This window comes from Cryptomeria japonica, chromosome 7 (genome assembly GCF_030272615.1).
Source record: "Cryptomeria japonica chromosome 7, Sugi_1.0, whole genome shotgun sequence".
Taxonomy (NCBI): Eukaryota; Viridiplantae; Streptophyta; class Pinopsida; order Cupressales; family Cupressaceae; genus Cryptomeria; species Cryptomeria japonica.
The window spans coordinates 758,079,772-758,151,860 of NC_081411.1; positions in this window are offsets into that span (position 1 = coordinate 758,079,772).

Here is a 72,089-nt window from a genome sequence, read left to right on the forward strand (position 1 = left end):
CAGCCGTGGAATCTGATCTCGCAAAGTGCGAAGAATATGTCCCGCTGTGTGCTCTCTCATGTACGGGAGACCCTGCAACACGAAAACATGACGATAATCAGTACTCGATCATCGAAATCGCAAATGCAAACCGTCGCACATCGTATGCTAGCCCCGGAACCTCTCGCCAGGCCCTAATTGGGGACCATGGCGCCCTATCAGGGACCATGGCGCCCTGAGGGGACCATGGCGCCCTGCAGGGACCATGGCGCCCTGGGGGGACCAGGGCGCCCCTCAGGGACCATGGCGCGCTGAGGGGACCATGGCACCCTGCAGGGACCATGGCGCCCTGCAGGGACCATGGCGCCCTGGGGGGACCAGGGCGCCCCTCAGGGACCATGGCGCCCTGGGTGGGCCCCGGTCAGCCTTCGAGGCTCGCATACGATCACAAAAAAGTCAAACATGCGAAAAAATCAAAAGTCAAACGTTCAGTCAACTCACCTCGTCCAGTGGCTCGTCGTCGATCACGGCCTGGCGCAGGATCTCAATCCTCGTGGGACGCTCCGGTCATCGTGAAGGCATCGTGATGGCTAGGTGGGCTCCGCTACACTGAATAGTATCCTGAAATTGACAAAGTGACAAATACAAGTGTCACTTTCGAGGTATATACTCTCGTTTGCTTGTTCTTAGTTTTTGAAACCCTAATTTTTCCTTTGTCATTCATCTTATCATAACTTGAGTTTGGAAGATGCGATTTTTGAGCCGTTTGTTGCATTGGAATCGTACTTTCCTTCCTCTACTCTCGGGATGTTCCAAAAAGTTCTCTGATGAAGCCTATTTAGTGAACACCCCTCATCAATACTCTCTTACACAATTTGTTGCAAGTAAACATGCTACCCTGTTTCACCTCCCTAATAAGCAAGTCGAAACAGGAGGGGGCATACAGCTACTCACAGATTTCATCACTTTCCCTAGTAAGCATTAGGTGATTTTGTGATCTAACGTTTGTTTTGTAGGGTGCGATTCCTAACTGTGTACTGCAGATACCGCTGGGGGCTTCGTCCGACAACTTATGGATATATCCTTTTTTCAAATGATGTTTACTTTTCTGTACTTTAGCTTGCATATGCACGTAGTACTCATATGACCGCTAAAGTGGGGGCTAAATGTAGCGTCGTAAATTGTACGCACTAGCTAGGGTGGTACAATTTTACACCTAGTTTAGCACCCGCCTTAGTGCATTTTACATTCTGCATTGCATTTCTCCTTAAGCACTTAATTAATCAAATTAATTAGGTCTAAGGTTCCTATTTCATCATTCTCTACATCATAAAGTTGGGCCCTTTCACTAAAGCGCGCCCTTCGCATTTTATTCCTCCAATACATCACTTAATCAAAAACCCTAATTAAGTCCTATTTCAAACTTGGGGGCTTGGTTTCGGGGTCTAAACATCTCGAAATCACCTGTAACTTCGGGATTCTCTCTAAAATCATCATATCCGACGGCCCTGAAAATTTGGTGAAAAGTTGTCGGGACCATGGCGCCCGTGCACATGGTCCCGGACATTTTTCCCAAAATTTTGGGAGCACAATCCAATCATAAAATAAAGCTTAACCCCAAGAAATTGGCGGGATATTCAATCTCTAGGTCGGCCAAAATATGAATTTACGACCTAGGGTTTCATACATAAGAGCTCTCTTTCTTCATTTGGAAGGATCGGATTTTTGTTTCCAGGAACTTCATATGCAGCGAAAGAGCAGATCTTTGAGGACTTCAACAACATTCAACATCATTCTATCAAGCATCTATCAAATTCATTCATCCACTTAGGGCTTGGAAGACATTGAAGAACAATAGGAGATTACCGACTGAAGATTGGCTTGTACTCCTCCCTTGAGGGTTGGGTATGATTTCGTATTGTTTTCATGTCTTTGCATAAGCTTTGATACATCATTTATTCATGCTTTAGATCACATTGCATCTTGATTTAGAGCATTTGCATTATCATTTACAAGCAATTAGGGTTTACTTTCTAGGTTGCTCTAGTTTGCTTTCTTGCATTTTGGACCTTGCACACACACTAGGTCTGCACACACAATACATTTTACAAAACAACTTGGCTATTCGTGGAGGTGGAAATCACTGAAGCGGGGGTTTGACTAAGGCAAAACCCTATATAGCCGCCCCTCCCCCTTTTTAGATATTATTGCAGGTTTCGAGATTCGGACGACGCCGCGGGATACAGATCCAGAGAGAGAAAGTTGGGACAGCACTCTGTGTGAAATTGCAGAGCAGAAGACCAGGACAGGGGCGCTGGGCGCCCTGGTCCTACCAGGACAGGGGCGCTGGGTGCCCTAGTCCCTGGGACAGAGGCGCTGGGCGCCCTGGTCCTCCGGACAGACAGTGTACAGACAGTTTCCAGACAGTGTTTCAGAGTGCAGAACAATGGTTTCCGGTGCAGTTTTCAGGACAGTGGCACCCGCGCCCCCGTCCCAAACATCTTCAGTCCGATTTTAACTCCGTGTACATATCTGCATTCTTATTTCATCCTTGTACTTACAGCTGTTCATTGTTTAATCTCAATTCTGCAATCTTGTTATTGGTTCATACTTGCATTTTGGGATTAGGGTTTGAACTTGCATTACTTGATCTTACAATTTCAACAAGGGAATAGAAATCCTAATAGATATCCCGTGGCTCTCTCTTTCACCAAAAGAAGTAGCGAATTGTGCGATATCTCTAGGCTCTTTCGTATTCCGTAATGTGTGTCAAAAGGTAGGATTAGGGCATGATTAACCTAGTCTCGCTTTTTCCCCTACACAGGAAGAACAAAACTATTCTGGATGCAGCCAGAAGCATGATATTAGAAGCAAATCTACCTCATGTGTACTGGAGAGAAGCAGTGAATACAATGGTTTACACTTTTAACAGAGTTCACATCAAAGATGAAACCTGTAAGACCCCTTATGAAATATGGTTTGGTAATACTCCTACTCTTAAATATTTCAAAATATTTGGAAGCAAATTCTATATTAGGAGAGATGAGTATATTGGTAAATTTGATCCTAGAAGTGATGAAGGAATATTTCTTGGTTATTCATCTAAGAGCAAGGCATATAGATGTTTTAATAAAAGATTTCAGAAAATCATTGAGAGTGCAAATGTGAAGATAGATGAACAATTTAGAGGAAATTCAAGGTCTATGGATTCTGAATCGGTAGTTGAGATGATCATAAATGAACCTATACAGAGTGCACTAGTACAGAATGTGGATCCAGTCACATCGGCATCGTTAAAGAATTCCATAGTGACTAAAGAACAACAACAAGTAAACACACCCAGGTATGTAAGAATGAATCACTTTGAAAGTCAGATAATTGGGAATAAGTATCAAGGTGTTATGGCAAGAAGAAGACTAGAAAATGAAGAGGCATGTGAAGATAAACATTGGATTAAAGCTATGGAAGATGAATTACAACAAATTGATAAGAACATTACATGGACATTAGTTCCCCAGCCTAAAGACAAAAATGTAATTGGAACTAAATGGGTATTAAGAATTAAACTTAATGAAGATGGTAAGGTAATCAAGAACAAAGCAAGATTGGTGTGTAAAGGATATTGACAGAAAGAGGGAATTGATTACAATGAAACCTTTGCACCGGTAGCTAGAATTGAGGTAGTCATATTATTTCTTGCATTTGCAGCCCACAAGAACTATAAAGTATATCAAATGGATGTAAAATGTGCATTTCTGAATGGCGATCTTGAAGAGGAAGTTTACATTGAACAACCTGATGGATTTTCATTGAAAAATGATAAAGATATGGTTTGCAAATTAAGGAAAGCTTTGTATGGATTGAAGCAAGCTCCTATAGCTTGGTATGCTAGATTGGACAAATATCTTTTGAAGCTTGGTTACACTAAAGGTAATGTTGACAACAACTTATATTTCAAAGTGACTAATGATGGCATCTTGGTTATTGAAGATTTTGTTGATGATATCTTTTTTGGAGGAGAAGATGGATTATGTAAAGACTTTGCTAATAAGATGCAGGAAGAATTTGAAATGTTTATGATTGGGGAGATAAAATTCTTTTTAGGATTGTAGATTTCATAGATTGATAAAAGTATATTTATATGTCAAACAAAGTACTTGAAGGAACTATTGAAGAAATTTGGCATGGAAAATTCCAAACCGGTAAGTACTCCTATGACTACAACTAATAAATTGACATTGAAGGATGATTCAGCTCCTGCTAATCCGACAAGATAAAAATATGTGATTGGAGGTTTACTGTATTTGACACAAACAAGACCTGATATAATGAATGCACTATGTATTGTTTCAAGATTTTAGAGTAATCCTAAAGAAAATCTTAATTTAGCAGTGAAAAAGATTTTTCGATATCTATAAGGCACAACAAATCTTGGTTTATGGTATCCTAAAGATGAAAATTTTGATTTATGTGCATACACCAATGCAAATTGGGTAGGAGATGTAGATGATAGAAAGAGCACCACTGATGGGGCATTCTTTCTTGGTAGCAGATTGATTTCATGGTTGAGCAAGAAACAAAGTTGTACATCATTATCAACAATAGAATTAGAATATGTTGCAGCAACAACTAATTGTACTCAGGTATTATGGATTAAACAAATGTTGAAGGACATAAAGGTAAAATGAAAAGAACCTATAATCATTTATTGTGATAATTCAGTAGCAATTGATATATCTAAGAATCTGGTATTTCACTCTAAGACTAAACATGTTTCTATCAAATATAATTTTCTGAAAGAGAATGTTGAAGCAAAAGAAGTAAGATTGATTTATGTGAATACTAAAGAACAGATTGTAGATATCTTTACTAAGTCTTTGCCTAAGGAAACTTTTTAATATCTCATAGAGAAGCTTGGGGTAATACAATCACCGGTAGAGACTTAGATAGTTGATGATGTTAGAGTAAAGTAATTAATTAACTTTGCTCTCCTCTTAAGATTTCCCTTTATGCACATATTAGTCATTTAATAATTAATATCTAATTATTAAATGCTCACACCTTAGGGTTTGGTTTTTCTTTTGGTGTTGATCTCCTTTATAAGGATTGATCTCTTGTATTATTCATATTCTTGATTCATTTTTTCTCTGATAATACATCTTTTCTCTTTATCAGAGCCAAAACCCTTGTATTCATTCTCTCTCTTTCTCTGTGACAGGTTTCTTGCATGCAGGTTTCTTTTGGGTTTTGTGGATTTGTATTTCTCAAATTCTACATGGTATCAGAGCCAGATCTGTTGCAGCTTGTTCAAACTTTTGAAAGATTTTGAGATCCAGGTTTTGGTTGCATCAGATCTGTGTTTGTCTTCTGTTTTTTTATTTTGGAATAGGGGGTATTTTTTTTTGGTGCACTTTGAGCCCAAACGGACCTCACCGTTGATCTCGTAGCGCCCAAAAACCCCTATTTCCATATAAAATTCGTCCGATTTGGACACAGTTGCACCAGGAGGCAAATTTTTTTTGGCCCCAAGGTCGTACGACCCTAGGGCACGAAAACCAAGGCGAAAAATTTAAAAAAATAAAAATAAAATATTAAAAACGTAGTTTTTTCTTACAAAAACAGCGCAGCCAGTTTGGAGGAAGGCGCAGTCGGTTGGGAGAACCGCGCCACCACCCGCGCAGCCCGGCGGTAACCCCCGTCGCACCGCTCGTCGGCGCCGCGCCGCCCGCTAAGAGCCCCCCGCCCACCGCTAGCAAGCGCCGCCCACCGCCAGCAGCGCCACCCCCGCGCCGCCACCCCTTGTGCCCGCCCCTGGTCGCCCAGAGGACCAGGGGCTTATTTTTTTAAGCCCTTGAGGGCTTAAAGGGCCTATTTGGGCTCTTTTGGAGCAGTTTTACAAAATTGGGTATAACTCGGGCATTTTAGCTCAGATTTTCAAATGGAAATAGGCGTTGGAAAGCTGGTTCCGAGCCCGATCTAATTGATGCAGGTCTTTTTCTCTGGTTTTGCCGTTTTGCAGTGTTTCTTGCTAATCAAAGTTAGAACAAGTATTTTGCACTCCAGGAGCCATATCTTTTGTATACGGACTCCGTTTTTCGCAAGCGAATAGGCGTCGGAAAGGTGGTTCTGTTCTCTTTCCAGATCTATAGTCTATTTCATCAGAAAATTCTTTAGGTGCTCCAAATTTTGTCTCAACCCGTTATTGCTTTCTCTCATTTTCTGGCTTTCAGTTTGTACTGGGGATTAGTTTTTTGCATTGTGGGGGGGTGTTTTCTCTTGCTTTCTGTTATTTACATCAGAAAACCAGAATTTACAAACACCAATACAAAAAAATCAAACCCCCTTCTGCATCTTCTGTCTAGTTCTGAAAGACCACTTAATAATAATTAAAAATTCAGAGCAGTTGAGGCACAGTTCATAGGATGGCAGACAGACCTATTGAATCTCTCACACTGCATAATTACCACACTTGGAAGGGTCGCATGATGACTCTTCTCCAGTCAAAAGGGTTATGGTCCTGTTTGGATGAGGTTCAGCCTCAGTTGACACGTCCTTTTGAGATTATGCAGGACAGGAACAATATGGATTAGGCTATGGGATTGATGACTTTACACATTTCCGACAGTCTCCAGTTTCATCTTGAGGGTTGTATCACTCCTCGAGCCATTTGGATCAAGTTTGAAGGACTTTTTGGTACTGTCAACGAGTTTAGAGCTTTGCAGCTTGAGGCAGAGTTAACTTCCTTGGTACCTGATTCGTTTCCTTCCATTGAGGACTTTCTGATGAAGTTCAAATAGCAAAGATCAATCTTGCAGGGTTGTGGTAAGACTAAGACTGATACAGAGTGCATTTTCCTGATTCTCTCCAAGCTTAGGGGTCCATTTCAGATCTTCTCTTCGACCTTCTATTCCACCATGGATGCCTTGGGTGCTCGCCATGTCATGCCTTCTTTTGAGGTCTTTTATGATCGTCTGACTCGTGAGAAAGCTAAGCTTAAGTAGTTGGATTCCCTTTCAGGTTCACAGAACCAAGCATTGGTAGCCCAGTTCTCCAAAGGAAAACAGAAGCAGAAACTGAAGCCTAAGAAAGATTCAGAGGCTAGTGAGAATCCCTCCAAGCCACCACCTAAGTTTGATTCAAAACCACAGTCCAATTCTAAACAGGGCAAATCTTCAAAGTTTGGTGAGTCTTCCTCCAAGACTAAGAAGAAATCAGGTGATCCTTGCAGTTTTTGTGGCAAGGAAGGACATCCCATTTCCAGGTGTTGGAAATGTTTAGAGGCTTTGGAGGAAGCCATGTAGCATCATAATATCAGTGCACCACAGCCTCCTTCACAGCCCACAGGGAAAGGTCATGCTCTTTCTGCACGAGCATTGTCCTTAGCGTCCACTTGGATTCTAGATTCTGGTGCCTCTCACCATATGACACACACACAGGATTTGGTCACCGCTCTTGCTCCTACAGGTACTAGACATATTGCAGTTGGTGACTCAGCACAACTTTCCATTCAGGGTTCTGGTACTGTTTCATTGGATGGTGGTTGTCTTCAGGATGTGCTTTTGGTTCCTGACATTTCGACAAACCTTCTATCCGTTTATCAGATTTGCCACTCTGGCTCTGGTAAGACAGTTGAGTTCTCACCTCATGATGTGGTTATTCGAGATCTTCATGATCCTGACTTGGTTGTGGCTACTGGGAGTGTGGATTCTGCATCTCACTTATATAGTTTTGATGGCTTTGAGAGTTCAGACACTGTTGGTTCCTCTCTTATAGCACATGCAGATTCAGTGAGCCAGCTTTGGCATGAGCGTTTTGGTCATGTCAATTACAGATATCTATAGCAGATGAATACACAGGCACTTGTGATTGGACTTCCACAGATTTCTTGTACAGATGGTGTATGTCGTGGTTGTGTCCTTGGCAAACATCATCGAGATCCTTTTCCTAAGGGTCAAGCCTCTTGTGCTAGGGCAGCCCTAGAGTTGGTACACAGTGATCTTATGTCCTTTCCGACTCCTTCTTTTTCAGGGGCCCGTTATGTACTCACTTTTATTGATGACTTCTCCAGACATACATGGGTGTACTTTCTTAAGTACAAGTCTGATGTCTTTGACTCTTTTAGGAAGTTTAAGACATTTGTGGAGAAGCAATCTGGACTTTCTATCAGGAGGATACGCACAGATAATGGGGGGGAGTATGTAAATCAGGCTTTCAGAGATTTTTGCACTGAGCATGGTTTATAGCATCAGTTTATAGTTCCTTATACCCCTCAACAGAATGGTGTTGCTGAGAGAAAGAACAGAACCTTACGGGAGATGGAAAATTGTATGATACAGTCTCGAGCTATGAGTTCTTCATTTTGGGCTGAGGTAGTCAATTGTGCCAATTATATTCAGAATCGGATGCCCCATAAGGCATTACGACATAGGACTCCTGAGGAGGCTTGGACCCATGTCAAGCCTGATGTTTCTACATTCTAAGTTTTTGGTAGTGAGGCTTGGGCATTTATTCCTAATGCTCAGCGGAACACCATGAAGAGGAAAAGCCAACCACTCATATTTGTTGGCTACTGTGAGGATGTTAAGGCATACAGGTTGTTTGATCCTTATTCCAGAGAGGTCTTGTTTCGGCGGGATGTCCAGTTTGATGAGTGCTATCCTCAGATGGATTCTCCATCACCAGCTTCTCCCTCATTGCCTACTCCTTCCTCTTCATCTCTTGAGGATTAATTATCTCTTGAGGATGATGTAGATCATGATCCACCATCTCCACCACCACCAGTTGCTCCGTCTTTGCCGAAGTGGGCCCGTGATACTATCGATGCAGCTGGTTCTTTGGCAGGTGATCCTTCAGATACTCGTCGCACTCGTGCTCAGACATCTGGTTCTAGTCTTTTGAGTCATACCCTTTCAGATGATCCTCAAAAGTTTTCAGAGGTGATAGGACACCTAGAGTGGGATAGAGCCATGGATGAGGAGTATTCTTCTTTGATGAAGAATCATACTTGGGATCTTTGTCCTCTTCCTAAGGGAAGAAAGTTGGTTCGGTGCAAGTGGGTGTATCGTACCAAGTATGCTGCAGATGGTTCTATTGATAAGTATAAGGCCCGTCTTGTTGCGAAGGGGTTTTCTCAGGTAGAGGGTATTGACTACTCTGAGACCTTTGCTCCTGTCGCCAAGATGAATTCTATACGCCTGGTACTTTCACTTGCAGCTTCACAGGGATGGACAGTGTTTCAGATGGATGTGAAGAGTGCCTTCTTGCATGGAGACCTACATGAGGAGATCTATATGGAGCAGCCTCAGGGTTTTGTGCAGGACACTTCTTTAGTTTGCAGACTTCGACGTTCATTATATGGTCTCAAACAAGCCCCTAGGGCTTGGTATGAGAAGATGGACTCCTTCTTGCTTTCCTCGCACTTCACACACTGTCATTCCGATCACACAGTCTATATTCAGCGTCAGGAGGGTGATCTTTTGATTCTAGTGCTATATGTTGATGATCTCATCATTACAGGTAGCTCATCCTCCATGATTTAGAGTGTTCAGAGAGCTTTGATGGAGCAGTTTGAGATGACAGATCTTGGTCTCTTGCACTTCTTTCTGGGTCTACAGGTTATTCAGTCTTCAGATGGGATTTCCATTTTTCAGGAGAAGTATGCTCTTGATATGCTTCAGCGATTTGGCATGCTTGATTGCAAGTCTGCCCCCACTCCATTTCAGTCAGGTGTTGTTTTGTCTTCCACTTGCTCTACTCCTTCAGTAGACCCCACTTTATACAGGCAGTTGGTTGGCAGTCTGTTGTACCTGACCCATTCTCGTCCTGATCTTTCCTTTGCGGTTGGCCTTGTCTCTCAGTTCTCCCATGATCCTCATGAGAGCCATTGGCAAGCAGCCAAACGTATTTTGAGATATATTCGAGGAACCACACATTATGGCATCCATTACTCTTCAGGATCCCCTCACATCATTGGCTTCACTGACTCCGATTGGGCTGGTGATGTCAATGATCGGAAGTCTACTTTTGGCTTCATTTTTTGCCTTGGTTCTGGTCCTATTACATGGTCTTGCAAGAAGTAGTCTGCTATTGCATTATCATCTACAGAGGCTGAGTACCATGCAGCAATGTTAGCCAGTTAGGAGGTTTTATGGCTTCGGCAGTCGCTGACAGAGTTTGGGTTTCCTCCAGATTGTCCCACTATTCTTTGGTGTGACAACCAGAGTGCCATTGACATTTCTCGCAACCCAGTGGAGCATCAGTGGACAAAGCATATTGAAATCCACATGCACTTCATCAGACAGTTGATTCAGGATGGTTCTCTCATCTTGGAGTATATTCCTACAGAGGAGCAGGTTGCTGACATCTTCACTAAACCTTTGGTATCTCCGTGCTATCTTCAATTGCGCTCAATGCTTGGGGTGAAGGAAGTTATCCTTGGGGGGTCTCAGTGAGGCCTTCCTTCCTTCATGCTTTCTTTTCAGCATGATTCTTTATCTCTTTTTGGAGAGGAGTTTTTTCCCACTGGGTTTTCTCTTTTACTCCGCTTTATAGAGATTTTCTTGTTTTCGGGTACCTGATCAGGCCTTGTTGCCGGGACCCTCTTTTGCATTGTAGTTCCTTTGCTTTCTTCTGCATTGTTTGTAGCTGCATTGTAGCTCATCTTAAGGGGGGGTGTTAGAGTAAAGTAATTAATTAACTTTGCTCTCCTCTTAAGATTTCCCTTTATGCACATATTAGTCATTTAATAATTAATATTTAATTATTAAATGCTCACACCTTAGGGTTAGGTTTTTCTTTTGGTGTTGACCTCCTTTATAAGGATTGATCTCTTGTATTATTCATATTCTTGATTCATTTTTTCTCTGATAATACATCTTTTCTCTTTGTCAGAGCCAAAACCCTTGTATTCGTTCTCTCTCTTTCTCTGTGACAGGTTTCTTGCATGCAGGTTTCTTTTGGGTTCTGTGGATTTGTATTTCTCAAATCCTACAGATGATTGGCATCAAACTGATATAATTAATAGAGAAACCTTTTTCCATCTTTGATGGAGGAGAGATATTTCTTAGGGAGAGTAGTTGGTTAAAACAATTGGTTACTGTAATTGGTTCTATGAATTGGTTGTATGTTCTGGTATTTGTATTTCTTTGGCATTTGATGTCAAAGGGGGAGATATATCTATGGAAAAACATTAACATTATCCTATGTGGAGAGAGATATTATTCATTAGGGGAGAGATATATACTCTCTACATTTGTATTTTGATTTCTGGAATTGATGTATTCTGGAGATTGTTGGTTTTTTGTTTTTGGCATTTTGTTTTGGCACTTAGATGTTTTTCCATCATGTGGTCCCATCAATGCTAAAGGGGGATATTGTTGGTATTATGGATGTGTTGCATTGGTTTTATCATTGATGTCAACACATATCTTCTGGATATCTTTGGTTATGTTGAACCGACACATTATGTTCATTGGCAAGTTCAGTGACTTATGCATAGTCACCAGTATATCACTCACCGGCAGGTTATATTGTTCACCGGCACTGAAGATGATTGTTATCATCTAGAGATCACTTGGTTATGTCAAAGATAGGGTTTGGACACTTGGTTTTGGTATTTTCTTTATTGGTCTAATCAGGTTGACATATTTGTTGTTACTGGCAAATTGGTCTAGTTATGGACCGAAATGCATTATCTATTCCAAATCAGCACAACACGTTATGGAGATGATTTAATTTATTGGATATTGTTGTAAATGTATTAAGCCGACATGATGCATCGCATCTTGACTTATTTGTAATTAGTTTAATTTTAATATTCTTGGTAAAGCCGACCTACACATTGGGTCTTAGGTTGTGGTATATATGTAAGATCTCATTTGTGAGATGATGTAATAAGGTAGCAGGTATATGGTATAAGGTTTTGTAACAGGGTATGTGTGAATATTGAAGATCATATGAGTAGACCATAGAGAAGGTTCAAGGAAGGTTTGAAGGTGATTATCAGAGCTTAATCGGTACTGAATCCAACATTGGAGATGCTACTTTAAGCAGTACATTGGCATTGGATTTAACCATCCAATTGTAGTCAGTGTGACTCCTATTTTTATGATTGAGTAGTGAGCTTTAGGCAGTTGGCCTTTCTGCATGTTCAGACCCCATTTGTATACACATACTATCTGTAGTAGTATCATCTAATTGTGGGTAAGGTTTCCCATCATGGTTTTTCCCCTTATAGGGTTTCCACATACAAATCTTTGTGTTATGTGTTGTGGATGTTGTTTCTCTTTCTGTTTTATGCATTGAGTTTCATCGGTATTAATATTAACTGCTAATCTATCAACCGACATTAAGTTTGGTTTATCGGTATTAAGTATGAAGTTTGATTAATTTATATTTGGGTTGAAATTAATTGACAACTAATTCACCCCCCTCCTCTCAATTGCCTTCGGGTCCTAACACTTCTTACATTTACATCTTTTTGTTGGAATTATACACTCTTATGAGAATGGTTGTATTGTCATTGATGGAAAACTAATTGAAAAACTGATAGGCAACCGACTGGCATTCACCGACATTAAGATTTCTACATACACTGGAAAGCACTAGCACCGACATTCAAATTACATTAGCAATAGTATTTCGACACTCAAACCAACATGGAAATATCTTTTATTGTCATATAATTATCTTTTTGTAAGACGACTTGGTATATTATAAAAGACTCATATATGTATGAAGTCTTGTAGGTCATTGTGGTAAGGGATGTGTGTGATGAAAGAGGAATGAATGGTGTGAAATTGATAGAAGAATTTTGTATAAGGACAACAAGGTTTTGGTTATAGACTAAGCTTAAACCAGTTGAACCTAGCGTAGTTGATGTTGATTTGAGCAATACATTGTATTGGATTTAGTCATCCATTTTGTAAGTCAGTGAGACTTCTATTTTATAGTTGAGCAGTGAGCTCTAGGTTGTTGGCCTTCCTACATGTGCAAGCCCCTCATGTAAGTAATATTTATTCATTGGTCAGTGAGTGAATATTGTGGGTCACAAATACCACCGAGGTTTTTCTCACTCTGGGTTTCCTCATTAAATATCTTGTGTTATGGTGTGTTCTCTATGTTGTCTCTGTTATTTTTATTTGCTGCATTAATTCTTATTTACCGGTACACTATTTTGAGATGCAAAGTTTTAAATAATTATAAATATTCTCTTAACCGATTAGACACTAATTCACCCCCCTCTCAGTGTCATTGGGATTGTCATTGATTCTAACAATTGGTATCAGATCTTGGTCCTCTATTTGAAAAATCCTAACAACTTGAGGAAGATTCTGACACCGATACAAATGGAGAACTTAAGAAGACAATTGGAAGGAGCTCTTGAATATTTTGATGCAAAAAAATTGAAGAATATCAAACTTGAAGATGATCTAAGGATTGCATAGGAATTCATTAAAGGACTTCAGGAGAACTTTGATATAGCACAAAATAAAAGAAAAGAACTTCATGAGAAGATGCAGAAAGATGATGATGAAAAAGAAACTCTTAGATAACTTGCAAACAAGTTGAGACAAGAAAACAATAATATGAAAAATGAAATGCAAGATATGACTATGAGGTTATGTAAAGATATTGAAGACAAGAATAAGAATGAAGAAGACTTGACTAGAAGACTCAATGATGCTAGAAATGAAAATCTAAAACTTAGTCATGAAAATGATATGCTGAAGACAGATCTGATTCACATGCAACATGATAAAACTGAGCTTATGAGACAAATGGGAATTATGGAAAATGAGTTGGCTACTGCAAACAAACACAAAGACAAATTCAAGAAAAGTTCAGAGGAGCTTGATGACATGCTGAAGAGTCAGAAGCCTAATGGAGATACTAATGGACTTGGATTTGAGATTGGAGAAAGTTCCAATACTACAAATAATCATGACCACTGTAAATCAGTAAGACAACCTAATGCTTATAAGTTTAATCGGAAATTATTTAACTATAACAAGTATGGTCATAGAGAAAATTAGTGTACACTTAGAAATAATCAGAATATTAATGCACCCATTGGCCAATGTTCCAAATGCAACAAAATTGGTCATAATTCAGAAAATCGCAGAATGAATGTGAAATGCTATGTTTGTGGAAGATTTGGGCACTTATCTAATCAATGCAGAACACAAACAAGCGTAGGATATGGAAAGGCTATTCAGAGGAATAATGTAACTTGATATGCTTGTAACAAGATTGGACATATTGCAAAATTTTGTAGAAGCAAAACTTCACGAGCTAACAATAAAGGATCCAGTTTGAAAGGCAAAGAAAAGGTAGATGAAGTAAAGCAATAATTTTCAAAACAATAGATTAAGAAGAGCGATCAAAAATTTGATGAAACTGTCTTTGCACCAGTAGAACAGAGTAATTCTCCACCTGTAGGAGATTCTTCATCCAACTGAGAAGTAACCCTTTGAGGGTATTGCACCAATTTGAAAATCATACATAATACCCTTGGTTGATGATGAGAAGATAGATTTGTTCTTTAATGGCAGATGTGTTAAGTTTTCACTTAAATGACAATCATTTAATGCGGTTGGTGGAATATATGTCATTATAAATCATCGAATTTTCCTCATTTTTGACTCACTGAACATTCAAATTATCAAACAGCACGAAAACTGAGCGAAGGTATTCAAGGTGAAGGTGTGAAGTGATTTCTTCAGATATTCAAAATATTTTCAAGCAGTAAAAGGTATTTTTCAATGGCCTCTTCTTCTATTCCCAAGTTTATTACAAACCCTACTATTGTTGAGAATATTAAGAGACCTAGGCTCATGTTTAAAATTAATTCCTGAAATTACTAAACAAGATGACTCTGTCGGGTCATTTTCCAAAATTCCTAAAGGTGTAGCACTTTTTGAAGACCCTAGGATCTACATACATTTCAATATAGATGATCTAGGATTTTAGGACTTGAAGAAAATGTATGATGAGGTTATAACTGATGAGCAAAGAGTTATTAAACCAGATCACAAGATTTTGGAAACCTTAGGTTTTGTTGGAATTTTGAACATCCCTATATTCCCTAAGGAGGTCGTCAGACTTGTGTTAAGTAGAGTTCATGGAGAGTTCATATGGCTGGAATCAATTTGCAAAATTACTAAAGAAGCAATTAGGGTAGTTACAGGTTTACCCTCATCCAATAGTAGACTAATAAGACAAAGAATATTCCCAACAAAATAGTGACAAGCCTAACCAAAGCAACATCTGATAGTAGATCACTTAGAGTAAATGATATTAAGGATGCAAATGTGAGATTTGTAAGTATGGTGCTAGGATACAAGACCACTCATGCAAATAGACTAAATTATGTTTCTAGACTCTGTATACACAGTGCTTATGAGATGGTAAACAACAATGAAATGATTGATGTTTGTGAATGGTTGGTAGATGAGCTTATTGATAACTTGAAAAAGATTAAAGGAGACAAGAAAGGCACATTCCGTTTTGGAAATCTGTTGGTATGTTTGATGTTGTACTTTGTTAAGGAAATACCTGGTATTGGTCACAAGGACTTTGCATATGACATCCCGACAGGTAAGAAAATTCTGGAAGATTTCACCAGTATGGGATCAGACTGTGAGAAGAACATTTTTGAGTATTTCAAGACTTTCAAATCTAAGATGAGAGCTAGAGAAAGGTTACCATAGAGTATAGTAGATAAATATGACAAAGAAATTTGTTTTGTTATCAAAAGAGATGAGACATGGATGGAGGCAGTACTCCCTAGGACTATTTGGGTCACCGAGATGGATATGAAGTAGATATTACTATTCTGGAGACATATGGTAAAGCTTTACTAGATGCACCAAGAGAACCACCAGAAAAATTCTTTGGTAGTGCTGAGACCATTGAGAGTGATTTAAATCTTTTGAAGAAAAGAAAGAAGAGAGAAAAATACATAAGAGATGCTTCTAAGAAGGTAAGTGAGTTAAAATAAAATGTCATGAACTTAAGCAGTATAACAGCCAGTGAGCTTGAAGGATTACAATTGGAAGCACATGTGTCACCAATTAGGACATCTTCTGGAACTGACAGTGATAAGGCAACAAAATTTAAAAGAGTTGAAAGGAGGAAGAGAAAACCTTCACCGGTACCCTCTCCTTTACCTATGAGAACAAGGACTTTGAGAAAGAAACAAAAGCTAGTAAGGGGACCACCCAAGAAACTAACACCAAAGAAGAAACAACAACTATTTACCCCTTCTTTGAATGATTTGTTGAATGAAATAACTGAAGATGATAATTTGACTTCTGTGCATAAATTATATAATATATTTAATGATTTTGACAGGCAAAGTATTGAGGAAAGCATTATTTTACACTTAGACATATATAAGAAGGTTCTGGTTGAAGTTGTGGATGATTTACCAAATGAACTTTATAGAAGATTGGAAGCAAAAAGGATAGCAGTAATGGAGCTGGATAAGAAACTGAAAATTGAAAAACTTCTAGCTATACATCTTGTTAATTCAAGAGAAGAAATTGATGAATTGATATCTGAAGCAAACCGGTCCATTTTTACTAGTGGGCACTGGAAAGTGAGCTTGATGGAAGGAAGAGTGAAAGAGATTGTAGATGAGACTACAAATAATTGGGATATATTTTTTGTGGAGAAAGAAAAACAAGAGGAAATGAACAAACCTAAAAAGACATTCAAAGTGTCTCAGAAAGATAAGGACAAGGGTAAAGGAAAAATTGGTGGAGTTCCAAACAATAAGATTACTGACAATCTACCAACACCACCTTTGGATACTGCACCGGTACACTCAAAAGATCCACTGATTATTAACATTGAAGGTATTACACATGATGATACTAATTCTGAATCAAAGATACTCTTTACCATGAATGTGGATACTCAAGAGGTAAACATTGTTGTGGATAAAGATAATTCAGAGGTTAAAGTAGACATTGTTGATAATGAAAATATTTCAGAGGAACTAGCACAAATAGTTGACTCTCAGGAAGCTAAGATCCCAACCCAAATAGAGCAACCATCAGAGACTGAAAAACCTACTAAAGATAAAGGTACTTTCACAAGGTCACCAGAAATAGAGATAGCGACAGTTGAACTTTCAGAGAAACAAACTGAGGTAGAGGTACACACAAAAACAATGAAACTAGCAATCATAGAGACATTAAAATAGTTTGAGAAACCTTTACAAGTTGAGATGTAAGCCCAGACTGATTCACCAGAGGAAAATGCAAGCAAAATGGATACACCTGATGGAAGCAAAGAGGTAATAAATATAATTGGTCAGACATCTGACACATCTACAGGTGAATTTAGACCTATCAATGTTACAGAGGTACTTTTGGATTCAATCAAGAACATAATGGATTGGAATGCATTATCCTACAAGGCAATTGACAACACTTTACCTATTCTTAAGTTGATTACACCAAATTGTAACATAGATCATATTAAGGATTCTTTAGTTAAATTGAACACATTGTCCAAATTTATTGTTGATAATGTAATAACTGTTGACAAGGTGAATGATGACACAATTAAGGAGAGATTTGAAAAAGAGAAAAACAAATTCTTTGAAGACACTATAAAGAAGTATATAGAACACTTGAATACATTATTACCGGTACTTAACTCTACAATTTTGGAGTATAAGGAGCTGTATAGGGAAACATGCAAAACTCACCTTTTGATAGAGGACATAGATAAGAATATTAGTAAAACATAGAAATAAATTGATGACATAGATGATAATATAATTTGGTTCATCTGGAAATATATCAGTTATTGAGTAGGAAATGGCAGGTTTTGAGGAGAAATTAGAGAAACTTGAGAAAGAGAAGGCAAGGATAAGGTAAAATGCCTAGGAACTTAAAGATAAACTTGGTCCTAAGTTGGAAAATCTTATCTCTCAGAGAATTGAAATCTCTAAGGCATTACTTCAAGGAGAGCGATCACCAGAAGAACACATGCACTATCTCACCGACAGGATCCAACAAACTGAGGCAACCTTGAATGATAGAAAAAGGTTTATGCAGAGTCTAAATTTAATTTTGGCAGATATATTTCAGATTGTAACCAACTTGTTACAGACCTTGAGGTGAAATTCCTACAGTCGTTTGACTATTTTTGACAATCTTTGTCATTGATGTCAAAGGGGGAATAATGGAAGGAGAAAAATGCTTATACAAAGGAGATCACTTGCTTAGGGGGAGCACATCTTTTTGGATATCAAATTTTGGATAACAATTTTTAATTCTTCTCATGAGTGTTGCCATCAATGTCAAAGGGGGAGATTGTTGGCATTCTACACTCTTATGAGAATGGTTTATGAGAATGCTTGTATTGTCATTGATGGCAAACTGATTGACAAACTGATAGGCAACCGACTGGCATTCACCAACATTAAGATTTCTACATACATCGGGAAGCACCAGCACCGACAAACACTTACATTAGCATTCAAATTACATTGGCAACAGTATACTGGCACTCAAGCCGACATGGAAATATCTTTTATTGTAATATATTTATCTTTTTGTAAGCCGAATTGGTATATTGTAAAAGACTCATATATGTATGAAGTCTTGTAGGTCATTTTGGTAAGGGATGTGTGTGATGAAAGAGGAATGATATGATGTACAAAGAGGCAATTTATTGAAAGAGTACAAAACTTTGTACAAAGACACCTGTAAGATAAACTTTTGGACCATGGATGTAGACAAAAAGATGAGAAAGGTACAAGAAGAGATCAATAAACTTGCTGATAATTTTGTTAACCCACCTGATCCATTATCAGCTTTTGAGGAAAAGATAACAAATTTTGAGGAAGAATTGCTCAAATTAGAAAGAGAGAAAGAGAAAATAATAAACAAAGAAAAATTCTTGAGATCTAAACTAAGTCCAAGATTGGACTATTTAGCATCTCTATGGAAGGAAATCTCAGAGGCACTAACATAGGGTAACAAAACACCGACATAGCACTTGCAGCATCTCACCGGTATAGTATATACAACTAAGATAGCAATAAAGGAGAGCAAGAAGTTTATGGATGGCATAAACTTAATTTTGGGAGATATTCTTCAGATAATAACTACCCAACTACAAGGTTGAGGTTATGAATTGGTACAACTACAAAATCTACTAACCTTTGTCATTGATGCCAAAGGGGGAGTAGTAGATGAGAAAATTCAAAACACGGGGATCACATGCTTAGGGGAAGCTCTCACATTTTTGGTCTACACATTTTTGGATATCTTTTTGAAATTTCTCATGAGTGTTGCCATCAATGCCAAAGAGGGAGATTGTTGGCATATTGACACTCCAATGAGACATTGTGTGTGATTGAAGGTTTTGTCATTGATGGCAACCTTACAATCCTATGGCACCAGCAAAGCATTACTCAGGCAACCTTGCAATCCTATGGCACCAACAAAGCATTACTCAGGTAACCTTGCAATCCTATGGCACCGACAAAGCATTACTTAGGAAACCTTGCAATCCTATGGCACCAGCAAGACATTATACTGGCAAATCATTACTCAAACAAAACAGTGCATCGACATCAGCAAGATCAATCTACACCGGCACCGGCACAAAAGATGTACACCGACACAGAAGGAAATATGTATACCAGCACAGAGGCCGACAAGATTTTTGATATGTAATATTTTGTTTATTATTGTAATCCGACTTGGCAAATTGTAAAATGACTCTTGTATATAAAAGAGATCATTGTAGGCATTTGTAGGATATGGATGTGAAGCATAAAAATTATAAAGCAGACCTAATGTGCGAATTGTAGGTCAAGGGTATATGTAAAGAATAGAGAAAGATCCGGTACTGAATCTGGCATTGAAGATGCTATTGTAAAGTAGTACAGAATATTGGATTTGTGTAAATCCTCATTGTAAGTCAGTGTGACTTCTTATTGAGTAGTGAGCTCTAGGCAGTTGGCCTTCCTGCATGTGCAGGCCCCTATTGTAAGTAATATTCTCTTATTGGCCAGTAAGTGAATATTGTGGGTCACAAATCCCACCGAGGTTTTTCCCACACCAGGTTTCCTTGTTAAACATCTTGTATTATAGTGTTATTTTCATGTGGATGATTTTGATTCTATTATTTGCATTAATTCTTGCATACCGGTATACTATTACTTTATGTTCTACATATTCAGTTTTAAGAAAATTTCATTACCGGTTAGATACTGATTCACCCCCCCGCCCTCTCAGTATCTGTGGGAACCCTAACAAAGGTCCCTCATGTAAGTAATATTTATTCATTGGCCAGTGAGTGAATATTATGGGTCACAAATCTCACCAAGGTTTTTCCCACACCGAGTTTCCTCGTTAAATATCTTGTGTTATGGTGTGTTCTCTATGCTATCTTTGTTATTCTTATTTGTTGCATTAATTCTTATTTACCGGTACACTATTTTTAGATGCAAAGTTTTAAATAAGTATAATTATCTTAACCCATTAGACACTGATTCACCCCCCCCCCCTTTCAGTGTCTTTGGGACTATCATTGATTCTACCACTTTTGGAATCTTAAGAATTATTTCCACAATTCTCATGCATTCATCTTTTGATACTTCATAAGGAATATCCACCCATGAAGTTCTGGGAATAACAACTTCAATGAAACAATTGTCATTGTCCACTAGAAAATTAATATCATCTTTGTACCATTCAACAATATTTGGAGGAATCTAATTCCTCACAATCATCTCTTTCCAAATATATGAAAAGAACTTGTGACAACAAGCATCACAATTATCCAAATTATCCATATATCCTTTAATCTAAGAACTTACTAGAATATCGCTTCTCCAATCCATTGAGAAAGTAAAATACCAAGCACACAACAAGTGAACCATACCAAAAGTGGTACAACTTAATCTTTATCAACAAGAGGTTATCTAACAATTGTTGCCTCAACAACTGACATAGATCATAATCAAATTTTTCTTTTACCATCTTATAAGCCACAAATTCTATTATAGAAGAAGTTGAGCCTTCATGATTCCTATAATACACCTTATATGAGATTCTCATAGTCACATATTTGGCTGCCAAGTCAACAATCGTATCAATTTGTAAGGCTCTTGTATTAGACACAATACTGATCTATTTATTTACTTCATCATTCTTCACATATTTCAATGCAGGCATGATTCCAATTGAGCATAAACCAATCATAGCTCTTAGGACCTCTTTTAAAATCTGATATGATCAATCCCATCATAGACAATCTACATGAATTTTTCTTAAGACTATCTTAATATCTCCTCATCATGAAGCATAGGAAAGACACTCCAAGCATCCAAACCCTTATGCCCTTATTTAGCATACTCTGCCCTAAATCTCTATGCACCATATACTAACTAAATTCTCTTGAAATCATTAAGTTTGTTGTGATCACATTCTTCCAAAGAAACATGAATATAACTAACAATGTATTCTTTACATATCACTTTGCTAGGAACAATAGAAAATACATGAATTGGATTGCTTGTTGCCAAAAATGGTCTAAATTCAAAACTAGGTCTTGCTTCATAGTTACCACTGATAATATTAAGGTTTTCCATCAAAATTTGTTTCAAGAAAGAAAAACACCTAAGAATAATTATTCTTCCCTTCTCATGCTTTTCTTCTCTTCAATTGCAATTGCACAAATGAATTTCAAATAAGCAATATATAATCGTCATTTAGGGTTTCCTCAAAAAGTTGATATTGTATGCCCTGAGTCACCAAAAAAGATCCAAACCATCAAACTCGCTTAGAATTCACTAGAAATAACTTCCATAATTATGTAGTGTTGCGAAAAACCCAACACCAAGCCAAGAGGGGATGAAAAGTATGCTTTTTAAAATGTCCCCCTCAGACATAGTTGTTTGAGTTAATTACCAAAAGAAGGGTATGCACCCATAGAAGGTGTAGATTTTTCCTCAATATTTTCTTCAGTCTTATCATTAGATTTATCCACCCATTTCTTCTTCATCTTCTCCTTTCCTTGATTGATATCAATATTCCTTTTCAAATCATTAGATTTTTCTATTCTTCTTCTGCAATGTCTTGTAATATGACCCATCTTGTTACAATTATGACATATTGGACTTGTCTAAGGTTTTTCACCACTCATTTTGTTATTTTTGAGTCTTTTTCTTGTCTTGCATTAAAAATATTTGTGTCCATATGTATTTCAAGCATAACATACTCCATTGAAAGAATGAACATAACTTAAATTCTTGTATCCATTTCTCATCATCCTATTTCTGCATTCAATAGCCTTATACCAAAACTTATTACAAGAGTGGAATCTTATGCTAATAGATTGATTTCTTATTTGAATTCTACATTAACTAGTTCTATGTCCAAATCCATTACATGAAAAATAGTTAACATTAAAATATGAATACTTGATTGGAGAAGAAGAAGATCTCCAGACATCTCTTGTGTTTTCGAAGCTTAGACTTTCTAATCTTTTCTATCTTTAACCTTGTCTTTCCCTTTATCATTTTTTGAAAATTTGCCTTCTTTAAATACAAGTCCACTCTTATCTCTAATCTGTCTCTAAGAATTTAGAACAACATCAAAAACTTCACTACCACCTTTGAGTTTCAATCCATTGTCAATCTATTCTCTTGTATCTTCCAGTTCCTCCTTAAATTGGACAACTTCTTCTTCAAGATTTGCATATTCTCCAGTTTTCTCATCAATATTTTTTTCAAATTCATCAATAACTTTCTTTCCTTTACGAAGCAGGGTTCCTAAAAAGGAAATCTTCTTAACTACCTTTTTGTGTTTCTCTTTGCTATCATTTAGGTCTATCAAAGTAGATCTCAATTCTCCTTCAATGTCAACAATACCATCTACATTGTTCCATCCATTCTGATCCATATCTTCCATGTCATTCAATTATTTTTCAAACATAGTGTTCAACATCCAAGATCTAACTCAACGGTTAAGCTGACTCTTTAGGAACCAAAGATCTGATACCAATTGTTGAATACTATAAAAACTAAGGAGGGGGGGGGGGTGAATCAAAATTTACAAAAACTTGATCATATTAAGTTATTTGAACAACAACAATTATCCCAATAGGTGCATGAAAATAAACAACTAAATCATCAAAACATTCTCCCAAGAACATCAAGATTTTTACATGGAAAACCCAAATAGCGAAAAACCATAGTGAGATTCCAACTCACAATATATAATAACTATTTTACAATGAACAAGGCTTCCTACCAAAATAGCTCACTTCTTCGATCTTGCTAACTAAGGCCCACAACCTTAGGCATGATACAAAAAGGAACTTGCTCAAATAAAGATCACTTCTTTAGGCTAAGGTAAAAAAAATTTGTCCAAATACAATATGATAGATATAGTAGATTGAATTATACACAAAATAACATCTGTTAAAATAATAGTTCACAATGTGTACTCATCAATATGCTCAATACATCTCTGTCTTTTCATAACTTTTGCATTCACCACTTTCACATCATCTCTCATGCTTATTCTAATACAACCAATTCACTCTCTATATATATCAATTAGATTGAAAATAAAATTTACTAGGTTAGCCAAAAGAATATGAAATGTATACATAGCATCAACCTAAAAATAAATCATCTGTAAGGTAAAATAAATGTGTGGGGGTTCACACCAGGTCGACACACCTTCCAATTAATACCAAAAACATCTATGCACAACCTCTCAAACCAATACACACAAATCGGTGCAACACTTGATCTGTTAAACACATACTATATTATTCTAAAACTAAAAGAAAATAGTTCACCCAAAGAGAACCACAAAATCTTGATCTGCATCATATTCATGATGAGCAAAGCAATCCAAATGGACAATATGATCATTGAAGAAATGTATGGTACAAATACTCATTTCAGACCACAATAAGCTTTAGTATAGAAAACACAAAAGAGAATAGAATTACTTTTGGACTAGGTAGGAAACACCAAGATTATGAAAACACATTAAATCATCACCTTAAATCATCTCATAAACACAACATGAATCTTACCCTGTTGCATATGTCATTGTTTGGTTTCAGTTTTAAGCATCTTGTCTAAGTGTTAGGTCTCATTTGAGCATACAACAACCTATATAAGACCTACAATTGAAAATCAAGTATGTCTAATTTTAGGAACATCTAGTTTAAGAGTTAGGTCTACTTTCGAGAATGTATACCCAATATAAAACATACAGTTAAAAAATAAATATGCTTGGTTTTAGGAACATCTCGTATAAGAGTTAGGTTTGGTTTCAAGAATGTATACCCTGTATAAGACATATAAAAGTGTTATGTCTAGTTTTGGGAATGAAGCATCTCGTATAAGAGTTAGGTTTGGTTTTGAGAATATGCACCCCATATAAGACATGGAAAATAAAAAATATAGTACAAAGAGGGAGATATACATGCCCCCCCTTAAGACATCAACATAGAAGTATGTTGATGTCTTAAGGAAGCTAGAAACAAGGATACACACCTTCAAAATGAAGGAGATATCATTTAGGAATTGACGCACATAAATCTAAGTCAAAGAGGTATGACTCTTATTGTTGGAAATATGGACAAATTGATTATGTGTTGCATTGATGTCAACACTAGTTGTTATGGTTGGTTACCGACAGATAAGTTTTGGTTACCAGTAGAAGATCTCTTGTGTTACCGGTAAGGGTTTAAGGTTTTACTGGCAGAGAATTTACTGAGAATCTTTGACAGAATGCAAGTGGTGTTGTTGCGGCTTCTAGATGGAATTCAAGACATAGGAGGTGATCCTTGATCGTGCCTTGACTGATTGGAGACATCGCTTTAGCATGGTGGACCCAGATTAGGTCTGGTACCTATCTAGGTTATGGACCGGTATCATGTTAACGTGTTCTCTACATGTTACCGAGATGTTTTATGGATTGGTTATTGTTGTTTTGGTCTTAAGTCGACATGGCATATCATTGTAATATGGATGTATGTAATGATCTTATTGTAATATCTTTTAGGTGGTTGACCTAATTGGTTTAGGCCTTAGGGTTTGTATGAATTGATGTAAGATCTCATTGTAGATCATGTGTCATGGTTGTGGAATGAAATATCATATGCAAAAGAGATTTGGTCAATATTAGGTGATCGAATTGGGTTTAAGTAAGAGGTCAAAGGCCTCTAGTATTGAGCTTAACCGAGACTATAATCAGGCATAGTAGATGCTATCTCTGGCATTTCATTCTTTTGGATTGTTGTCCAATTATCTTGAGGTGGTTATAACCTCTTTGTAGTTAGTGAGAATCCTTTGTAATGAGAAGTACACTCTAGTCAGTGTGCCTTCCTGCATGTGCAGGCCCCTTATTGTATCACATACTTTTTGTAGAAGTATCATCTGACTATGGGTAGGCTTTCCACCATGGTTTTTCCCTTTACCGGGTTTTCCACATACAAATCATGGTGTTATGTGGTATGGTTTCATTTTGTTAATTCTTTGTTTCATTCTTAAGTTTTATTGCTTACTGGTATTTGTTTTTGTTATTCCGGTATTCAAAATTTATGTGCTCCGGTTAAAGGTTATAAAGCTGTTTGATTAACATAATCTATTGACAACTGATTTACCCCCCCTCTTAGTTGTCCACTAGTTATCCTAACAATTGGTATCAGATCTTTGGTCCTCTTTTGCAGAAGCTTAACCACTTGAGGTAGATCCTATGGCAACTAATACTTCAAATCCACCAACAACTATTTTCAAAAGAGAAATCCCTAAGCTTGATGGAACAAATTATGAGATATGGAAAATCTGAAAGGAGACTCATCTTAGATGTCTTGGCAAGGATATTTGGGAGATCACTCAGAAAGGATATACACCTTATGATCCAGCATCTGGAAATCCTACTCCTGCAGACTTGGATAAGAATATTGAAAAATGATTGCAGAGCTAGAGAAGACCTCTTGTGTGCACTCATTGATCAGCAAATCATGGGATTGACTGATAAATCATCAGCAAAGGTTATGTGGGATAAATTGAAAACTCTGAATGAAGGTGATCCTACTGTGAAAATTGCTAAACTTGATGGTTACCGGGTAAGGTATGAGATCTTGAAGATGGAAGATAATGAAAGAATTGCTACATTTATGTAAACAGTAAATGAGATTGTCATGGGAATTCAATGTTGTGGAGGATCTCTAAGTGAAGATGAAATAGTTTCCAAAGTCTTGAGAGCCCTTCCACTGGCTTAAAAGATGAAGGCGACTACAATTAATGAATTGAGAACAATGGAAAACACTTCAATTAACAGAGACATTCTAATTGGGAAATTATCTGCTTTTCAGCTTGAAGAATTTGGACCTTCTGGAGTTGCAAAGTTTGAACCTTCTTTTCATGCATCATCATCTACCAACAAAAGTGATTGGAAATTCTTATATTAAAAAGAATTGGAAGATATGAGGAAAGAGGATGAAGAATTTGAGCAACTTGAAGCATTATTTCTAGAAGAGTACCTAAAGGATTGGCAGGAAGTAAGTATGAAGGAAAAGCATATTTTAAATGTTTTGCATGTAATAAGATTGGTCATTTTGCATCTAGATGTCCTGAAAGGAATGAAAGATTTGAAGAAAGAGTTAAGAAATAATTTAAGCCTAATTAGAACAGATATAGATTCAAGAAAAGTAAACAATGCTACATAGCAGATGAGGAAGGAGTAAGTGATGACTATGAGGATGAACTGACAACATACTTTCCTAGTGGATCCGGAAATGGAAAGGAATGGGTGTTCTATGCTTTAAAAGAAGATGAACTGGAACAAGCTATCAAGAATGAAGAAAAGGCCCTGGCAGAAAAAGTTGAAGACAAGGATGAATGGGTAATTGATAGTGGATGCTCACATAATATGACTGGAGATAAAAAAAAATTATGTCCCCACAAGAATACTGTTGTTCTCAAATTCTAATTTCCCCAATCCCCTCTGTAAGAAAATTTGAAACCTCTGTTGTATATGGAGAGGACAACAAGAAAATAGAATTCCAGAAAAACATACAACAATCTACAAAACCTTCTACACTTTAAGCTTATCCAAAGCTCAGGTGGGTATACCTCTTGTGAATACTTTCACAATTTTAATATGAGACCCACAACAAACTAAAGCTAAAAACCTATGAACCTCATCACCTCAATAATACTGAAACATTAAAAGAAAACATGTGTTCATTTTTCAGTCTGGACCCCAAGAAAAATAGAAAAAACTCCACAACTGATATCAGTGCCTTATCCAGGCTACAGAGTCACCCAATTTTAAACAAGAGTTCCAAATATTGACATTCTCATACATCTCATCACTTCAGCTTTCATTAACCTAATATATGCCTAACATATATATAAGTTCTTTCCCATTAAGCTAAAACCATTTATCAAATTCAAAGAAGCAAACAATTGATTTACTAACAGAGATATTTCATGTACAGAGATATTTCACATATATTTAATTCCTCTCTTGAAAAGAAGAGCCTCAAACATATCTATAAGATTTCCTTGCAATCCCTATTCAATCAAATAACCCTAAATTATTCAAAAGAAATCAGTAAATTAATGAATGCACACCATAAGACAATGAAGATTTAGGCTCTGAAAGTTTTAATTTGTATATTAATATTCATTTTTTGAGAGTCTTACATAACTCAAGGTGATTTCTGAAAGAACCAGAAAACCCTAGATATATTTCAGCAGAGTTTCTTTACAAATTCTTGGGATCCCCTTTATTCTTGGGATCCCCTTTTCTAAAGTCCTGGTATCCATTTATATTGATATGGATGCAAACAAGCTTTGAACTTCCCTAGGAAAAGTTTGTTACAACCATGATTCTCACTGAAAAGAAATTACAATCATTTCATTCCTAATGGCTTTGAAGTTTGTTATTCCACTACAACATCTTCTAACTATTCTTGAACCTCCTCTTCTTGCACTGCACATTTGTTTTTCCACTCTTGGAACATGTCATCACTAGCCCAGGAGAAATTAACAATTTTCTCCTTCAATTTATTTAACCTTTTCCATGTGTTTCTTAATTGCTTAACCTCTGTCTCCAAAAAACTATAATGTGACTTCATTTTCTCAATTTCTTCAATTGTCCAAATAAATAAAGATGTGTCATCTGTATTGATGACTTCATTTATCCACTGAGACAATTTATATCCTAGCTCATCAAGCCACACCATTTCATCTTTCAATTGACTTGAATTCGACACCTCACTGAGTTTGAACACTTTCCTAAACTCATCATCATTTATCTCAATTAAAGATCCCCCATTTACATTTCTAACACACCTAGCAACAGGATCATAGTTATTTGCAATCTAGGTCAACAGGTCCACATCCTTGAAAACCCCAGGAACTATGAGCTTTCCAACATCTAGATCCCATATACTATTTATTGGAGCAAGGGAATTTCTCTGGCCAAATCCCACTTTGAAGAGTCCCAGACCTGTATCCCTATCTGTGAATCCCTTAACCAGTTCCCTTTGTCATACAAACCATCGCCAACTCTCAGACTGGGAGCCTTGGGCACTAATTCTTTCATTTTAGCTGAGGTATTAGTAGACATAGTTGATTGTTCTAAAAAGTCATCACAAATGGCTCTCTCCTAGTAATTCACCTTCCCTGTGAAATCTCTTTGTGGTGCCATCTTTGAATTACAGTTATTTCAATTAAACTTAAACAGACCTCTGAGAATTCAAGCACCCAGTGATACCAATTCAAACTATAACTATCAAGCAATATGCAGAAACTTACTTGTTAGCCTGAAGAAATTCGCTCTGTGCACTGGTTCCTTTGCAAGACTCTTTGAAATGCCACCAAAGTTTTAGCTGATGTGAAGCTTATTAGGGCAACTGAGTATTGAATAGAAACAATAAGCTACATGCTTCGGTAATCAATTCATAATTGAATTCAAAATATGGCTCCAACGGACCACAAAGAATTTTAAAAGTGTCTTGCCTTTTTGCTGTTTTGCAAAGGATAAAAACCTTGCATCTTTTCATTACGAAAAAATGTCATCCATCGGATCCTGAAAAATGTGCACGTTCTTTACCTTACTTAGCTCATCTTGCGTAGAAATGGTCCCCGCCTTCCTTTCACTATTTCTCAAAGCATAAATCTCATGGATCTTTTCCATGTGAAACAACGCTAACCGTTGGATCTTCTATCACCCACTTAACTGTTATTCTCCACAGTGACCACTAGTCTGTTTAACTAACCATAGCAAACCTTCACCACTAATGGTTTTTACTATTTTGCAAAGGTTAATCACCTCGCATCTTCACCATGCGAAATAGCGTGCATCGTTAGATCAATTTTGAGGTGCACAACTTTTAACTCCTTTAACCTTCAAAGTGGGCCCTGTATGCGGAATCCACTTGTCCTACCAATTTTTGGCAAATAACCCCCACGTGTTGGCCATTAATTCACTCAAGAACTAGTTCAATCTCCACATCTGAACTACCACATGTCTTATTTAGTTATGGATTTCATCAATATCACCACTTAATCAAATGGGCCCTTCACGATCCATTCAGAGCCATGTGTCTTACTGGCATATCACCTTTTGGCTTAGCCAGACATCTGACTATATTGCCACCTCATCCACCGCATAACTGCCATCTCCTTTTCACTATTTCATGAAGAGTAAACTTCATGTTGCTTCAGGTTGTGAAACAACACGCACCATTGGATCTTCTCAGAGATGCACTTCTTTTATCCTGCAAGCCACCCTTTCGCTGGGCCCACTACCCTTTCGCTACTTCGCGAAAGGTAAACTTCATACATCTTTTCCATGCAAAATAACATTGATCGCTAGATCATGAACAAGATGCATGATTTTTAACTCATTCTTTATCTTATGTGTCAGGTCCACCAATCTTTCGTTGTTTCACAAAGGATAAACCTCGCCCATCTTTTCATCATGAAATAACGCGGACCGATAGATCTACCAGAAGATATTTGTCCTTTAGCCTTCCTTGCGACTGCTTTACCCAGGCCCACCACCTTTTTGCCACTTCGTGAAAGGTAAATCTCACACAGCTTCCCTTTGCGAGATCATGTTTACCATTGGATCAATTAGAACTTGCACAATCTTTACAAAGCCCGACAAAGGAATAAAAACTTAGGAGAAGGCAAAAAATTAAAACATTATTAAAGACCTGCCTAAGGAAAAACTAAAAGGGGGAACCTCTCCTCACGGTGGACTGACCCTTCCACTTAAGTGGAAAAAGTAACAAGGAAATAGAATGCAGGGATTTCAAGATAGAAAAGGGTAAACTGCAAAAAACATTAAACCCTTAGACCAATAACCCTCAGAGGCAAAATGAAGTACTAAGCACAATTTTGCAGATTTTAGCAGATTAGAGAACAAAATCACCCAATAGTCAAAATAGTGGTAACATCGGCTTTGATTGGGGATGGTTGATTGCAAGTTCAACACAAGAATTATAGAAAACTCTAGAGAACAAACCAAAAGAAACAAGCCCTAATGAAAACCAACAGAAACAAACCTAAATATATACAGACTACAACCTACTGTGCATGGACTTAAGAGAAGTAATGCTTCAGGAATTGTCCATGCACTGGATATTCCTCTACCTCACCATTTTTTGTCTGCAAAAAGTATGAGTCTTTTCCATTAAGATCACAAAGAATAGAAGGGCCCATCCATAATGACTCAAATTTTATGCGCTTTCCTTTATCTTGCCCTTTTGCATTCCATTGAAGAACCATGTCACCAATTTGAAACTTCCTCAATGTGGTTCTTTTGTCAAAAAGATACTTGGATTGCAACTCAATCTTCAAATTTCTTTTATGAGCCAAAGTCCTGATTTCTTCCACTTCCACCATTTGAATCATTTTGTCTTCCATGGGTTCTGACAACTCCATCTCCTCAGCTTGTAGGAACTTGTATACAGGAAGAAGGTTATTGACTAGCATTCTAGATTGTGTGCCATAAACCAATTCAAATGGCGATACATTGATTGCTTTCTTAACAATAATCTTGTCTGCCCATAAGGCCAATTTTAGTTTATGATCCCAAGACCTTTTGTCCTCCTCAAGAATTTTCTTAATAATATTCAAAAGGCTCTTATTGCTTGATTCTGCTTGTCCATTACCTTGAGGATGGTATGGTGAAGAATAAGACATAATTATTCCATGGCTACTACAAAATTCAGTCAATTCCTCTAATCTAAAGCTCATGGCATTATCCATTATTAGTTTCATAGGAACACCAAATCCTGTTATAACATTGTCCATCGGGAAATCAATGACAACTTTACTAGCGGCTCTTTTAGTAAATATAGCCTCAATCCACTTAGTGAAGTAATCAGTGGCGACTATGATCCATCTGTGACCTCTTCCTGACTTCTCAACTATTTCCCCAATAAAATCAATACCCCATTGGACAAAAGGGGCTTCTATTGTAATCAGGTTAAGGGGCAAAGCTCCTTCATACTTTAGCTTGGAAGAAATTTGTTGGCATGGGTCACACCTCTGGACATGCTCATGGGCATATTTGCACAAAGTAGGCCAATAGTATCCAACCTTGACTATCTTGTCAGTTATGGTCTTGGCAGAGTAGTGACCTCCACATACTCCATTATGCATTTCAGTTAGCATCCTTCTAGCTTGGGATTTATCTAAGCATATCAACAATGACCCATCTCTATTTCACCAATATAGATCACCCTGAATAAGGACATACTTTTGAGATTTCAATTTCAATGTCCTTCTCTAGATTGGAGTCATTCCCTCCGAGTATGTTGCATCCCTTAAAAAATATACTATCTCTAAGTACCAGGGTTGTGTCTCAATACTTGTGACCAGGATATTCTCAATTTCAACATTGTTAACTTTAACATCAAGGAGATTTGATTCAGCCATTAACTTAGAAATACCTAACACTCCTACCAATTTAGTGATCTTAATCTCTAGATCAAACTCTTGAATTCTGGTTATCCATCAGCACCTTTTGCTAGTGACCTCAAATTGAGATAAGATGTCCTTGACAGTCGCATGTGGGATGTAAGCAACTACTTGTGCATTTACAAGATATGGCCTAAATTCTTTTACAACTTTAACCAAAACATATGCTTGCTTCTCCATGATTTCATATTTCAGCTCTGCAGCTTGTAGAGATTTACTATAAAAAGCAATAGGGTGTTCATATCCTTCAGCATCCTTTTGAAGAAGGACTACAACCATTGTATGATAAGAAGCAAAAGAAAACAATGAAAAGGGCATATTGTAATTAGGGGACTTCAACACTGGTGCCTCCTGAATAGACTTTTTAATTTCACCAAAAGCCTTTACAGCTTCTTCATCCCAATAAAAATTTGTATCCTTCTTAAGAAACCTTACAATAAGCTTGACTATTTCAGCAAAGTTGGCAATGAACCTTCTAACAAAATTCACCTTGCCTAAGAAAGATTGAATTCCTTTGACATTCTTTGGCTCAAGTACATTGTTTATGGCTTCAATCCTTTTAGGGTCTATTCTAACCCCTTCCTTGGAGACAATATGTCCAAGAAATTTCCCTTTAGTGACTGCAAAATGATACTTTTTTGGATTTAAAGAAACACCAAACTCTAGAGCTTTATTGAAAACCTTTTCCTGGTGCCCGTAGTGGTCATCTGCCCTTTTGGAGACATATGTTTAATCATCCTAGTATACAACCATGAGAATATTGATAAATTCCTTGAAAGCTATATCCATTTCTCTCTAAAAAATAGCTCCATCATTTTTTAAACCAAAAGGCATCCTTACATATACATACGTCCCCCAAGGGGTGGTAAAAGTAGTCTTGAATTGTTCGGACTCTTTCACCAACACCTAATTATATCCTGAGAACCCATCCATCATGGACAACAAGTCACAGCCAGTTACTCTTTGCAACATTGCCTCCATATTGGGGGAAGAATAGTTGTCTTTCAGAGAAGCAACATTCAAATTCCTTAAATCAACACAGAGCCTTATGTCCCCATTCTTCTTTCTAACTAGGACTAAATTAGACACCCATGATGAATGTCTTATAGGCTTAATGATCCCTCCTTCCCTCAACTTGGTTAACTCTTATTGCATTTTGATTTCCAAAAGGGGGTTGATAGGTCTTTGCTTCTGTCGAAAAGGATTAGCATCTGGAAGTAAAGGGAGTTTATGCTAAAATAGATCTTGTCTATGTGCCTTCAGGTCTTCATAAGACCAAGCAAAAACATGTTTATACTTCCTTAATAAATTAATAAGGTTAGCTTTAATGTGAGGAGACAAGTTCCTCCCAATATATACCAACTTAGGGGATGATTTTGTTCCTAAGTTCACTTCCTCCAATTCATCTAACTTGTTGTTGAGATTCCAATTCGCCAATAATTTGATCAGTATTTTTCAACTAAGGTAGAATTGGTTGTACTCTGAAGTTAACAAGATCCACATCAATCATACAATTCAGCATATTAGGGTCTATCTTCTCAATTACCCTAGGAGCACGTGGTTCTCTATACAACTTAACATGGCTTCCAATTATTGGGATTGTAGCATATGAAAGATCTAACTAAACATTTCCCCCCACTGCTGCAACCCATTGTCTTGATAATAGCATGCCATAATGAGGCTTTGTATCACTTACTATGACATCCATCTTATATGTTGCTTCAGGAAATGCTGCTATCTTTACTTCCACATCCTTCATTGTACCTATCATAGGTACTTTTCTAGTATCCATAGCATATAACTTCCCATAAATAGTACTTAATGATAATCCCAACCCCTTCATAACACCATATGGCATCACATTTGCAGCAGCACCAAAGTCTATCATACAGTTCTTAATTAATCTGTTATTCACTAACAAAGCTAGATAAAAAGGATCAACCTGTGAAGATTCTTATGTAATAGTTGTTTTGACATATACTTCTAGGGTTCGCAACTCATGATCCTTTTCATCCTTCATTGTACCTATAGGAAAAGCTACACTATTATCTGATATATTAGAAAATAAAGAGAGAGAAGCTTCTCTATGCTACTTTATTTTCAACAGTTCTAACAATGGGACTGTAACCTTCATTTGGGTTAGAGCTTGAGTCATATCGAAAGTAGAACTGTTAATTGGCTCAGTATTAAATTTGGCCTTTTCTGCTTTAGGTGGACTTACCCTTTTAGCTATAGCAGTCCCTTGTAAATCACCAGTAGTATTATTATCTACACTCTTGGCTACATCTTTGGATTGGTCATTGTTTGCATGACCATCTTGAGGCAGGGTGCTATTACCTACTGTCTTTTTGTGAGATACTTCTTGCATTCTTTCTTGGAAGCAGACTAGTTTCTTGGTTGAGTAAGAAACAAAGTTGTACATCTTTATCAACAGTAGAATCAGAATATGTTGCAGCAGCAACTAACTGTACACATGTATTATGGCTTAAGAAAATGTTGAAAGACATAAAGGTAAAATGCAAGAAACCTATTACTATCTATTGTGATAACACTGCAGCAATTGATATATCTAAGAATCTAGTAGTACATTCTAAAACCAAACATGTTTCTATCAAACTGAATTTTCTAAGGGAAAATGTTGAAGCAAAAGAGATAAAACTGGTTTATGTGAATACTAAAGAGCAGATTGCAGATATCTTCACTAAACCTCTGCCTAAGGAGACTTTTGAATATCTCAGAGTCTAGCTTGGGGTCATACCCCCACTGGTAGAGACTTAGGAAGTTGATGTTTTTCATCAACCGACAAAATTAACAGAGAAATATTTTACTCCAGCTTTGACGAGGAAGCTTCTTCTCAGGGGGAGTAGTTGGTATACTAAATTAGTTGGTATTTTGTATATGAACTTGGTTTTGTAATAACTTTTGCATTTGATGTCAAAGGGGGGGAGATTGGTATGGAAAAACATATGGAAAAACATGGAACACAAGGAAACACATGTTACTCTCAAGGGGAGAGATTGTTACTTTGAGATTGAGTTTACTTATACCTTGGTAATTGTTGTTTTTGGTATTTGGCATTTCTATTCTGGCACTTTGATGGTTTTTCCATCTTGTGTTGCCATCAATGCCAAAGGAGGAGATTGTTGGTATTTTGGTATGGTTTTGTCATTAATGTCAACACCTACTAAACACTTATCAACTCTGGCACTTTGGAGAATCAACAACATTCACCGGAAAGCAAGTGACTTATGCATAGTCATTGGTATTTGGTACACCAATAGGATATAATAATCACCAGCACTTGGAAGGATATGGAAAACACTTGGTTATGTCTAAAACATCATGTGGATACCTTATCTTGAGGTTTTGTTAATTGGCACATTTGTATTTACATATTTGTTGTTACTGGCAAATAGGTCCAGGTTACACCGATAGGTTTATCTTTTCTAGATCAGCATGGCACGCTATGGAGATGACTTATTATTGTTGTAAATACATTAAGCCAACATGGTGAATTAGTTATTGCATCAGGTATTAATTGATTTGTAAATTAATTTTATTGTATTATCCTTTAGATCCGACCTACTAAAATTGGTCTTAGGGTATGGTATAACTGTAAGATCTTATTTGTAAGATCAAGTGAGGAATGTGAAAAAGGATTGTGTGAAGGTATATGTGAGAATATGTAGAGCTATACATGTAGACATCATTTGAAGTTAAAGGAGGGTTTTTATGAAGACAATCAGAACTACACTGGTACTGAATCTAGCATATGAAGATGCTATTTTGAGCAGTACATTCTTATTGGATTTAACCATCCAATTGTAGTTAGTGTGACTCCCATTTTGTGTTTGAGCAGTGAGCTCTAGGAGCTTGGCCTTTTTGCATGTCTAGACCCCATTTGTATACACTTACTATTTGCAGTAGTATCATCTGATTGTGGGTAAGGTTTCCCATCGTGTTTTTTCCCCTTACAGGGTTTCCACGTACAAATATTGGTGTTACGTGTTATGGATGACTTTGTCTTTTTGTTTCATGCATTAATCCTAACTGGTATTGCAATTAACTGCTAGAACTATCTACTGGCATATTAGACTGGTTTACCGATATTAAGCTTTAAGTTGGTTTAATTGTTTTTAGTTTGAATTTGTTAGACAACTGATTCACCCCACCTCTCAGTTGTCTCTGGGGCCAAATAGTTATTAACCATATTCATTCTCACATTAGGACCATGAGTTGGAGAGACTTGGTTGCTTTGGTTGGTAATAGGGACTTGACTAACTGGAATAGTAGTCACAGGAAGGTTTGACTGAATTTTGACCGGAGGGAATGAGGCATGCTGAGGTAAAAGCTTATTTGGGTCTGTTGAAGGAAAGATTATGGGAGGAGCCTTTAGATAGTTAATTTTTCTCTTAACCTCTTGATTGGCTGCTTCCAATTCATCTTTCTCCAATTCCCTTTGCAAGTATTCCTTCTCTTTCCTCATCCTATCTCTCTCTCTCTCATGTGTAGACAACTGATGAGAGATTTCTGTTGTATTCTTAGACCCAGACCCATTTTCCATGCACTTCTATTTTCCTTTGTCAACATTATTTCTAGCAGGTTGTGGGTCACTAAGGACCTCCCTACTAGGTTGCACAACAAATTTTTGTGCAAGGTTGATCTTGGCAGTCAGATTTTCTTTGATGACTAGACCTTCATCCTCACTCTTAGTTTTCTCTTGGGTGAACATTTCAAGATCAGCAATCTATCTTAAAAGCCTATCTCTCTCAATCAATTTAGCTTTAACTTCCTTTTCTTTATTTTCTTCCTTTTGTGCTCTTAGGGAGATCAAGTGATGAACTCTTCTATTGAGAGCCTCAATTTCTTGGGATACCTTATCTTCATCAAGGAACATCTCTTCAGAAACTGACACATTGACTTGATCAATATCAATCAAACTAATATTTCCATCTACAGTTCTTGGTACATAATCTATCTTAACATTAGAACTATTCCTATCCTTCCTAGATAAACTAGCATGAGAGATCCTCTGATTCAAAACTTGGATATCCTCATTATTACCAAACAAACCGGAATGGAAACCCAAAATGTCTTGCTCAGATTCACGGGAAGAAGAATTTGAATTTTCATATATGGGTCTATTAGATGACTTACCCATATGAGTGCCTTTTTATATCTAGGAAGCACCAGATGGCTCATGTGCAACTAATCTTTTCTGGCCTCTTTGTGCCTACTCAGGTAATCCTTCTTGCAACATCTCTTGAGGATTTTTCCTCATGAATGATCTGGTGTTCTTTCCTCTCTGCATTATTCTTGTTTTCCTTAAAATGAATTATGCTTATTCAAGAGCACTAGTTACTTTATGTCAGAGTCGCCATTTTTGTTATGGGAAAGTAAGAAAACAAGCATTGACAAATCACTTGCAGAAGACTATAGAACAAGAAGATCTTTAGAGAGATAAATAACAAAGATCAGGGATGAAACGGCTTGCTACAAGACCAAACACACACAAATTCAAACAAACTTTCGGGCAATATAAGCACTAGATCTGCAATATAGATTCACACTATAACTCTCCCTAGTAGAGTCACCAATTTTTGTTATTCTCAAATTTTGATTTCCCCAATCCCCTCTGTAAGAAAATTTGAAACCTTTGTTGCATACGGAGAGGACAACCAGAAAATAGAATTCCAGAAAAACATATAACAAGGTTTCTACAAAACCTTCTACACTTTAAGCTTATCCAAAGCTCAGGTGGGTATAGCTCTTGTGAATACTTTCACAATTTTAATATGAGACCCACAGTAAACCAATGCTAAAAACCTATGACCCTCATCACCTCAATAATATTAAAACATTAAAAGAAAACATGTGTTCATTTTCAGTCTAGACCCCAAGATAGATAGAAAAAACTTCACAACTGATATCAGTGCCTTATCCAGGCTACAGAGTCACCCAATTTTAAACAAGAGTTCCAATATTGACATTCTCATACATCTCATCACTTCGACTTTCATTAACCTAATATATTCTTGACATATATATAAGTTCTTTCCCTTTAAGATAAAATCGTTTATCAAATTCAAAGAAGCAAACAATTGATTTACTAAAAGATATATTTCACGTATATTTAATTCCTCTCCTAAAGAGAAAAGCCTAAAACATATATGTAAGATTGCCTTGCAATCCCTATTCAATCGAATAACCCTAAATTATTCAAAAGAAATTAGTAAATGAATGAATGCACACTAGAAGACAACGAAGAGTTAGGCTCAGAAAGTTTTGATCTATATATTAATATTCATTTTTTGAAAGTCTTACATAACTCAAGGTGATTTCTAAAAGAACCAGAAAACCCTAGATATATTTCAGCAGAGTTTCTTTACAAATTCTTGTGATCCCCTTTTCTAAAGTCCTGGTATTCATTTATATTTTTGGACTTCCCTAGGAAAAGTTTGTTACAACCATGATTCGCACTAAAAATAAATTACAATCATTTCATTCCTAACGACTTTGAATTTTGTTATTCCGCTACAACATCTTCTAACTGTTCTTGAACCTCCTCTTCTTGCACTACATACTTGTTTTTCCACTCTTGGAACATGCCATCACAAGGCTAGGAGAAATTAACAATTTTCTTCTTCAGTTTATCTAACCTTTTCCATGTGTTTCTTAGCTTAATTGCTTAACCTCTCCAAAAAACCATAATGTGACTTCATTTTCTCAATTTCTTCAATTGTCCGAATAAATAAAGATGTGCCATCTATATTGATGACTTTATTTATCTGTTGAGACAAGTTATATCCTAGCTCATCAAGCCATGCCTTTTCATCTTTCAATTGACTTGAACTAACAAAACACCTCGGGAAACAATTCAAACTTATGGTTAGCATATTCTTTTCTATACAAGTTGGTCTTTCTCTCTACACCGGTTCTTCCTTCTACTAACTTGGTCATGCTTTTCACTAACTCACAAATGGATTTAATATTTGCATCAGCCTCTGTCTCTTCATAAGTTGAACACATAAGTTCCAAATCCACCTCTCTAGGCATCCACTTATTCAAAATTGGCTCTAGAGTAGCCTTGTCTTCTTTAAGATGAATCAACATATTCAAAACTCTTTTCATATAAATGTACACAATAGAAGCTCCTATTGTGTTAGAAAATTTCAAGATTGTGCCTCTGACTTTTTCCTCATACTTATTTGCAAACAGGGCCTGAGCCTGATTCAACTTTTCTATTTCATCTTGTATGGTCTCTGTTGATTGAAAACCGGAAATCCTGGGAGAAGGAGGAAATTCAATGATTGGACTGGTGGGTGGAGGTTTTTTTGGAGAAGAGGCAATCAATAAAGTGGCAAATTCACCTTTCTGGTATTGCCCTTCTAATTGATTCTTCAACTTGACAATGATACTATCCCTATTGGCTATCTCCCCTTTGGCTTCATTATAAACATTTAGAATTGTCTCTAGTTTTACCTGTAGGTCAACTTTTTCCTTGGCTTCCTTCTCGGCTACTACCACACTAAATTTTATTGACTCCAAAACTGTGTTGGTAGCTTCTACAACCCTTGTGTCTTGCACTCTTTTCATAATCATACCTCAAAGGTAACTAGACGCTGAAGTGTCCTTTCTCTTTCTACTCTCATCCCTCCTTAGAGACCACATGACCAAAGCAGCATGGTCCTTGCTAAATGTCACTCCTTCTAATGGCTTTGTTTCTTTCCTTACTGCTTCAAGAATTAGTGCATCTGCTATATCCCACTCAAGGAGAATTAGTACACCAGATTTTTCTACCATTTCTCCCCCTACTTAGGAGTAATGGTTTTGAATTCTGTCATCATTTCTTGTTTTACTGCTTCCACCACTGTAGATGTATCTTTGTGGGGTTTTTCATTTTGCCTCTTCTCACATTTGTCTTTGAATTTCTCTATATTTTGCTTCCAAACAAATTGCATGAAAGTTCATGTTGTAACAAAATTATTATTAGCCAAGAATTCTTCACTGGCCTGTTTGATGATAGGGTCTAACTCTTTTCCCTTCAACTCCTCTGTATTCAAATTCATTTTAGCACTTGGTGGCTCTTCAGACATCCCTTCTTGTACTTCATACGTATAGGCAATCTCCCCAAGACTTCCTAACTGCAATAATTTCTCAGCCACTACATGTTCGTCTCCCACATAGATTGGGGATTGGGATGGAGAGTATAAAGGCTCACCTGTTTGCACCTCTATTCCCACCCTTTGCCTTTTAGGGGAATCTTGGATTTCAACTACATCTTCTATTGCTCTTTTCCCCTTTAAAGTAGAAGGCTCACCCCTGACTGGCACTAGCACACTATATTTTTGCCTCTTGTGCATCACATATTCACCTGGAGGGATGGCCTTAGCAAAGACAGGCTTGGCTAGAACCAACTTAGCCTTTTCAGGATCATTTTTCAATATAACTTCCCTTTTCTCCTTTAAGGTCTGCATTAAATCTTCAAAATAAAGTATCAAGAATTTAGCCTTTTCCTCAAAGGGAGTAAAACTAGACAAAGGGTCATAACTAATATCAAATTGGTGGATAAAATCAAGAACCCTTTTATATGCTATCCATTTTTCCTTCCTCAATTCCTATTCATCTAGGTTGAATTAATTTGTGATCAAATCCTTAGGAAAATGGAACTGGTGTGGTCTGCCTTTACATATGACTCTCTTTTTGAACATACCATTAAAAAAGTCTCCAGGGTCAACAAACCTTGATACTGTAGTAGACAACCTATATGGCTAAAAGAAGTCATCAAAATGTTTCCAACCACCCTTAGTGATTATAAATTGATGTGCAATGGTGAGAGTTGGGAAAATTTTCCCTTTCCCCCTATTTGTTAATTCTTCTTCTTGCAAACCTCCGATTTGCCTCAAGACCTTTGCAATTCCTATCTTTAATGGGACTTGATAGGGGAGCAAATATGGAGTTCCTCTGAAACCATAAACTCTAAACATAGTAGAGAGAGGGTACAAGTATATATCACCCTAGTTGTGAACAATCTTAATATCTTAAGCAAATTCCTTAGGCCTAAGGAATTCAAGGAGAGCTTTAGGGATCCTAGGGTTTTTTGGGCACAAGAGGATCCTAAGCCGAGATGCAAAACATCTATCAAACTTCAAGTAATTTGCATCCTCTATATCCTAAGACAAAATTGTGCTCCACAATTGAACAGGCATCTCCTCATCATCCTTTTCCTTAATCAGGTCCATTTCACTAGCAAAATAATCAGCACCTTTGAATAAAAACATGTGCATAAGAAGAGAATACCATCCAAAAGGTTTGTCTACCTTAGCATTTTTTATCCCCATCAACCCTTCATGAATGGAATCCATGAGATAAGGTGCAAAGTCAAAAGTTACTACCAGGAATGGGTTCAAAATCCGTGCTATCATGAGCATATAGTGGGTTGGCATGGTTGTTTCAGCATCTTCCACAAAAATTTGACATAGGGACCAATACATCTCTTTAGCCCTCAAAGTGAGTAAATTTAGAGAGAAAGGTTCCTTGGTGCTAGGCCCTACAATAGTCAGTCCTCCTATTTTGACAAAACATTCTTTCAAAGGGCCACTCCTGAGGTGAGCTCTCTACACATTATAGACATGTGCAAGTGTTTCAAAATTGATGGGCTCTAAATAATTCGACACCTCACTGAGTCTAAACACTTTCCTAAACTCATCATCATTTATCTCAGTTAAAGATCCCCCATTTATATTTCTAACACACCTGGCAACAGGATCATAGTTATTTGCAATCTTGGTCAATAGGTCCACATCCATGAAAACCCCAGGGACTATGAGCTTTCCAACATCTAGATCCCTTATACTATTTATTGGAGTAGGGGAATTTCTCTGGCCAAATCTCACTTTGAAGAGTCCCAGACCTAATATCCCTATTTGTGAATCCCTTAACTAGTTCCCTTTGTCATACAAATCATCACCAACTCTTAGACAGGGAGCCTTGGGCACTAATTCTTTCATTTTAGTTGCAGCATTAGTAGACATAATTAATTTTTCTAAAAAGTCATCACAAATGGCTCTCTTCTGGTAATTCACCTTCCCTGTGAAATCTCTTCGTGGTGCCATATTTGAATTATAGTTATTTCAATTAAATTTAAACAAACCTATGAGCATTCAAGCACCCAGTGATACCAGTTTAAACTACAACTGTCAAGCAATATGCAGAAACTTACTTGTTATCTTGAAGAAATTCACTTTGTGCACCGGTTCCTCTACAAGACTCTTTGAAATGATGCCAAAGTTTTAGCTGATGTGAAGCTTATTACGGAAACTGAGCATTGAATAGAAACATTAAGCAACATGCTTTGGCAATCAATTTGCAATTGAATTTGAAATATGGCTCCAATGGACCACAAAGAATTTTCTAAGTGTCTTGCCTTTTTGCTGTTTCGCGAAGGATAAAAACCTCACATCTTTTCATTATGAAACAAAATCGTGCACCGGATCCTAAAAAATATGCACGTTCTTTACCTTACCTGGGTCATCTTGCTTAGAAATGGGCCCCCCCTTCCTTTCACTATTTTGTGAAGCATAAATCTCATGCATCTTTTCCATGTGAAACAACGCTGACCCTTGGACCTTCTATCACCCGCTTGACTGTTATTCTCCCCGGTGACTGCTAGTCTATTTAACTAACCACATGAAACCTTCACCGCTAATGGTTTTCATTGTTTCGCAAAGGTTAATCACCTCACATCTTTACCATGAGAAACAATGTGCATCGTTAGATCAATTTTGAGATGCATAGATTTTAACTCCTTTAACCTTCAAAGTGGGCCCTCTATGCGGAATCCACTTGTCCTACTGATTTTTGGCAAATAACCCCCATGTGTTGGCCATTCATTCGCTCAAGAACTCTATCGGTCTCCACATTTGAACCACCACATGTCTTATCTAGCTATGGATTTCATCAATATCGCTGCTTAATCAAACAGGCCCCTCACGATCCATTCAGAGCCATGTGTCTTACTAACAGATCACCTTTTGCCTTAGCCAAACATCCAGTTGTATTGCCACCTCATCCTCTATGTAACTGCCAGCTCCTTTTCATTAAATTTCATGAAGAGTAAACTTCATGTTGCTTCGGGCTACGAAACAACGTGCACCATTGGATCTTCTCGGAGATGCACTTCTTTTATCCTACAAGCCACCCTTTCGCTGGGCCCAGTGCCCTATCGCTACTTCGCGAAAGGTAAACTTCACACATCTTTTCCATGCGAAACAACGCTAATGTAAAAGTGGATGAGCATTACAAAAATTAATCTATATCATATGACAGGGAACCGACAATGGAAATGATCATAAACGAACCAACAATGCCTCAACCGGCACAAGACACTGAGACAGTTGTATCAGTACAATCATAAAATTCAACTATGACTAATGATTAGAATAGTGAACCTGAAGTTTAGAAGACACCAAGATATGTAAGGTTAAATCATTCTAAAGATCAAATCATTGGAGATAGGAACAAGGGAGTTATGACAAGGATAAGACTGGAAAATGAAGAGGTATGTCTTATTTCTCAAATTGAACCAGCATCTGTTATTGAAGCTTGTAAAGATAAACATTAGTTAAAGGCTATGGAAGATGAATTAGATCAGATAGAGAAGAATGAGACTTGGACTTTAGTTCCCTGGCCTAAAAATAAGAATGTTATTGGAACTAAATGGGTTTTTAGGAATAAACTAAATAAGGATGGTCAAGTTGTAAGAAACAAGGCTAGATTGGTTTGTAAAGAATATTCTCAAATGGAAGGAATTGATTATGGTGAGACATTTGCAGTTGTAGCTAGAATTAAAGTTGTTAGACTATTTCTTGCCTATGTAGCTTATAAGAACTATAAGGTCTATCAAATGGATGTTAAATGTGCATTATTGAATGGTGAACTTGAGGAAGAGGTATACATTGAGCAACCTGATGGATTTTCACTGACAGATGATAAAGATATGGTTTGCAAGTTAAGAAAAGAATTATATGGATTGAAACAAGCTCCTAGACCTTGGTATGCAAGGTTGGATAAATATCTTTTGAAGCTTGGTTTTACTAAAGGCAGTGTAGATAGTAATTTATATTACAAAATCAGTGATGATAATATTGTGATTATTGAAGTATTTGTTGATGATATCATTTTTAGAGGTGAAGATAAATTGTGCATGAATTCTCTAATAATATGAAGAATGAATTTGAAATGTCCGTGACTGGTGAGATGAGATTTTTCTCATGTTTGCAGATTACTGAAACTGACAAAGGCATCTTTATCTGTCAAACTAAGTATCTAAGGGAATTGTTGAAGAAGTTTGGTATGGATAATTCCAAACTGGTAAGTAATCCTATGGTGACAAGTGAGAAATTATCTATCAAACACACATCTGCATTGGTAAATTCGACAAGGTATAAGTCTATGATTGATGGCCTATTATATCTAACTCGGACTAGACTGGATATTATGAATGCAACAAGTATTGTTTCAAGATATCAAAGAAATCCTAAAGAAAATCATAAATGTGCAGTAAAGAGGATATTTTGGTATTTTCATGGAACAATAGAATATGTCTTATGGTATTATACAGATGATAACTTCACTTTATGTGCATATACAGCTTCAGATTGGCCAGGAGATACTAATGACAGGAAGAGAATTTCTAGTGGAGATTTCTTTCTTGGAAAGAAATTAGTTTCATGGATCAACAAAAAATAGTCATGCATTTCTTTATCTACTGCAGAAGTTGTATATGTTGCAGAAACAACTAATTGCACTCAAGTCTTATGAATGAAGAAAATGTTGAAGGATATCAAGGTAAATTATAGTAAACCGGTAGTTATCTATTGTGATAACTCTACAGCTATTGACATGTCTATTAATCTGGTATTTCACTCTAAGACTAAGCACATATCAATAAAATACAACTTTCTGAAGGACAAGGTGGAAGAAAAGGAAGTCAAATTGGTTTATGTGAACACTAAAGAGCAGATTGTAGATATATTCACTAAACCATTGTCTAAGGAATCATTTGAGTATTTGAGAGACAGGTTAGGGGTATCTACCCCTCCGAAAGAAACTTAATTGATAGAGCAGACCATCATTCTAGTATGCATCATTAGCTTTATCCTTTACTCCGGGTTGATGTAGTGGTGCTACTACTCAGGGGGAGTAGTTAGCTTTGAGATTCATAGAATTTTGATATCTATGTCATATCTTTGGCATTGATGTCAAAGGGGGAGAGTTATATGTCAAATATAATGTTTATGGGAGAGAAAATTCAGATCAGTTTCAAATTGGACTGCACTCCTCAGGGGGAGTTGTTGGGATTTTTTTGTTTTTCTTTGTTATATCTTCTATGAGAAATGTTTGGCACTTCTTGGCACTTAGATGTTTTCTTTTTCACATTTAGTGTTGCCATCAATGCCAAAGGTGGAGATTGTTGGCAATATGGGGGAATTGATTATGTGTTACATTGATGTTTTATCATTGATGTCAACACTAGATGTTATGGTTGGTTACCAACAGACAAGTTTTGGTTACCGGTAGAAGATCTTGTGTTACTGGTAAGGGTTTAAGGTTTTATCGGCAGAGATTTTATTGAGAATCTTTGACATAATGCAAGTGGTATTGGTGCGGCTTCTAGATGGAATTTAGGATGCAGAAGGTGATCCTTGATCATGCCTCAACTAATTACAGACATCGCTTTGGCATGGTGGACCCAGATTAGGTCTGGTACCTATCTAGGCTATGAATTGGTATCATGTTAACGTGTTCTCTACACGTTACCGAGATGTTTTATGGATTGGTTAATTTTATTTTTTTCTTATGTCGACATGGCATATCATTGTAATATGGATGTATGTAATGATCTTATTGTAATATCTTTTAGGTGGTTGACCTAATTGGTTTAGGCCTTAGGGTTTGTATAAATTGATGGAAGATCTCATTGTAGATCATGTGTTGTGGTCGTGGAATTAATTATCATATGTGAAAGATATTTGTTCGATCATACATGATCAAATTGGGTTTAAGTAAGAGGTCAAAGGCCTCTTGTATTGAGCTTAACCGAAACTGTAATCAAGCATGGTAGATGCTATCTCTAGCAGTTCATTCTTTTGGATTGTTGTCCAATTATCTTGAGGTGGTTATAACCTCTCTATAGTTAGTGAGACTCCTTTGTAATGAGTAGTATGCTCTAGGTAGTGTGCCTTCCGGCATGTGCAGGCCCCTTATTGTATCACATACTTTCTGCAGAAGTATCATCTAACTGTGGGTAGGCTTCTCACTGTAGTTTTTCCCTTTACCGGGTTTTCCACGTACAAATTGTAGACGTATAAAAATGACCATATTCCTAAATGAATATTTTATGTTCATTCCTCTATTTAATTAAATCCAATTTAATTAAATCACTCGCATTCCTCTATTTAATTAAATAAATTATTCTATTTATTTATTTAAATTCACTCAACCCCTTTTTAGCATTTAATGGGATAAATCATTTTATTCAATTAAATCCCTTTTCTCCCCTTTTAATTAAATTCACATTTAATTAAATAGTTTATCCCAAATTGAATAAATCTAATTTATTCAATTTCCCAATTTACAACCAAATTGAAATAAATTAACTTTATTTTAATTAAATTCTATTTTCCTCATCGACATGCAAAATCCCACATCTCCCACTTTCATACTAAACCCTATTCCTAATTTCTTCTAGAATTCATCTAATCCAAATCAATTAACCCTAAACCTATTCATTATCCCTTTCCCTAAATTTGAGAAGCCCACTTCTCAAATTTGGAGTAAAGTCTTCAAAAGGCATTAAAGCTTTTATCCATTCAACAAGACAACTTGTTGAAACCCCCCAAATTTGGAAGGACTCTTACAAATTTGTCCCCAAAGTCTTTAAACCATTAATGGTTAACTAACCCTTAGTGGCATGGTTAGAGACTTTTTGACTAACTTAACCTCCATCTAACCCAAGGGTCTCAACAAGCATTTATTGCTTTGACCATGGTTATTCCTTTATCCTTTGCACAAGAGTTTACCTCTTGGGTAAAAGCTTTATCCAATGGATAACCTTAACCTAACCTTAACCCTTACCCCTGAAGGTAACCATGAGGTCTTCTCAAGTATTTAATGCTTCTTACATCTCCTCTCAACCAACCTTATGTTGCCAATTGCCACCATTTCATTGGTGAAAATTGTAAACATGGATTGATCAACTTTCAAACTTGACCCTTGATCAACTCCTTCAATCCTAGCCATCCATTGCCCTATTTTTGTTATAAATAGAGCTCTCATTTCTCCATTTTAGCATCCATGCAAGCTCTTAGTATCACACTTATGCTCAATTTTAACACATCTAGTCTCTCTTTGAAATAGGAATTAGCCTAATAAACATTTTAGACTACTTCTTTTATCATTAGACTAAATCATATAACTAGTATATCATGTTAGGATGGTATTACTAATAATCTTGTCATCTTATAATCTAGTTTATTGCATTTGTAGAATCATGCATAGATAGGATGTATTCTCATGGTAAAATCATCAAAATCATCCCTCATTCTTGCATTTGTCATCCCTAAACCACTTTGCTCAGTGATCTGAGAGCAAATACATTGGTTTGAGGGACCTTGTGAGATAGAGTACCATGGAACCAACCTTGAGAAGTTGATTCATCCTTCATGACTCCATAGCTTGCACCAAGAAGTCCTATGGGTGTGTGGACAAGTCTCTTTGGGCTTCACTTTTTCACATTTTAATTTTCATTGACCTACTTTTCCTGCATACATTTGTGGCGCCCACCATGGGGCTCTACCCCATTAATCAAATCGGTTTTCAAAAATAAACACTTTTGCAGGTATGCAGGAAATATGAATCAGCGCATGGGGAACATCCTTTAGCATATCTGGTCAACATTCTAGCACATCTCGTACATTTTTTAGCACGTGAAGTCCTTAACTTAGCGCATCATCATCACTAATCTTTTCCTGTAGGTTTCGGCGTGGAAGAAAAACAGAGCAGCGCATCTAGAAAACAACTTAGCGCATCGGGTCTGTCTGATAGCGCATCACAGTCATACTGTAGCGCATGCAGTCTATTCCGTAGCGCATCACAGAGGGAAAACAAAAATAAAATTGTAACCGAACTTAAATTTAGACTTGTAGAAGTCCACAAAATCCAAGATTTTTCTAACTGTCTGATTGATATTTTGCAGGATTTTGACAATTTCTTGCAGGTGAAACTTAGTTTTATTTGTAGAATTACAAGCAGTTTAAATTTTTACTAACTTAATTAAGTTAGTTAAAATTTAGAGTCTTTTTAATTATGGTTGGATAAAATTGAACACACCTTACTTTGGGCTATAAAAAGAACCACAAAAACAATCTTTTATTTTTGCAAGCAAGGACTAAAAAGAACCTCACCATCCTTTGGTGCATAAAAGGATCAATTTTAATTTTTTACAAGAAAAAGAACCACACTTTAAATTTTTGTTCGCAAATCAAAGAGGGAAGATCTTCCCCTTTTGATCAATTTCTTTTGTTGACAAAACATCAAAGTTTTGCTTTGTTGACCAAATTCTTTTCCTAAGTTAGAAAATCATTGTTGTGAAGGAAATAAAAGGAACACCATGTTTTTCGTGGATCAACATCTCCATATAGATCTTAGAAAATCATTGACTTGAAAGGTAAAAAGAACCTTGTTTGCCTTGTCTCAAAAATAGAAGGTATATGCTCTCCCCTTAACTGGGTGATCAAAAATCCAAACTACTCTTACACTTTCAGTCATATAGCATTTAAATCCTTTAGCAGGCCTGCCTTCCCGAGGGGTTGAAAAACTCTTAAAGCCATTTTTGGCCGGTGTGAAGGGAACAAACTAAGTGGGAAATAGCTTTGAAGCCAAGTGTGCCAACCCACTATAATTAAATGTGGAAAGCGATGAAAGTCCTTTTCAATAGTTGCGCACAGTGATTAGCCTTCCCCTAGTATCCTTGAGATACGTAAAACCTTTGTTCTAAAGGTTGGGAAGCCTCCTGAGGGATTTTATCACTGATGGTTGAACATGAAGCTTGATTACGAACCTTAGCATAGAAAATTTGAGTCGAGTCAGTAACCAAGCATTTGTAATATCATAGTGCAAGGGTGGGGAAGAATCCGCCCCCAATATCGCTCACCATATATCTCCCAGGATAACTACTCAATTGTGAAGCAATTCACTTTGAGTTAATTTCTGGTAAAAGGCAAAAAAATGGGCACCCTCTAGGGGGTGACACGGCTGTTTGAGCTGATGGAATATCGAGACTAGTGGGCTGTGATATTGCTTATGACCTTTGAATAAAGAGTTTTTTTGAAATGCATGTTGTATCTAAACCTGTTGAAACATTAGGGATTTGAACACATCCTCGGCAAACATACACTTATTGTTTGGACTAGGCAAAATGGTTGTCTCTTTGGTGTTGTGCTTTCATTGGTTACTTCAGAAAATCATCTATTAGCATTAAAAACTTAAGGCAAAACACCAAAATTTGCAGAAAACAATCAAGTCAGGGAAGTTTAGCGTGTAAGAGCAACATCTTAGCATGTGGAAACCCTTATCCTTAGTGCGTAAAGTATTAACAGTGGCGCTTCACTGAAATTTAAAATCAACAATAACAGTTAGCGCATTCTGAAAACATCTTAGCGCATCGAAGCATCATCTTAGCACATCGAAGTCAACCTTTAGTGCCTAGAGTATAAACATTAGAGTGTCAGTGGCTCATATTAGGGCATGATATTTGAAACCAAAGCTGAAACAAAATTAACTATCACTAACAGCTAGCGCGTAGAACAGGGCAACATAGTGCGTGGGGTCTTTTCCTTAGTGCTTTGAGAAAATTTTGTAGCGCATAGAGTCTCTGTCTCAGCACGTGGTCAAAACCAGAAAAACAGGGGGCAAAATAGAGGTAAATTTGGAAAATTTTGAAAACATTTTCAGAAACCTCCTTTCATCAACTTGAACTTCGTCAAATCAAAATACCAAAAATAGAGTATAAAAAGCTATTTCCAAAGCAAGTTTCCCATCAAACAAAAGTTGTCCAACATCTAAAAATTGGTCGCACAATAAACATATCTATCCTATCAAAATCAAGAAGCATCATCACAAGTGGCAAATAGGTTCTTTTTATCTCACGGATTTTTAACCCCAAAACACACTTGTTTAAAACTCCAAGTTATCAAATCGAGTTTCCATATCGGGAAAGCTCTATTCCATATCATTTGACGCACTTTGTCATGAGGGGGCATCTAAACCTTCACTTTGATAAAGTAAAACTTAAGTTTCCAAAACAAGAAAAACTGAATCCAAAACAACTCAAAGGAAACCATTGATCGCTTGTGCGTGACTAATCCTCATATTCTGAGAAGAAAGAATATTTATCATAACACTAAGTTGAAGAAACAACAACCGAGTTCTTTGAAACTTGCTAAAAGAAATAAATTTTTATACATCAATTGTCAACTCTTCATATCTCATCGAACATTCCTTCGTCACATATGATTATATATTCAGAACAAATCAAACGAATTTGACAAGGAAGCTTTGAAGACTAGAGCATTCTGTCAAAAATTTGTGTTCAACCAACAAATAAATCATGGAGGAAAGATCAATCCAGCATTCTTTCCCGATGAGTGCATCACTTACAGCATCCTCCAATTTGAACCAACAACTCCTAAAAAAAACATTGAAGAAGAGTTCATTCTTTTTGTCACAGAAAGCTTCTACTAGATGCCTGTTGTTACTCACTCTCAACAAAACAAACAAAGTGAAATGCAATCAGAATCCAACGTGAATTAAAGATTATCAAATCCGTTCGAGCATCTGAATCTAGAGGACGCCAAAATTTATGAAGAACTTCTTCAAGAATGTCAAGAAAGTGCTTCATTTCAAAAACTTGTGGAAAAACTCATGGAAAATGACAAGGAAAAATACCTGCTCATGCTCACAAGCAAAGGGGTTAAACTTCCTGAGTACTTTGACACAGACATGTTTAGAACAAAATATCAACATTACGAATATCAAAAATGGCAATGAGAAGGAGAAGCACGTGACCCTAAGCAAGACATCCCCGAGCAAAACATACCTGAACAAAATACACCAGGACAAAACATCCCTGAGCAACACATCCCCGAGAAAAACATGTCGTTCCATACACCATTTCAACCTTGGATTAATGCAAGGGAATAAATCTTCCCTCATCAAAATAATGCACCTTTGATTGCCCTTACTCAACAAATGCAAATGTTACAAAGACAAATGCAAGACATGCAACAAGGGACAATAGTATGGTATTCATTAAATGAAATTTGTCCTTATCCGTTTGACAGAAGATTGAACATGGTGCCTTTTCCTCCAAACTCAGACACTCCCAAATTTCACAAGTACGATGGGAAAAGTGATCCCTATGATCATGTTCGAGAATTTTGCACCATGAGTCTTGAATTTGCTCATGATGCAACCTATTTGATGAGGTTATTCCCAAGAAGCTTAGGAGGACAAACAATGGAATGGTTATCCAAAATCACACCTCCTATCAGATCATTTGATGAACTAGTCAACAAATTCATAACTCAATATTCCTATAACATTCAACATGCTATCACCATGCTAGACGTCTGTAACACCAAACAAAAAAACAATGAAACATTCGTGGTATTCCTTCAATGTTGGCTGCATATGGTTTCACGATATCCTTGAGATATCCCTGAAAAAGAGAAAATGGAAATTTTCATTGACAACTTGAATGGTGAGATGAGTTATAGGCTCAAACTCCAATGCATAACATCTTTCACTAAATTGATTGAGAATGGCATTCAAGTAGCAGAAGCATGTGTCAAGAAAGGAATGCTAAAATTCTTCAAAGAAGGAACAAGTTCATCAAATTACAATAACCAAAACAACAACAACTTGGACAAATCTAGATTCTAGACTAGAAATAAAAACAATGGAAATGAAGGAGGTAATGAATCACATGATCCAAAATCTAAGCAGCCCATGCTCGCATTATCAGGAAATCCTTAAACTACAAAGAATCCCAAAGGTACTAACCTAGACACTAACACTTATGCACCGAATACCAATCAAGGTCAACCCAACACCAACAATGCTCAAAACAATCACACAAATCGAGGAGCTAATAACAATTCATGGGGTAACACCAACAATTTTCAAAATCGTGTCTACACACCACTGGGACAATCACTGGAGTCAGCATTCAGAGAACTCCTGGCAAACAAATTTATCTCTTTACCAGCAATCAACAATTATGAACCACAAATCAAACCACCTTGGTGGAATGACTTGGACTTTTGTGATTTTCATTGCAACAAAGGTCATCAAGCAAATGATTGCATGAGATTGAAAAACATTGTTTAGGACATGATTGATAGAGGTGATTTAATGGTGGATGGTCTCAAGACAAATGGTGACCATGGAGCCTTTCAGAATCCTCTTCCAAACTACAACAAAGATGGAGCTTCAACCTCAAATGATACATGTGGGGATTGTATCAATCACATCTACAATAACACCATCAATCATATATCAGATGTAGACAATCATGTAAATCTCATCACAATCTGAGATCAGCATGATCATGAACCTGTCAACGTAACAACCAGAGCTCAAAAATATGTCTTAAAGGGACATACGTCAATAACAAAAACCGTACCCAAAATTCAATATGATCTAGTCAGCCAACTACGCAAAACTCCTGCTCAAATATCTATACTAGAGTTGCTGAAACTTTTGCTATAACACAAAGACATATTAGAACAAGCACTATTAGAAACAAATGTACCTCAAGATCTAGATGCTGACAAATTCCAAGCCATGGTCACTCACATGACAGGGCCTCATAATCTCACTTTTTCTGAGCACAATAATATCTCATTGAGTCATCCACATAATACTCCTCTCCATATTGAAGTCATAGTCTATAAACACTACGTAAAATGAGTATTAATAGATGGAGGAGTTGGACTTAATATATGTACCTTAAAACTCATCCGTGCATTAGGCTTCTCAGAGGAGTCTATTGATCCATGCAAAAAGATTACTATAAAGGCATATGATGATGAGGAAAGATCCTCTAAAGGAACAGTGGTGTTGTTGATTCAAGTTGAACCGATACAAAGAGATACTATGTGTCAGGTCTTAGACATAGACCTCACATACAATATCTTATTAGGTTGACCCTGGATACATGAAATGCAAACAGTGCCTTCTACGTATCACCAGTGTGTCAAATTACCCTATAATGGGCAGGAGGTTTCTATATCTGCTGATCACAATCCATTTCAACATTGTAATGCAATGGGGGCAGCCCAGGACAGTTTGGTTCCACATAATAGAGAGAAACAAAATTCCTCAGCACTAGATCATCAACAAGAAAAGTCTAAAGCATTACCTAGAGATTTCAAGCAGAAAATGAAAATCAAAGAACAAGGCATGGGGGAATACTCTTTGGAACCCATGTGTTTGGCTAACTTACCCACATCACCTAGATCTCATGGATTACCTACAACATCAACACATCAAGCAACTCAGCCCATCACCAAGTTCGATGACACATTCATTCAACTCGGCACTTTAGCACATGAATCCGAGGAAAAGGATATCCTCAGTTGGATATACAAAGATGAGGAAGAAGACAGAGCAGCTAGTGCAGAAGTAGCTATACCCACACACCTATATGGAAAAGGCTACTTAATCATGTAGCAAATGGGATACAATGGCAAAGGATCTATTGGTAAGCATCAAGAAAGCATCACAGAACCATTGGATCCTCCTTCACAATTCAGTAAAGACAAAAAGGGATTGGGCTTTGAACTCACTCTACTACCAAAGAAGGTACCATGCAAATATCAAAAACCTTAGTGGAAAGAAAAGAAGTAGTACAAAGAAGAATCCTGGAAAGAAGCACTATTTGAGTTAGCAGAGACAATCCGTAAGGAACGTGAACATCAAGAAAGGAAGCAATATCAAGGGGAGCCCATCATTCACAAGAGGACAACATCTACAAAAGTAGATCATATTCAAGAACCAATATCTGACAAAGCAGAATCATCTCTTGATAACATCATTACTCCTTAAGGAGGGACAATATATGAACAAATACAAAAGGTAGAAGCAGGATCTGACACAGAATCAGAGAAAACTATCAAACTTGTATCAATCATCAAAGACCTATTCTCACCATATAACATACCAGTTCATAGCACTAATAGAATCTGGGATGATACCTTTGAGACTGATTCCAATGAATATGAATGGGGTATTTGTTCTAATATTACTGAAGATGTTGCGAAAATAGTAGTCATACACCCATTTCTCAAGAAGCACACAACACAGAATATAGAACCCTTGAATTTGGTCCACAAAATATCTATGACGCCAAGGAAAATGAGAAGCGTTATTATGAACAAGTCTATATGGAAGATGATACCATCGAAGACCTCGACAAAATCCTTGACTTCTTTAACACCCAAACCAATCATGATGAAACCTCTATCCTGACACTTACAGCAGTAGAACTTGAACCACCAAATGATTCCTTACTGCTTGTCTTTCCAGACCTCATAGACTGGAATGAACCTGAAACTCATGATATACCAATTTTCTCAAATGATGAATCCATTATCCATTACTTATGTGTCGTTAACCCTGAAACAGACTCTACTAGTAAATAAAGTAACGATGTCTACAACCAAGGGAGTGCCAAGTCTCTCAGTCACAAAAATAAACCAAATAAGGGATCTATTGCTGAAAACCAGTCAATGGCAGCTCTGGATCACAAAAAAGTAAAAATAAAGGACGCATCTGAGGGTGAAAACCTTTTTAAGGAACCTAAAGATGGGAGACTTGACACTCTTCCTGAAAATTATCATGAGCGATCACCCATATTGATTGAGCCCACTCAATCAATCAACATTGGTACTACAGAAGCAACCAAAAACATACACCTGATAGAATCTTTGACAGAGGGAGAAAGATCAGAATTTATAAAAGAATTTAAAGACAGGCAAATCAACTTTGCTTGGTCATATGCAGATATGCCCGGAATTCATCCACAATTAATCATGCATCACTTTTCCATTACTCCAAGAGCTAAGCCAGTTAAGCAAAAACTACGAAAGATGAATCCACTTGTGGCACTCATGGTCAGAGCTAAACTAAAGAAACTATTAGCTGTCGGATTTATCCGACTCATTGACTATGTAGAATGGATTTCCAACATCGTACGAGTATCAAAATGAGACGGTAGTATCAAAATATGTACTGACTTCAGAGATGTCAACAAAGCCTGTCCAAAGGATGACTTTCCTTTGCCCAATATAGACATAATTGTAGACCTCACAGCAAGCCATGCAATGCTGTCACTAATGGACATTTTTTTAGGCTATAATCAAATAAAGATAGCCCTGGAAGATCAAGATAGAATAGAATTTACTTGTCCTTGGGGAACGTACTGTTGGAATGTTATGCCTTTTGGCTTAAAGAATGCAGGAGCTACTTATCAACGAGCAATGACAAAAATGTTTCATGACATGATGCATACTTTCATGGAAGACTATGTGGATGATTTACTAGCTAAATCTTTCACCAGAGTGGAACACCTCAGCATCTTAGGAAAGATTTTTGATTGACTGAAAAAATTCCAAGTCAGGCTCAACCCTAAGAAGTGTGTCTTCGGGGTTACATCAAGCAAGTTACTAGGCTACATAGTTTCAGCTAAGGGTATTGAAGTGGATCCAGCAAAGGTACAAGCCATTATGGAGATGCCACCACCAAAGAATATCAGTCAGCTCAGATCTCTACAAGGATGAGTCCAATCAATCAGGCGATTCATCGCTCAACTAGCAGATAAAAGTCTCTCATTTAATCATTTGCTACATAAGAATGTACCGTTCAGATGGGAAACCAAATGTGCAGAATATTTCTATCAAATCAAATAGTACCTAATGAACCCACCAGTTCTAGTACCACCAATAGCAGGAAAGCCACTCATTCTATACATTTCAACAACAAATATATCACTAGGAGCACTGTTAGTACAAGAAGATCAACAAGGCAAGGAAAGAGCTATATACTACATCAGCAGGACATAACACACACAATTAAGCTAGTTGCAAAAATTGATCCTGTCAAATATCTACTCATCAAGGCATCTCTTACAAGTCGATTGGCTAAATGGGTCATGATTCTCAGTGAATTTGATATCCACTACATAGAACAAAGAGCTATCAAAGGACAAGCAATTGCAGATCAACTGGCTGAAGCACCACTACCTAGACAACAAACTATGGAGATCGAATTTCTAGACAGGGACGTTCTTGCTATTTCTACCAAACAATGGCCCTTATACTTTGACGGATCCTACACACAATATGGCTTGGGTGTTGGCATTCTATTCATCACTCCTGAAGGACACACTATACCAAGATCATATAGGCTTATGTTTCCATGCACCAATAATGTGGTTGAATATGAGGCATTGGTTATAGGCATCAAAATGGATGTAGAATGGAGAATCACAAATTTAAAGGTCTACGGAGACTCACAACTAGTCGTCAATTAAATCAACAACGACTATCAGACAAAGGATGACAAGCTGCTACCCTACAAGTGAATGGTGGATTATTTCAAGCAATATTTTGTACACATCACCTTTGAATAAATATCAAGGTTGGATAACAAATCAGTCGATGCAATGGCTACTATCACTTCATTACTACAAATTCCAGAGCAACAGAGTCATTACAAGTTTCTGGTAGAGCAACTGTTCTCCCTAGCCTATGACCACTCTGAATCCCATGTTATCTATGCCTTGACTGGTTTGGATTCTCCTTTATATGGACCTATATATGATTATCTTAAGAACAACATCCTACCCATTGACCTATCCCGAAACCAAAAATGTAACTTTATCCGGCAAGCCGCCCATTATACCCTTACTGCTGATACTTTGTATCATCGAGGTCTAGATGGTACTCTTCTTCATTGCCTTGATCGTAATGAATCTGACTTTTCTTTACACGAGTTCCACGAAGGTATCTATGGCACACATTCAAGTGGGATTACTCTTGCTAAAAGGCTTCTAAGAATGGGATATTACTGGCCGACAATGGAAAAAGACTCTTATCACTTTGTAAAGAAGTGTCCTAAATGCCAAATCCATGGCAATCTTATTCATGCACTAGCACAGGAACTGCAACCATTCACGAGATCCTGGTGTTGGTGGGGACTAGACTTGGTTGACAAAATTCATCATTCATCTTCAGATGGACACAAGTTCATTATAACTACAATAGAATACTTTACCAAGTGGATAGAAGCAGTCCCCATGACCACAGTGAGTGGGAAACAAATTGCCTCTTTCATCCTTAACTATCTAATCTGCAGATATGGTATTCCAAGTTCCACCATCACCGATAATGGATGACCTTTCAAAAACCAAGATGTCTGAGAACTATGTGAAAAATTCAAAATACAACATCATTTCTCTACACCTTACTACCCGCAGGGGAATGGTCAAGCAGAAGCATCCAACAAGACAATATTGAAAATCCTAAAGAAAACAATGAATGATGCAAGAAAAGATTGGCATGTACAACTCAATCCAACACTTTGGGCATACAGAAGTAGCATCTGCACACCTACAAGAGCTACACCATACTCATTGGTATATGGATTAGAAGCTATTTTACCCATGGAGGTATAAATTCCCTCTCTCAGAGTCTCTCTGAAAGGCTTCATCCCAGATGAAGAGTATCGAGTTAACTGACTGCAAGAACTTGAACTATTAGATGAAAGACACCAGGGTGCTTACACTCATCTCAAAGCATATTAGCAATGCATGTGCAGAAGCTATAACAACAAGGTCATTCCCCAGATTTTCAAAGTTGGTGACCTAGTACTCAAGGAAAATCCTAGAAATCAGCAAGATCAGGAAAAGAAAGGGAAATTTGAACCTAATTGGTTAGGTCCCTATGTCATTATATCAACCTATGAATCAGGTGCTTATCAGCTAACAACTTCAGAAGGAGATGTACTCAATGAACCAACTTACAACATCCATCTGAAGAAATACTACACTTGAGTAGTCTAATGCACGAAAAAATTTAAAAAATCAAAAAAATCAAAAAAGTCAAAAATTCAAGAAAAAGTAAAATAAAAAGGTACAATAAAAGCAATTGGTGAAATCCTGGCAACAGGCGCTATTGTGAGAGGACAGCTCCTCTATCTATATCCATAGTAAAGCACTATCGGCCATCGCCTAACATTTTTATCACAAATATCTATTTAGGACATACTTAGCGTAGTCACTATCCTGATTTATCCATATATCCTTTCACCACATCTCACCATGGCTTAGTAATCACTGTACATATCCACATCAAGAGGCATACTTAGCTAGGGGCAATACTCATCAAACTTGCAGCATGTTCAAGCCATTAAGACTAGTTGCAAACTCAGAACATCATATCCAGCAAACAAAACTCACACAATCACAAAGCAAAACATTGATCGCTTAACAGGATTCACAAAATACGATGGATGATTTTCTGAAGTATAAAATGTTGCATCTTGCATAAAGTTTTGACTATTTTGCACTTGAACTTTTCAAATTATTGGATTTTTCTGAATTTTTCTCCACACTGCTTCAAAGCTAGAGAACATTGGGAGACTCCAATATTTTCTTAGTTTTCTATTTGTGAGGTGATCATTTGTACTATGTAAATACTTGTCTCAAGACGTGATTCACAGCATATCACTAAAGACATGATTCCACTTTATGCATACAAATGGTTTAATCTTGTCTATTTATATGCAATTCACACTTAGGTCATCCTGGTTCAATTAGACCTTGATGCTTGTGCTATCTTGCAAAATCAAACATCATGTAAATTTTTCTCGAGTCATTATGGTTCAATTATACCATTATGCTTGTATAAATTTTCAACATATCCCAAAAACAAATCAAATGCTCAATGATGATACATACAAAGAAAGCAAACAAACCTATGGCTATACAGGGATGACAAATGCAGAATACAGATGCTAAAAAAAAAACAATTAGTTGCATATCATTTTACAATTAGTTGAATATCATTTTGCAATTAGTTGCATATCATATATCTCATTTTCAACATACATCTCACAGCATATCATATCATACATCTCATTTTCAAGATACATCTCATAACATCATGAATTATCATATCATATTCATCAAATATTGTATCACATGCATCTATCTAAGCATTGCATCATCATAGAATAAACAAAGGCATATAGAATGCATCATTCATAACACATCACATGAAGATCAAAGAAAATGGTGTCATATATATATATATATATATATATCAAAAAATGATCAATATACAAAATCCGTCATGTCTATGCCTAGTACAACAAAATAATGATCAAAATACAATGGAGACAATGTCTCTCAGGTATGACTATCTCCTGAGGGAGACAACCTCACTACAGATGTCCCAGCACCTGGATCTCTAGGTGGATCATGTCTAGAAGGCCCTGTCACGCCTTTGCTCTCTGTCCTCGACCCAGTCTCTCGGGATCGACTAGATCTCGACTGTGTGAAACTCTGCACTTGGTGCTCCCTGGGCACCACATCCTCATAATGTCTCCTATAGTACTTTGCCTCCCTAACTCTTAAATCCAGCTCTCTCAGGGTGTCTCTCATCGGTCCACCTATCATCACTCTCTCCAAAACTTCTGCTTGAGCCTCGGCTCTACCCAACCGCTCCAAAGCAGTATCTTGCTCTGTAGTCAGTTGTGTAATCTGACACTACTGTGCCAATATCTATGTCTGCAAATGTTGCACTGATAACTGTAGCGATCTAATATGTGCGTCCTCCACATGTGTAGGAATTCGCACCTGCAGGGGTACCTATGAAGGGATACCGCCTGTCCCTCTACCTGTCCTCGGTGCTAGTGGAGGTAGCACATCTAACCTCCTCCTCTGGGCTGGTCGCTTCACATCCTCATACCCTCCCACCACTGCTATCACCTCCTCAACCTGCTCCTCCTCTCCATCTCTAATCGCTAAACCCCCTCTCCCTCTATCCACTGCCACCCGCCGCACAGCTCTCTCTGCCCGTATCCCCCTCCCACCACCATCTCCACCCCTCTCTCGTCTCCTCCTCAACTCCAATCTCCCTCTAACTCCTCGCTGACCTCTACCACCTCCTCTATCATCTCCTCCATCCCCTCCTCCTCCATCACCACCTCCCTCATCTACCTCCTCATTGTCATCAAATGCGGGAATCATCTCAGCTGGATTAGATATCCTAGCCACTGCCCGTGCTACGAAGAGTGCTGCAAACTCACTAGTCATCCTTGCATCTACTATCTCAAGGCATAATCCAAAATCTGGCTAGTTGCATGAAAGATCTCCTCCACTATTGCCCCGCTGTCAATCATCGACCCCCAATCTGGGATATCATGTCTCCATCGAGCATAAAAACATGTTCCCTATGGCATCCCCTACTGTCGACCATACTGCTACAACACCCGGCTATGCAAAAACCTCTCTATAAAAAAGGGCATCTGCCCTATCAGATATCTAGTCATGAAGACATAGGGCATCTCTATCCCATCCTCAACCCATACCTCGCACCCTGTATATGGTCGCCAGACGACCGTATCAATGTCATCCAACACTCTCCTCCAATGCTCTAGTTTGCCCAACTTACACTAGACAACTATCCCTTTGTATCCATAGGCGTACGCACATCCAATAGGCCTATCTCTATCTGCCAGTGGCCTAGCTGTAGGGATATGCTCCCATGCCCATACCTGAAGCAGTGTCACACCAGCTGATAAACTATCATAATCCAGGTACACTACCTCATGCAAATCCTTGTATAAATGGGCCAGCATAGCCGACCCCCATACAAATCGATGACCCTGCTTCACCATATCCTCTAGCACCAATCCCCATCCCACTGATAGTCCCTTCGACCTACGGTTAGGACATAGAAACCCACCAATGAAACCTGCTAAGACTGATGGCAGAGGAACATAATCCAAATCTAAAAACTCCTACCAGGGGATCTCATACCTGCAAATAGTGTCATTCTGAAAATCTGGCGCAGTGCCTCGGTCCCACCCTCCTCCGTCTACTCATAGGGTAATAGTGCACCTACTACAGGAATCCACAGAATCCGGTAGCAATCCTCAAGCGTCACTGTAATCTCGCCTGCCACCAAGTGAAAGGTGTTTATATCGCTATGCCACCTCTCTGCCAATGCTGTCAATAAACCCCAGTTTACGATAAACCGAGGCATTTCTAACAAAGAGGTCAGACCACATCTATCAATAATGTCTCTGTCTCCCTATGTCAATTGTGGTATCAATGACCACAGTCTCAGAAATTGCTCATGCAACTATACTACTCCAAGACGCTGCTGTCAAAAACAACGCAAGTCCAATATCAGTTCCTTCATCAACACATGGATATCAAAATCAAAATCATCTCAAAAAATTGAAAACTTTGAACAAATATAAATCAAGTTTCACATCATATAAATCCATCAAATCATATCAAATTATAATACAACTCAAGTTTTAAATCATATCAACTTGTAATACAACTCAAGTTTTAAATCATATCAACTTGTAATACAACTCAAGTTCCATATCAGCTTCTAACACAAGTCAAGCTCCACAATTCATATCCAACACATTCATTTCCAAAACTTGAAAACTTTGAACAAATTTAAATCAAGTTCCACATCATATCAAAATCACATCAAATATATATCAACTTGAAACATCGCAAATCAAATCAAGTTATCTCAGAACTCATATTGGACACACTTATCACATCAATGACAACATACACAAAGACTAGCAAAAATACACTTATCCCAGCAGACTTGACATCAAGCTACAAACTTTTCTCATTCACAAATCCCACTTTACCAACAAATTTTTCTATATGTGCCAAATCATCCTATCTATGCACTAAACTGCTTCTCATTCACTAACCTATTTTCTCCATGTGCCACCCGATCAACCCAATGCACTATAAAAACCCTACGCGCTATCCCTTTCTTTGAATGCACCCTCTAAAATACCCTTCATGCTAAGAACCCCTATGCGCTATGAACTTAACCCTATGCGCTAGGTCACACCTACGCGTTATCTTGACCTACCCATGTGACCCCCTAGAAGCCCTATGCACTAGGTTTACTCTATGCGCTACCCGTTTTGCCCTCTACGCTACCCTATACATCCAGTGCACTAACCTAATCTGATGCACTACCCTAACCTAACTATGCGCTAGCCTAAAATTTTTGGACGTTGCCCTATTTGCTAAACCCTACGCGCTACAAATTTTTTTGTATGCACTACCCTTTTGACCCAACGCGCTAAAACGTAAAATCCGCAAAAAATTCAAAAAATTACTGGAAACGACAAAATCAAAAATCAAAAAAGGGTCAAAAAGGTTGACTTATCGGTGGTCCATATGCAACGGGCCTCTGATACCTTTGCACACGCTCGAATCAATGAGTAGAATACAGAATCGACATGTTGACTTCTCTCCAAATGTCACTATCTCCAAAGTCAACAAGCACAAATGAGACAAAAAGGAATTACTTTTTCCCTTTTATAAGCTAAATCAAAATTAGGGTTCTGTGGAGGAACATAAAAATCACTCGTGGTGTCTCATGCAAACCTACCCAACATCATTATCAGGAGATGAATCAAATTAACGCATTCCACATAGACCAATATTTTTTATGCTATTATCCAAAATCAAATAAAATTTTCAAAATTTTTTAATTCATTTCCCAAGGGGGCATTATCAACATCATTTCTATCAAATCTGGGGCATCAAGTATCAAAACTGGGGGATAACATATCTCAAAACAACATAAAAATTGATCATAACTAAATCATGACGACACATCATTTTCTTTGAATCAACATGTGCACACACATCACTTCAAAGAGGGGCAAAATGTAGACGTATAAAAATTACCATATTCCTAAATGAATATTTTATGTTCATTCCTCTATTTAATTAAATCCAATTTAATTAAATCACCCGCATTCCTATATTTAATTAAATAAATTATTCTATTTATTTATTTAAATTCACTCAACCCCTTTTTAGAATTTAATGGGATAAATCATTTTATTCAATTAAATCCCTTTTCTCCCCTTTTAATTAAATTCACATTTAATTAAAAAGTTTACCCCAAATTGAATAAATCTAATTTATTCAATTTCCCAATTTACAACCAAATTGAAATAAATTAACTTTATTTTAATTAAATTCTATTTTCCTCATCCACATGCAAAATCCCACATCTCCCACTTTCATACTAAACCCTATTCCTAATTTCTTCTAGAATTCATCTAATCCAAATCAATTAACCCTAAACCTATTCATTATCCCTTTCCCTAAATTTGAGAAGCCCACTTCTCAAATTTGGAGTAAAGTCTTCAAAAGGCATTAAAGCTTTTATCCATTCAACAAGACAACTTGTTGAAACCCCCCAAATTTGGAAGGACTCTTACAAATTTGTCCCCAAAGTCTTTAAACCATTAATGGTTAACTAACCCTTAGTGGCATGGTTAGAGACTTTTTGACTAACTTAACCTCCATCTAACCCAAGGGTCTCATCAAGCATTTATTGCTTTGACCATGGTTATTCCTTTATCCTTTGCACAAGAGTTTACCTCTTGGGTAAAAGCTTTATCCAATGGATAACCTTAACCTAACCTTAACCCTTACCCCTGAAGGTAACCATGAGGTCTTCTCAAGTATTTAATGCTTCTTACATCTCCTCTCAACCAACCTTATGTTGCCAATTGCCACCATTTCATTGGTGAAAATTGTAAACATGGATTGATCAACTTTCAAACTTGACCCTTGATCAACTCCTTCAATCCTAGCCATCCATTGCCCTATTTTTGTTATAAATAGAGCTCTCATTTCTCCATTTTAGCATCCATGCAAGCTCTTAGTATCACACTTATGCTCAATTTTAACACATCTAGTCTCTCTTTGAAATAGGAATTAGCCTAATAAACATTTTAGACTACTTCTTTTATCATTAGACTAAATCATATAACTAGTATATCATGTTAGGATGGTATTACTAATAATCTTGTCATCTTATAATCTAGTTTATTTCATTTGTAGAGTCATGCATAGATAGGATGCATTCTCAAGGTAAAATCAATCAAAAGCATCCCTCGTTCTTGCATTTGTCATCCCTATGTTGGCATATGCACAGTCCAATGAGACATTGTATGTGATTGAAGGTTTTGTCATTGATGGCAACCTTGCAATCTTATGGCACTGACAAAGGCATTATACTGGCATTAGCAGATCACACTCTACACTGACACCGGCACAGAAGAAAGGAAGTATACTAGCATAGAGGCCGATAGGATTTTTGTTATACAATATTTTGTTTATTATTGTAAGCCAAATTGGCAAATTGTAAAATGACTCTTATATATAAAGGAGATCATTGTAGACATTTGATATAGTGAGGTAGGAGCATAAAAGAAAATATTAGGCAGACCTAATGTGTGAAATATAGGTCAAGGGGTATATGTAAAGAACAGAGTAGGAACCGGTACTGAATTTGACATTGAAGATGCTATTGTAAAGCAGTACAAGTTATTGGATTTGTATAATCCTTATTGTAAGTCAGTGACTTCCCATTGAGCAGTGAGCTCTAGGCAGTTGGCCTTCCTACATGTGCAGGCCCCTATTGTAAGTAATATTCTCTTATTGGCCAGTGTGTGAATATTGTGGGTCACAAATCCCACTGAGGTTTTTCCCACACTGGGTTTCCTTGTTAAAATCTTGTGTTATGGTCTGCTTTTCATGTAGATGTTCTTGATTTTGTTTATTGCATTATTTCTTGCATACCGATACAATGTTATATTATGTTCTGCATGTTTTAAGTTAAGAAATTTTAAATACCGGTTAGATACTGATTCATCCCCCCCTCTCACTATCTGTGGGACCCCTAATAATTGGTATCAGAGCCTGGTCCTCTATTTTCAGAAGCCTAATAGCTTGAGGAAGATCTTGACACTGGTAAAGATGGAAAATCTGATGAAGCAACTTGAAGGAGCTCTTATAGACTATGATGTAGAGAAATTGAAAAATATCAAACTAGAAGATGATTTAAGGATAGCTCAGGATATCATTTAGGCACTTCAAGAAAATTTTATTGTTGCAAGAAATAAGAGAAGAGAGCTTTGTGAAAAATTGCAAAATGAGAATGATGAAAAGGAATCACTTAATGATATAATAAGCAAGTTGAAACAAGAGAACATGACAACAAAAAATTAAATGCAGGATATGACTATGACATTTTGCAAAGAGATTGAGGATAGGAAGAAGAATGAAGAAGAATTGACCAGAAGACTAAGTGATGCAGCAAATGAGAATACAAGACTTAGCTATGAAAATGACATGTTGAAGACAGATCTGATGCATACTCAGAATGACTCAAATGAATTGATGAGACAAAAAGAAATCTTGGAAAGAGAACTAGAAACTGCAAATCAACACAAAGAAAAATTCAAGAAAATCTCAGAGGAACTTGGGACCTTGCTGAAGAATCAAAAACCTAAAGGTGACACTTCTGGAATTGGCTTTGAAGTTGGTGAAAGCTCAGGTATTGCAAATACTCAGGATCACAGCAAACCGGTAAGACAACCTAATGCTTATAAATTCAATGGTAAATGCTTTAATTGTAATAAGTATGGTCATAGAGAAAATGAATGTAGACCTAGAAATTATCAGAATATCAACACACCCACCGATCAATGTTCTAAATGCAACAAAGTTGGTCACAACTCTAAAAACTGTAGATTGAATGTGAGATGTTATGTTTGTGGAAGATTTGGACATTTATCTAATCAATGTAGGACACAAACTGGCATAGGTTATGGGAAAGCTATTCAGAAAAATAATGTAACTTGTTATGCGTGTAACAAGATTGGGCATATTGCTAAATTTTGTAGAAGTAAAGGAATACCGGTAGACAACAAAAGTGCTAGCTTGAAAGGTAAAGAAAAAGTTAAAGAGGTTAAGCAAGAATTCTCAAAACAATGGATTAGGAAAGTTGATCTAAATATTGGGAATACTCCTCCACTGGTAGAACAAACCAATTCTTCACCAGCAGTATAGAGTGATGTGATGCAAAGCATCTATCACAAACCATAAAACCTTCATTCAAGGGTAGACTTTAAACTTAAATCAAGAGGCATACAAAAAGATAAATCAATCTTCTCAACTCCAAACCAATTTCAAAGGTTGTATTACATCCCTAAAAACCTTAATTCAAGATTTCAGATCATAAAATTCACCATAACATGAGAGAACAAATTCTTATTTGCCATGGAATACCCTAGTTCAGGGTTTCATCTCTTAAAACACCGTTTTCACAAAAATGATCACAAAATATTCAATTCTTAACCAAATAAAGTAAGAAAAAAATAAATGGAAAGGTGATTCAGAGACCTTTCCAAAACATATAGCCTTTCTTCATTATGATCCCTCATGTGACCACACCAAATGTTGCAACTGGACTGTTGCTACCTTCACCAGTCTGTCTTTCACCATGAACTGTAACAAACAGTCATCAATAAATTTTTAAATATTTCTCATAAAGAAAATCTCTTTGGTCAGAAATTATATTACTGCGTTCAACAAGTTCTCTCCAAATTTCAGCCAGATCCAACAGTTGAATCAAAATTTATGATCATTTTCCCAAAAATAGGTAACCCTTGACAGGGTTTTGACAATCATTGAAAAACAAACATATCTTGCCAAATACTCCACAAAAATGCACAAGAAAGGATTCATATGAAAGATATTTCATTAATATATCATTCAATAACATCTACATACAAAATTACAGCAAATGTGATCCTCCATGGATCTATGACAGTCATAGATTCCTTAAAACCTCATGACAGTTTGAGGGTTTGATGGATAATCTTTGTCAAATCCCCTCCAAATTGATCTCCCCTTCTTGATTTTGACCAAACATGGTTTTATAAACCATTTCCAACTCCTTTCTAACTACTCCAACCACATCATAACCAATGGATTTTATTTTTACACTTTTGTTGCACTTTTTGGCAATATTGCAACTTTGCAATTTTTACAATTTTTGACATAAATGACTCTAACTCTTACATGGACACTTTATAACTTCAATATGGACCAAATATGATATCTTTAGACAAAATGGTTCATTTATCCTTACATATTATGATTCAATTGACTCAAATAACCTTAATACATTATGAATGACTCAAATACAATAAATTGTTCATGTTATGACTTTTGAACTCCTGGTATGCTTGTGTGCTTAGGTGCCTCTGCACCATGATGCTTCATCAAAAAGATAGAGCAGTGCTCCACCAGCAGGAAGTTATTCATCCAATTGAAGAAAATTTCCTTGAGGGTTTGGCAATCTATTGATACATGTGCTATTATTCCCTTAGTTAGAGATAAGAAGTCGAAAATTACTTATTACCGACAAACAATGTTAAGTGAATACTTAACCGACATGAAATTAATGTGGTAGATGGTGAAAAGACATTATAAGATCAAGGTTTTGGCTCCATTTCATTTCACTGAGATTTCAAATTTTCAGAGAGCGCAAAGACTCTGAGCTAAGGCGTTTCGAGCAAGAAGCAAGCACACTCCAAGCAATCATCCATCCAAGGCAGTAAAAGGTATTTAATCATGGCATCCACCTCTGCAATTGAATACATAGAAAACCCTACTATTGTTGAAGTAATAAAAAGACCTAGGCCTGTATTTCAATTAGTTCCTGAGATAGCAAAGAAGGATGATACCTTAGGTGCTTTTTCTCAAATTCCTAATGGAGTTGTTTATGCTAAAGACCCCCAAATGTACATCCACTGTAACATTGAAGAGTTAGGAGATGAGGAAATAAAAACCATGTATAAAACCATGATATGTGATAATACCAACAATGTTAAAGATGAACACAAAATCATTGAGACCCTAGGATTTACAGAAATCCTTAGCATTCCTGAATTTCCAAAGGATGTTATTAGGATAGTTTTAATCAGGGTACATGGAGAATTTTTCTGGTTAGATGCAATCCATAAGATCACCAAGGAAGTTGTGAAAGTTGTCATAGGGTTACCGACCACTAGTAAAAGACCAGATAAAACCAAGAAGGTTTCCAATGACCTAGTTATAAACCTAACTAGTGCAAAATTTGACAAGAGGTCTCTAAGGGTTAATGATGTAAAAGATATCAATGTGAGATTCATCAGTATGATATTAGGGTATAAAGAAACTCATGCTAATAGACTTAATTCAGTTTCAAGTTTATGCATTAAGAGTGCTTATGACATGGTCACAAATAATGCAAAAATTAACATATGTGAATGGTTAAAGGATGAACTAATTGACAACCTTGGAAAGATCAAAAAGGACAAGAAAGGAACTTTCAGATTTGGAAATCTGTTAGTATGTCTAATACTACACATAACAAAATAGGTTCCTGGTATAGGTTACAAAGAACTTGGATATGACATACTGCTAGGAAAACAATTGACTGAACTATTCAATAACATGGGTGAGAACAAGGAAAATAATATTAATGACTTTTTCCAAGCATTAAAGACTAAAATGAAGAAAAGAGTAAGGTTATCACAGAAGATTGTAGACAAATATAAAGATGATATATGCTTTGTCATCAAGAAAGATGAAATCTAGATGGAAGCTGTCATCCCAAGGATAGTCTGGGTAACCGAGATGGGATGTGAAATAGATGATCACATAGTTGAAACATATGCCAAAGCACTTCTGGAAGCCCCCAAAGAACCAAAAGAAGAAATATTTGGTAGTGCTGAAACCATAGAAAGCCAAATTCAATCAAAGAAAAGAGTGAAAAAGGTTGAGGCAGTTGTGAGGAAAGGATCCAGACAAGCAAAAGGCATTAAGGAAGATGTATTGAAGAAAACCAGCATAACAAAGGATGAGTTAGCAGCTCCACAGCCCGAAACTCACCTATCACCGGTAGGTACTTCTTCAGAAAGTGACATGCCTGCAACTTTTAAAAGAGTTGTAAGGAAAAGAGATCCTGCACCGGTAACCACACCTTCACCTAGGAGGACAAGACAAAAGCAACAAGCAGTGAGATCTCCGATTAGAAAGGCCACACCAAAGAAGAAACTAACACCTAAGAAGAAGAAAAGGACAAACAAAGACTTGGCCCCTCTTGATATACTGCTAAATGAAATCACAAAGGAAGGTAAACTGAAGAACATAGAGAAAATATATGACACTCTAACAGCTGATGAAAAAGAGCAAGTTGAGAACAGTGTTATATTACATATGGATATGTACAAGAAATTTTTTATGGAAGTAGTAAATGAAATTCCCAATGAATTATTCAAAAGACTTGAGGCAAGAAGACAGGAAGTGATAGAATTGGATAAGAAAATAAAAATTGAGAAGCTACTTGTTGTATATCCGGTAAACTCTCCACAAGAAATTGATGATTTAATTGCTCAAGCAAACCAGTCAGTATTCTCTACTGCACACCGACATATTTCACTAATGGCAGGAAGAGTTAATGAAGTGACAGAGGAAACAGAAGATGGATGGGATATATTCTTGGTTGAGAAAGAAAAACAAGAAGAGTACAGGAACCCTAAACTTATAAAGGTATATAAGAAAGATAGAGACAAGGGGAAAGGTAAAGTTGGTGCACCACCAAGCATCAAAGTTAAAGACAACTTACCCCCACCTTCTTTAAATACTCCACCGGTGAAAACAACAACTACTGAAGATCAACCGACAGCCCAAAGTATGGATGTAGAGGATAATAATCCTAATTCTAAAGTCCTATATACTGTGGATGTTGATACTCAGAAGATCAACATAGACAAAGATACAACTAAAAAGTCAGATATGGCTAGTGAGCCTCCAGTAGCAGGGGAAACTGATAAACCGACAGATGATAAAGAGAAAAAGGTAGAGAATGAGTCATAGACTAAGGAAATGAAACCTATAGAGAAACAAACAAAGCAAAAGGCTCCAAAACAACAACAACCAGAATAGGTACATAAGGAAACAGTGCCATCGACAACCAGTGCTTAAAGAAGTGCAGACACAAACAGACCTACCAAAGGTCAATACAAGCTTGGTTACTTCCATCAGTACTCAGATTGTTGGATCATCAAAAGCATACAAATCAACAAATGTGACTGAGGTATTACTAGATTCTATCAAGAAAATAACCGATTACAGCTCATAGGCTTACAAAGCAATTGATGATACCATACCAATTTTGAAGGTAATTGCACCTAACTATAATATAGATAGCAAATATTCTTTAGGACAATTGGACACACTGTGTAAATATATCTCAGAGAACATTGAGAAAATAAAGGAAGATTCAGCAAAGGATAAGGTAGAAATTGAAAAACAGAAATTCTTTGATGAGGAAATAAAGAAGTGTAATAGAGATTTTGACACACTTCTACCAGAATTATGTAGTTTGTTGAAAGAGTACAAAAATTTGTACAAAGATACTTGTAAAACAAACTTTTTGACTGTAGATATTGACAAAAAAATGAGCAAGGTACAAGATGAGATCAATAAACTTGCAGATAGTTTTGTCAACTCAATTGATACACTATCAGTTTTTGAAGAGAAGATATCAAATTTTGAGGAAGAACTACTCAAATTGGAAAGGGAGAAAGAAAGGATAATAAATAAGGCAAAACATTTGAGATCTAAACGAAGTCCAAGATTGGACTATCTAGCATCTCTGCGGAAAGAAATTTCTGAGGCATTTATACAAGGAAGCAAAACACTGACAGAGCATTTGTAGCATCTCACCAGTACAGTGAAGAGAACAGAGACAACAATAAAGGATAGTAAGAAGTTTATGGAAAGTATAAAATTTATTTTGGGAGATCTTTTTCAAATTATAACTACCCAGCTACAAGGTTGAGTTTATGGATAGTTGAAACTACAAACTCTACTGACATCTTGACAACCTTTGTCATTGATGCCAAAGGGGGAGTAGTGGGATGAGAAAGTTCAAAACATAGGAATCATATGCTCAGGGGGAGCTCTCACATTTTTGGTAACATTTTTTTGGACTGCACACTTTTGAACACTTTTTGAAATTTCTCATGAGTGTTGCCATCAATGTCAAAGGGGGAGATTGTTGGCATATGCACACTCCAATGAGACATTGTATGTGATTGAAGGTTCTTTCATTGATGGCAACCTTGCAATCTTATGGCACTGGCAAAGGCATTATATCGGCATCAGCAGATCACACTCTACACCGACACCGGCACAGAGGCCGACAGGATTTTTGTTATACAATATTTTGTCTATTATTGTAAGCCGACTTGGAAAATTGTAAAATGACTCTTATATATAAAGGAGATCATTGTAGACATTTGATATAGTCAGGTAGGAGCATAAAAGAAAATATTAGGCAGACCTAATGTGCGAAATATAGGTCAAGGGGTATATGTAAATAATAGAGCAAGAACCGGTACTAAATCTAGCATTGAAGATGCTATTGTAAAGTAGTATAAGTTATTGGATTTGTATAATCCTTATTGTAAGTCAGTGTGACTTCCCATTGAGCAGTGAGCTCTAGGCAGTTGGCCATCTTGCATGTGCAGGCCCCTATTGTAAGTAATATTCTCTTATTGGCTAGTGAGTGAATATTGTGGGTCACAAATCCCACCGAGGTTTTTCCCACATTGGGTTTCCTCATGAAAATCTTGTGTTATGGTGTGCCTTTCATGTGGATGTTCTTGATTCTGTTTATTGCATTATTTCTTGCATACCGGTACACCGTTATATTATGTTCTGCATAATTTAAGTTAAGAAATTTTAAATACTAGTTAGATACTGATTCACCCCCCCTCTCAGTATCTCTGGGACCCCTAACACCCTAAACCACTTTGCTCAGTGATCAGAGAGCAAAGACAT